The 69,358-nt window shown below is 43.9% G+C and overlaps 5 non-coding genes and 12 pseudogenes across 5 annotated transcripts; all 17 read right to left on the reverse strand.

The window, feature by feature from the left end:
• Nucleotides 1-40,287: 40,287 nt before the first annotated feature.
• LOC123400516 lies at nt 40,288-40,406 on the reverse strand (annotated as a pseudogene).
• A 122-nt stretch (nt 40,407-40,528) lies between these two features.
• On the reverse strand, nt 40,529-40,649 carry LOC123400450 (annotated as a pseudogene).
• A 307-nt stretch (nt 40,650-40,956) lies between these two features.
• On the reverse strand, nt 40,957-41,075 carry LOC123400333. Its single transcript, XR_006610617.1, has one exon. It is a non-coding gene; the product is annotated as a 5S ribosomal RNA (ribosomal RNA).
• Nucleotides 41,076-41,599: 524 nt separating this feature from the next.
• LOC123400438 lies at nt 41,600-41,718 on the reverse strand (annotated as a pseudogene).
• Nucleotides 41,719-41,992: 274 nt separating this feature from the next.
• Nucleotides 41,993-42,111, reverse strand: LOC123400379 (annotated as a pseudogene).
• Nucleotides 42,112-42,420: 309 nt separating this feature from the next.
• On the reverse strand, nt 42,421-42,539 carry LOC123400742. Its single transcript, XR_006610952.1, has one exon. It is a non-coding gene; the product is annotated as a 5S ribosomal RNA (ribosomal RNA).
• Nucleotides 42,540-42,994: 455 nt separating this feature from the next.
• On the reverse strand, nt 42,995-43,115 carry LOC123400469 (annotated as a pseudogene).
• A 307-nt stretch (nt 43,116-43,422) lies between these two features.
• LOC123400414 lies at nt 43,423-43,541 on the reverse strand (annotated as a pseudogene).
• Nucleotides 43,542-43,850: 309 nt separating this feature from the next.
• LOC123400527 lies at nt 43,851-43,969 on the reverse strand (annotated as a pseudogene).
• Nucleotides 43,970-44,278: 309 nt separating this feature from the next.
• Nucleotides 44,279-44,397, reverse strand: LOC123400283. The gene has a single exon (XR_006610570.1). It is a non-coding gene; the product is annotated as a 5S ribosomal RNA (ribosomal RNA).
• A 214-nt stretch (nt 44,398-44,611) lies between these two features.
• LOC123400544 lies at nt 44,612-44,730 on the reverse strand. The gene has a single exon (XR_006610778.1). It is a non-coding gene; the product is annotated as a 5S ribosomal RNA (ribosomal RNA).
• Nucleotides 44,731-45,039: 309 nt separating this feature from the next.
• Nucleotides 45,040-45,158, reverse strand: LOC123400492 (annotated as a pseudogene).
• Nucleotides 45,159-45,608: 450 nt separating this feature from the next.
• Nucleotides 45,609-45,729, reverse strand: LOC123400480 (annotated as a pseudogene).
• Nucleotides 45,730-46,037: 308 nt separating this feature from the next.
• On the reverse strand, nt 46,038-46,155 carry LOC123400356. The gene has a single exon (XR_006610640.1). It is a non-coding gene; the product is annotated as a 5S ribosomal RNA (ribosomal RNA).
• A 309-nt stretch (nt 46,156-46,464) lies between these two features.
• LOC123400425 lies at nt 46,465-46,583 on the reverse strand (annotated as a pseudogene).
• A 308-nt stretch (nt 46,584-46,891) lies between these two features.
• Nucleotides 46,892-47,010, reverse strand: LOC123400462 (annotated as a pseudogene).
• Nucleotides 47,011-47,319: 309 nt separating this feature from the next.
• Nucleotides 47,320-47,437, reverse strand: LOC123400504 (annotated as a pseudogene).
• Between the last annotated feature and the right edge of the window lie 21,921 nt (nt 47,438-69,358).

The following is a 69,358-nucleotide window of genomic DNA, read 5'->3' on the forward strand; positions in this document are numbered from 1 at the left end:
TGTCTTCCTTGTCCAACATGTACTTCTTAACATATAATATTTTAATGAGTGCTCACAATCATAAAATTTACTAGGATAATATATTTATATGTGAAGCTCTCTTTCTTATTATTTCCTTATAATTGGAACAATGACCAATAACTTTGTTTGTCAACTCTCAGCAAATTTCAATCAACATATCTTTTATATGTGAAGTTATCACTCCCCATAAGATCACTATGTATATACTCTTGCTTTCATTCTATATTTCCCCCTTTTTCAGGATCAGAGCAAGTAGGCAAATCTCTCAATTTAAAACTACTTTTTATTATATAACTCTCGGACTTGCTTACATAGGAGGAACATAAAGAAAAACTAAAAACTTAAATTTCACTAAAACTTTATTCTACTAGATCAAGGTATAAACAGAAGTATCAAAAGAAAAACGAAAACAAAGAAAAATAAAAGATGTGATGGTGATACGATACTGGGGCGCCTCCCCCAAGCTTGGCACAAGCCAAGGGGGGTGACCATACCCATGTATTTAGGTGTCTTCCTTTGGAGGTGGTGGTGTTGAGGTTGTTTTTAAAGTTGGAAGTTTGTTCTCCATCTTCCAAGGCATATGCTCGCCATAATAAAAGGATGAGCTAGTCTCTGGGATCCTCAAGCCTGCAACCAAGCTCAATTTCTTAAATATGTATTCGTATTCATAGTTTTGGTTTTGCAGGTCATAGATCAGGGCTTGGAGATGCTCGATTTTCTTGTAAATCTTGAAGACGTAACCCCAAAGGTCTTTAGTGTTTAGCTTATGGTTGTGGGTAAACTCAGTGATCATCAAGTGATTGACATTGAGTCCTCGTTCCACCATTCCTTGGCACTTGAAGACTTGTTGCTCCATTGCTTCGAGCCTTGCCTCCATGATTCCAGTCCTCTTAGGTCCCACAATAGACTACAACAAATGTGATAATCTGTGACGCACATTCTGTGACAATTGAGTGAAAAAACATCAGGTAATTATCTTAATTTCACAAACTGTGATGTTTTTTCATTGAATCGTCACGAAATGACCGTCACAAGTTATCACTTTTGTTGTAGTGACATCACAGATGTGCAACACCCCCTCATGCATCTCAATGGTTTGAGGGTGTTTCAACACCTCCACTAGGTAGGGGTTGATGACCTTCTCAAAAAACTTGTCCCTCGAAGCACTTGGAGAAGTCATGTTGATCTAAATCTATGGAAGAAACAGCTCGAAACGAAAATAGGAGAGATTGTCGTGGTACAAAGATCAAACCTTGGTGAGATTATATAATGAATTTTTACCGACCCGAAGGAATGTTCCACAAGAAAACAGAGTCCGGAGGGTACACGGGGTGGCCACAAGCCTGTAGGGAGCGACATGAGGGGTAGGTCGCGCCCCCTGGCTTGTCGCCTCCTCGTGCACTCTTCGGACTACTTTAAATTTTCCTAATTTTTAAATATTCCAAAAACGATAAAATTTTCCATTGGAGAAGTTTTGGAGTCGGTTAACTTACCATAACACATACCTATTCCTTTTCGGAGTCTGAAACATGCTGATAGGTCTCCCTAATGTACTCCTCCGGAGTTATGGTATTGATAGCGTTGGATTCAACATTTATGGGAGTACCTCAGATATAATGTTTGATTCTCTGCCCATTTACCACCTTCGGATTTGTACCTTTGGTATTGTTAATATTGATGGCACCGGAACAATATACTTCCTCGTTAATGTAAGGTCCTTCCCATTTAGAGAGAAGCTTGCCTGCAAAAAATCTTAAACGAGAGTTGTATAGCAAGACATGATCACCTACATTGAATTCACGCTTTTGTATCCTTCTATCATGCCATCTCTTAAATTTTTCTTTAAACAGCTTGGCATTCTCATAGGCTTGAGTTCTCCATTCATCAAGTGAGCTAATGTCAAATAACCTCTTCTCACCTGCATGTTTGAAATCATAGTTAAGTCTTTCATTGCCCAATAGGCTTTATGTTCTAGTCATAGAGGCAAGTGACATGGTTTACCATAAACCATTTTATAGGGACATACCCATAGGAATTTTGTAAGCAGTTCTATAGGACCACAATGCATCATCAAGTTTCTTAGACCAATTGTTTCTAGATTTATTAACACTGTTTTGCAGGATCAATTTGATTTCCCTATTGCTCAATTCTACTTGACCACTAGACTGAGGATGATAAGGAGATGCAATTCTATGATTAACATCATACTTGGGAAGCAATTTGCGGAAAGCACCATGAATAAAGTGTGAACCACAATCAGTCATTAAATATCTAGGGACTCCAAATCTAGGGAAAATAACTTCTTTCGTCATTTTAATAGATGTGTTATGATCAACACTACTGGTTGGAATAGCTTCTACCCACTTCGTAATATAATCAACAACAACTAAAATGTGAGTATGCCCGTTGAACTTTGGAAAAGGTCCCATAGAAACAAAACCCCAAACATCAAATGGTTCCATAACTAGAGATTAATTCATAGGCATTTCTTGACGTCTAGTAATATTACCAATTCTTTGACATTCATCACAAGATAAGACAAACTCACGAGCATTCTTGAAGAGAGTAGGCTAATAAAAACCAGATTGTAGTACCTTGTGTGCAGTTCTATCTCCGGCGTGGTGTCCTCCATAGGCCTCACAGTGGCACTTGTATAGGAACTATCCCTGTTCATGCTCAGGTACACAACATCTAATAATACCATCTACTCCCTCTTTATAATGGTGTGGATCGTCCCAAAAGTAATGTCTTAAGTCATAGGATATTTTTTTTGTTGATATGTGAAATTACGCAGTATAAATTTAGCAACAATGTAGTTAGCATAATCAGCATACCAAGGAGCATTGCATGAAGCATTTATGACAACTAATTGTTCATCAGGAAAGCTATCATCAATTGGTTGTGGGTCATCAAGAACATTTTCTAACGTAGACAAGTTATCTGCTATGGGGTTATCAGCACCCTTTCTATCAGTAATATGCAAATCAAATTCTTGTAGCAGAAGAACCCATCTAATAAGTCTAGGTTTGGCATCTTTGTTTTCCACAAGATATTTAATAGCAGCATGATAAGCGTGAATAGTTACTTTGGAATCAACAATATAATGTCTACACTTATCACTAGCAAACACAAGTGCTAAAAATTCCTTTTCAGTGGTAGCGTAATTTCTTTGAGCACTGCCTAGAGTTTTACTAGCATAATGGATAACATTTAATTTCTTATCAACTGTTTTCCCTAGAACAACATCAATAGCATAATCACTGGCATCACACATAATTTCAAAGGGTAGTTTCCTATCAGGTGGTTGGACAACAGGTGCAGTGATCAAGGCTCTCTTAAGAATTTCAAAAGCTTCTACACAATCATCATCAGAAAGAAATGGAACATCTTTTTGTAAAAGATTACTGATAGTCTTAGAGATTTTAGATAAGTCTTTAATAAACCTTCTATAAGAACTAGCATGACCAAGGAAATTTCATATACCTTTAATATCTGTTGGACATGGCATCTTTTCAATAGCATCAACTTTGGCTTTATCAACTTCAATACCTCTTTCGGAAATCTTGTGTCCCAAGACAATTCCTTCATTAACCATAAAGTGCCACTTCTACCAATTCAATACAAGGTTAGTTTCTTCACATCTCTGCAAAACTCGATCAAGGTTCCTCAAGCAATCATCAAAAGAAGTTCCGTAACCGGAAAAATCATCCATGAAGACCTCAACAATCTTTTCACAAAAGTCAGAGAATATAGCCATCATGCATCTTTGAAACGTAATAGGTGCATTGCATAAGCCAAAAGGTATACGTCCATAAGCTAAAGTACCAAAGGGGCAAGTAAAAGTGGTTTTCTCTTGATCATCCTTGGGTAGTCTTTCTAGAATTTGGTCAATAAAAGGTAAGGGGTAATGATCTTTCTTAGTAGCTTTGTTTACTTTCCTAAAATCAATTACCATTCTATACCCTGTGACAATTCTTCACTGGGTCAATTCATTTTTATCATTGGGAACAACAGTAATACCTCCCTTTTTAGGGACAAAATGAACGGGACTAACCCATCTACTATCAGCAATAGGATAAATTATACCTGCTTTCAGAAGCTTTAGTATTTCATTTCTTACCACCTCCTTCATTTTTGGGTTTAACCGTCGCTGGTGATCAACGACTGGTGTAGCATTAGGATCCATATTGATTTTGTGATGACAAAGAGTGTTACTAATTCCCTTAAGATCATCAAGAGTATATCCAATAGCAGCATAGTGCTTCCTCAAAGTTTTCAATAATCTCTTTTCTTCGTGCACTGAAAGGTTACCACTAATAATAACATGATATATCTCCTTTTTATCAAGATAAGCATACTTTGGAGTATCAGCTAATTGTTTAAGCTCAAACAAGGGATCACCCTTGGGTGGAGGAGGATCCCCAAATATTTCAACAGGCAAGTTGTGTTTCAAAATAAGCTGCTTATCAAAGAAAATCTTATCTATTTCATCCCTTTCATTCATATGCATATCATTTTCACGGTCTAGCAAATATTGTTCGAAATGATCAGTAGGAGGAACGACGATAGCAGCTAGACCAATAATTTCATCTTTACTAGGAAATTCTTTGTCATGGGGTTGTCTACGAAATTTAGAAAAACTGAACTCATGAGACATGCCCCCAAATCTCACAGTAACAGTTTCTTTCTCACAATCGATCCTAGCATTAACAGTATCCAAAAAGGGTCTACCAAATATAATGGGACAAAAATCATCTTGTGGGGAACCAAGAACAAGAAAATCGGTATGATACTTTATTTTCCCACAGAAGACTTCAACATCTCTAACAATCCTAATTCGTGCAGTACTGTCCCTATTAGCAAGTTTTATGGTAACATCAATTTCTTCTAATTCAGCTGGTGCAATATCATTCATAATTTCTTTTTATAAGGTAAGGACAATTGCACTCGCACTAGCGCCCATATCACATAAGCCATGATAACAATGATCTCCTATTTTAATAGAAACGAGGGGCAGGCCAATGAAAGGTCGGTGTTTCCCTTTAGTGTCAGGTTTAGCAATTCTAGCAGCTACATCACAAAAGTGAATAACATGCCAATCAATATTATCAACTAAGACATCTTTAACCATAGCAATACTAGGTTCAATTTTAATTTGTTTAGCTAGTATAGGTGTCTTAGCACAACTCTTATGAACCATAGTTGAAGCTTTAGCATGATCCTTTATTCTAAAGGAAAAGGTCGTTTCTCAATATAAGCAGTAGGAATAACAGGATTGACATCATAAATAATTGTTTCCTATTCAACTTTAATAGGTTCAACTAGTTTAACTTCAAGGGGAGGATGATATTTAAACCACTTCTCTTTGGGGCGATCAACATGGGTAGCAAAAGATTCACACAAAGAAGCTACTACCTCAGAGTCTATAAAGGATTTAACACAATCCAATTTAAGACTTATACCTGACTCATTAGCTTCGTCAAGTTCCCAATCTTTGGAGTTGCATTATTTCTTTCCAATAAGTCCCATTTGATTGCAATATATTTCTTCATAAAGGAACCAGCACAAGAAGTATCGAGCATGGATTGATCATTACGAGAGAGCCGATCATAGAAATTCCGAATAATAATTTATCTCGGGAGCTCATGATTTGGGCATGAATATAAAATTGACTTAAGCCTCCCCCAAGCTTGAGAGATTCTTTCTCCTTCACGAGGCCAAAAATTATAAATGTAATTTCGATCATGATGAACCAGATGCATACGATAAAACATCCGATGAAATTTCAATTTCAATCGGTTGGAGTTCCATGATCCAATATCATCCCATAGCCTATACCATGTCAATGCATTTTCCTTCAAAGATAAAGGAAGGACCTTCTTCTTGACTTCATCCTCAGGCAGACCTGCAAGATTAAATAATCCACAAACCTCATCTATATAGATCAGATGCAAATCAGGATGTAGTGTTCCATCTCCTGCATAAGGATTAGCTAGCAGTTTTTCTATCACACCTAAAGGAATTTCTTAGTAAATATTTGAAAGTGCGTTATATCGACTAGAGGGGGAGTGAATAGGAGATTTTTAGAATTTCATCACTGAGGAAATTCCCTTTGAGGAAATTTCTCACGTATGACTAACTTACAGAGGAAACAGTAAATGATCAGAAGTGCAAAGTTTCACAACATCAGTTTTTCAGAGTGAAGAATGTGAAAACAGATTGCACTGTGAGCAGGCACGCAGAATACACATGAGGATTAACTGACGTGAAGAATTTTGGGTTGAGGAAATTCAGAGAATGTCTTTAGCAAATTCTTCTAACAGTCGCAGTGAAAGTCATCAACACATAATACGAGGAAAGTAAGGAGTTGAGGAATTAGAACCCGTTTCTCAGTGAAGACAGTCGTTGATGACCCAGTTCCAACTGCTGTGATAGTCGTACATCTGGTTTGGAGAAGCTTGGTATTGAAACCAAAGGACACACAGTCCCGGGACACACAGTCCCTACCGTGTTCTCCTTGGGATAAGAACGCACAGTCCTCGCCCAACACTCGTGGTAAGTCTTGAGGGCAGACTTCCAAACCCTCACAAACTTGGTCACCCGGTGATCCGCAATTGACTGCTGGAAAGCTCTAGACCATGACGCCTAACCGTCTGGAGGATGCACAGTCCTCAAAGGTAAAAGGCTTCAGTCCCACACACAAACAACTTCTTCAGTGATGCTCAATCACTAGGTTTGGTTTGTGGTTTCGGTGTATGGTGTATTTCCTCACTGATGAATTACTCTCGAAGACTCTGAGGAATTGGGTTGCTCTTATGACAAGTGTCAGTTTCTAACGGAGCAGCCAACTAGCTAATGGTTGTGGGGTGGCTATTTATAGCCTGGGAGCATCCCGACATGATTTGACACTAATGCCCTTAAATAATATGACCGTTGGAGTGGATAAGACCAATGAAATGGCGTGGCTATCGAAACGGTCGGAACCCTCAACTGTGAGAGTCCTCATGTCACTCGTACTCCTCACTTGAGGCTTTTGGTAGGATTGGCTTGGGTTGAGCATCATGAGGAAATTCATTCCAAAGTGTAACTTAGACCCCCTTTAACAGTACAGTGTTCCTATTACTCAAATGCGAAGAAAATAAAATAGAAAGAGTAAATCTTCATGCTTCAATTTCTTCAAAGTGATTTTCTTCAGGACACACCGAATTCCTCAATTTGAGTATCTTCATGAGGAATATCAATTTCATCGCAGATTCCTCGCGATTCATTTCTTCACCTTCAGACCAATTTGTTCAACCGAAGATATATATTTTTATGGGTCGATATTCTTCAAATATCTCAAACTCCTCAATGACTTATAGATCCTGTGTACACTCATAAACACATTAGATACTTAACCTATGAGTCTTCAAACCACCAAAATCACTAAGGTGGTTGATGACAATTAGGTTAAGTCTTCAACAGGGATCAAAAATATGTAGTGTAAATACTCATTTTAGGAATTTGAAATCAAGATTCAGAGAGACTCCCCCTGAAGAAGTGCATATCTTGAGGATTTTTCTTTTTACAGCAAATGCACATTGATGATTTTTATCATGGGAGATCTCCCCGTGAGTCTTGTAAATCATGCATACATGTAACATATCATATGAAGAAAATGAAAATGCATGATGACAAATGGTATTTGACGAATTCCAGCATGCGTGCATTAAAACTTGAGGAATAAGCATGCGAAGAAAAACGTTCAAAAGCGTCAGAGTACCATGGGGCTTAAGTTACAACTCATTATATAAAAACTTCAGAAGAGCCAAGAGTTTGTAACTTAAATATAGTTCATAAGCCCCAAAAATATCCCGCTTGAAGACTAACTCTCAAGTTTCTCCCCCTTTGTCATCAAGTGACAAAAAGGGACAAACTGAGGACTAACGCTCGTGAAGACTTCACTTCTTGGCGGTTGAGGAAGAGCCGTGATGCTTCTTGGGAGTAGTCTTCTTCCTTGGACCGGTAGCAGTGTCGAGCTGTTCTTCATCAGTTTCAGCAGTGCGGAATGAAGAAAAAGAGCTATCTTGAAGGTCTGGAACTGGAATAGGCCTGAACTTCTTCTTGGGAGGCCACGACCATTCAAAGTCTCGCTCAAAGTCCATTTCTTCAAGCTCAGTCTGAGTCTTCAGATGTGCAAGCGTAGCCCAGGTGCGATCAAAAACCTCATGCATATGATGATGGTTGAGCTTCACAGAGTTATGTGTTTCAGTGAGGGTTTTCACAATGGCGCCAAACTGTCGTTTGACCCACTTGTGATTGCGATCCACCTTCTGGTGAAGACTGAGGAGGAATTCTCTTGTATTCATCACGCGAGGAGGAACGGGGCTTGCCGGACGAGTCTCAGTATCATCCCATGAAGAATAAGCTTCTAGCTCTTTGAACTGGCCATCAAGGGGCATACTGCCTTCTTCAATCACTGATTTGCCTTTTCCTTCAATGGTCTTGGAAGTCTTCTTGTTGACCCGGATAGGAGGCATATAACCAACATGGTTTTGGAAATCAACGTGGAAGTTGATGCCTGTCCTTGTCCTGATGAATCTCATGATCCATGGGGCATATATTCTGTGATCAAAAGGACACATAGCATTGTTGGCCAAAGTCCTCAAGAAGAAATCATGGATGTTGATAGGAATACCATGAATGATGTTGAAGAGGATATTCTTCATGAGGCCTACGACATCTTCATCATCATCATGGACTTTGATTGGCGCGAGCACACCGCAGAGGGTTCTATAAACAGATCTGGGCGTGTACTTGAGCTCGTGGACGAGGAAGGTTGTTCTTGGAGATTTTCCTTCAGCCAAAGGCTTCATGAGGACTTCCATCATCCCATTGGGCAGCTCACGCTCACCATAAAGCTTCAGAACCTCATCTGAGGGAATTGGTACAGGCAGTTCACGGAGGAGTTCAGTAGCAGGAGCCTTGTAGTGAGTGTTTTGTGTCATCCAATCAAACACCCAAGTGTTAATGTCTTCAGGGTTGCCGGATATGTGAAGAGTGGCATAGAACTGAAGAATTAGCTCGCTGTTCTAGTCAGAGATGTCGGAGCACATTGGTAGTAAACCAGCATCATGGAGTACACTGAGGACTGGCTCGAGGCATGGTATTGCTTCAAGTTCAATGTGAGGAATATGCCTGTGCTAGAATATATTGTTTCGTCAACATAGCATAGAGGCATAGTAATTCATCTGTGCCCTAGTCCAGAACTTCAGATGCCTCATTTGAGGCTTGTCATAGGGGTTCTCTCCAATGAAGTACATGCGTTCTTCAAAGAAATTTTCCTTTTGAAACTTTGGATGCTTGGAGAATGGCTGACGCTGAACTGGCTGAAGATTTTGCTGAGGAACGGGAGGGGAGACAACAACGGCAGTCTCTGGGTTGAGCACGACGAATGCATTGTCTTGGTCAGGTGCATTTTCCTCAGGGTGAGGAATTTCAGCAGCTGGTACTTCAGGCTGAGGAGATGGTGCTGGCTGGGCGTTAGGCTGAGGGGCTTGCTCTGGCTGTGCATCAGGCTGAGGAATAGTTTAATCTTGCTCAGTTGGAGGAGTTGGGTCAGCCTGTTCCTCATCTTGAGGATTTTGCTCAGAGCGTTGAATTTCATCAGCTTGAGGATTTTCAGTTTGTTCTTCCTCAGCTGGCTTGGTGGCAGATGCAGTTTCATCAGCTGGTGCAGCTGATCCTTGAGCAGTGTCTTTCTAAGGAATGACGGGCTGAGGACTGTCGTCAATACGAATTTCTTCGTCAGTGTGTTCCTCAGAGGCGGCATCCTTCATTTCCTCATCTGCCTTTTTCGCTTGATCATCAATTATGACCATTTCGTAAGACGGAGCAACATTTAAGGGCACAGGGTCCAGAGGAGCAGTTTCTTCAAGTGCTTTGAGACGCTTGGCCTCGGTTTCTTCTTCTGCTGAGTAGGCCTTTCTCTTTTTGGCTTCCTTCTCAGCAGCCCTGGTTTTCTTCACGTCTGATGCAAACGGAGTCATCCTCTTCACCTTTGAGGCTTTTGGTGAAGGGGTTCTCTCGACAGATTCTTCAGCTGGTATAGAAGAACCAGCTGGAACAGAGTCATCAGCAAGCTTTGATGAAGCAGCTGGGTCAGGGGCAGTCTCATCAGCTGCAGCAAATTCATCAGCTGGAGCTTCCATGATGATTTCTTGAATAGCCGGTACATCTGCACGGCTTTCTTGGTATACTTCCTCAGCTTGAGGAGTTTCTCATCATGAGGAGATTCGTCTGGTGGCTCCTCAATCAAGGGCTGAGAAGTTGGTGCTGGGGGTGCAGCCTTCTTATTGTACCCATCAACAGCTCTAGTGGCCAGCTTGATGAAAGTGCTCTTGAGACTCTTATGATCTGACAACTTGGAGTACTTGTCAGTCAATTTCTTCAGCTCTGCCTGTGCTGATACCAGTGCATCAGGAGTCAAGTTGAGGAGATTCTGCTTGAGGAATTTCTCCTTTTTAATCTTCGCAACTTTGGCCTGCTTGGCTTGCTGTTCTTTCCACTTGGCTTCATTGATGAAAGTGGCCACCATGTGGCTGCTGCCAGGGGGAAGTTTCAAATCATCAAGCGGAGTGTTTGGGTCCACATACTAGAAGTTGATGTAGTCAAGGAGGACCTTGGGGTCCATTGCCAGAGGAATGGCACTGCCTGATGCTTGAGCTACTCTTTCCTGCTTGTTTTTGATGATGGCTTGCAGTGTTTGATCATCATATTCATCACTGCCCTCTCATGCAGATGGGACGGTGATGATTTTTCTGGGGCTTGGCAGAGTTGCACGTTCAACAGACACCTGAGTCTTCACAGGAGGTGGTGAAGACTTTGTCTCCGAGTTGGTTGTAGCTGGGAGTGAGGAGCTGGAGCTGGCGGTCATAGGCTTCATGACTTGCTTCTATACTGGTTTCTCTTGAGGCTTTGGTGTTGGTGCTGAGGATTTTGGAGCTGAGGAGATTGGCACTGAGGGTTTTGGCGCTGATGGTTTTGGTGTTGAGGGTTTTGTAACTGATGCCTGAGCAGACTTCTCTTAAGGCTTTGGAGCCCTTGGCTTTGACGGCACAGACTGCATTTGAGGAATTTCTGAACCAGAGGTCTCAGCGGCAGAGGAAGTGGCAGCAGCTGAGGATTCATTGAATTTCCTCACTGTAGCTTCTGCCTGCTTCTTGAGCTTAGCCAGATGCTTTTCTTCTCATCTAGATAGTCATCAATGGTCTTGAGGCTTGAGGGATTTGGTACTTGATTATCCTCAAGTGGGGCCCGTCTGCCAGGGGGCTTCAGAGCGAATTTCTTCGCATACTTGGCAATCACAAACCTGTATTCCTTCCATTCCTTCGCCCATCGGCGTTCTATCTTCTGCAGCCGTATCTTTCTCTTGGCCATTGTCTCATTTTTATCAGGTGTGCAATAGTCCAAGTAAATATCCTCAGGGATATCCACAACTCTGCTTTGCTCTAGTTTCTTTCCCCCCTTCTGTTTTCTGTCATCCTCCATTTTCTTCAGCTGAGGATTTTGCTGATGAGATTGAACTCTTGAGGATTCTGATGAGACTTGCAGATTTTCTTCCAGAAACGCTGCAAATAAGTTAATGTGATGAGAACCGAGAGATTCATCAGCTGATATGTGTGTACCTATGAACAGAGAATAGTTGCGAGGAATTTGGAGAGGTCATATGCGTTCTCAGATTTGACGAAATGAAAAAGTTTGACAGTTGAGGAATTTAACAAGTGATTGAGGAATTTGCCTAAGCATACTGTTCTTGGGTTCTAGAGTTGTACAGATCCGAAAATTTGCACAATTGAGGAATCTCGTGGAAATCTTAGATGCTTAGTATAGTTCATCAATGATGTTGTGATAGGCATTGTTTGAGGAATTAAGTGCTTATCGATTCTTGAGGAAAACAGATTTCACATAGAAGATGTAAAATTTTAGATCTAACTTGCGGTAAAAATGGGATTTTATTTACCCTTGAGGGAGCACACGAAGAACACAAAGAAGTTGTGTAGAGAGGCTCTTCGGTCGCGTGTCCAATGCACCCTAACCCGGCGACAAAGGACGTCTACGGCGACGGCGGACGAAGATGGTCCAACTCCGGCGTTGTTCCGACGACGGAGAAGTCGAGGCAGTGAAGCTCTTCCTCACCGGCGACGAGACTACCAGCGATGGCGCTAGGGTGCGGTGGTGTTTGCTGTAGCAGGAGAGCGATGGAGCGAAGAAGAGTTTGCCTAGGGGGATAAGGACATATTTATAGCCAGACATTTACTGTTGGCGCGAAAATGTCGGACCAAACAGCCCCTGGCTCTACGTATTCGCAGGACACGTGTAGTTCACGAACAAGGCGGTGGAGATAGTGGAGATCGTGGTTATCTGATCGTGGGAAGTGGGGTTCAATAACTGTGCATTAAAGAAACAATTTTTGAAGATTTGAGGATTTTCGTTACAAAATCATCAGCTGACAAGAACGCAGTGAGGATTTGGAACAAAGTTTCAAGTAGAAGCATATGAAGAACTGAATAGACTGGATGAGTATAGCATAGAGGGAAAGTAGGGTCCGATCACATTCACTTAGCAGAAACATCAACTTGAAGAAATAGCTATAAGTGAATGCTGTAGAGGACTTGAAATCGCAGTCTATCTAGTCAAATGAAAGTCACAATGAAGAACAACTGTTTTGAAGAAAAACATATTTTGAGGAAATGGAACATTTGAAGAAAATCAACTTGAGGAATTTCACATTGGGCGGTGGCGTGACCCACCATATAAGAATGTTGATTACACACCCCGCGTACAATTGTCGTAGGGCCCTGAGAATTAATTTCTTCGTTAATTTTTTCACATTCAGAGTGACATTCTTCATCAGTTGAAGAAAATCGATTCATCATGTGTTGCACATCTAAGTCATCAATTTTTCGTAAGTGTTAGGATGTGTGCATGTTTTTACAAAACATTTGAAGATTCTAAGATATTTAACTCACACCTCAACTTGCAAAACCTTTTCTCATCCAAGGGCTTAGTGAAGATATCTACCAGTTGATCATCAGTCTTCACATGGTCGATGAGGATATTGCCCTTGAGGACATGGTCCCGAAGAAAATGATGACGAATCTGGATGTGCTTGGTCTTCGAGTGCTCTACTCGGTTGTATGTAATCTTGATAGCACTCTCATTGTCACAGTAGAGAGGCACATTCTTCATGTTGATGCCGTAGTCCTTGAGGGTTTGCTTCATCCATAGTAATTGAGCACAGCATGAACCGGCAGCAATGTATTCAGCTTCGGCAGTGGAGAGTGATACACAGTTCTGCTTCTTTGAGGACTAGCAAACTAGTGATCTTCCGAGGAAATGGCATGTGCCATAAGTTGATTTGCGATCCACACAGTCACCAGCATAGTCAGAATCAGATACCATACCAGATGAAGATTTGAGCCCTTGGGATAACAAAATCCTAGTGTTGGTGTGTGAGCTAAGTATCGAAGAATATGCTTCACAGCCTTATGGTGTGATTCCTTCGGTTTTGCTTGAAAATGTGCACACATACAAACACTAAGAATTATATCTGGCCTAGATGCACATAGATACAATAAAGAACCAATCATAGAACGATATACCTGCTGATCGAAATCTTTACCATTTTCATCAGTGCCAAGGTGGCCGTTGGTAGGCATTGGAGTCTTGGCACCTTTGCATTCATGCATGTCGAATTTCCTCAGAACATCCTTGAGGTATTTCTCCTGTGATATGAATATTCCATTGCTTTGTTGACGAATTTGAAGACCTAAGAAGAATTTCAGCTCCCCCATCATGGACATCTGATATTGTTCACTCATCATGTAGGCAAAATCATTACTTTATCGTTTGTCAGTACAGCCAAATATGATATCATCGACATATATTTGACACACAAATAGCTCATTATCATAGGATTTAGTGAAAAGAGTTGGATCGAGTGAACCAGGTTTGAAGCCTTTCTTCATGAGGAATTCCTTCAATGTATCATACCATGCCCGTGGGACTTGCTTGAGACCATAAAGAGCCTTTTTGAGTCTGAAGACTTTGTCTGGATTCTTTGGATTCTCAAAACCTAGGGGCTGAGCAACATATACTTCTTCCTCAAGCTTACCATTGAGGAATGCACTTTCCACATCCATTTGATATAAGATGATGTTATGATGATTAGCATAAGAAAGTAGTATTCGAATAGCTTCAAGTCTAGCAACAGGTGCAAAAGTTTCATCGAAATCTATTCCTTCAACCTGGGTGTAGCCTTGGTCTACAAGTCGTGCCTTGTTCCTCACCACTTGACCATCCTCATCTTGCTTGTTTCGGAAAATCCACTTGGTACCGATGATGTTGTGCTTGCGAGGATCTAGTCGTTTTACGAGCTCCCATACGTCATTCATCTTGAATTGAAGAAGTTCGTCTTGCATAGCTTGGATCCACTCCGGTTCCAGAAAATCCTCACGAACTTTTGAGGGTTTTGTGATGGATACAAAGGAAAAATGCCCACAAAAGTTAACTAAGTGTGAAGCTTTTGAGAGAGTGAGAGGACCTGGCGCGTTGATGTCATTGAGGATTTTGTCAAGTTCTACTTCGTTTGCAATCCTTGGATGAGCTGGTTGAGGAGTTCGTCTAGGCTGAGGAAGTGGTTCTGGTGCAATTTCCTCAGGAGCATCCTCTTGATTTTCATCAGTGATCGGGATCGTTTCTTCATCAATTTCCTCAGTGGGGACAATGTCTTCAGTAGGTTTGAGCTTTATTGCTTCCTCGGGAGACAGTTTATCTGGATCAGAAGGCAATTGCTCTCTTTGCGAGCCATTAGTTTCATCGAACCGCACATCTACAGTCTCAACAACTTTGTTGTGATAGTTGTTGAAGAGTCTGTAAGTGTGCGAGTCCTTTCCATAACCGAGCATAAAACCTTCATGTGCCTTAGGTGCAAACTTTGAGCTATGGTGAGGATCTCTAATCCAGCATTTTGCACCGAAGACTTTGAAATAACTTACATTTGGTTTCTTGTCAGTGAGAAGTTCATATGATGTTTTCTTGAGGAATTTGTGAAGATATCCCCTGTTGATGATATGGCATGCAGTGTTGATTGCTTCAGGCCAAAAGCGACGAGGAGTCTGATATTCTTCAAGCAAAGTTCTTGCCATTTCAACCAGAGTCATGTTCTTCCTTTCAACGACACCACTCTGCTGAGGAGTATAAGGAGGAGATAATTCGTGAGTAATACCAAGTTCATCAAGATAATCATCAAGACCAGTGTTTTTGAACTCGGTTCCATTATCACTCCTGATATGTTTGATCTTGATGCCAAAGTTCGTCGAGGCCCTTGAAGAAAATCGTTTGAAGATTTCCTGCACTTCAGTTTTATACACTATGATATGCACCCATGTATATCTGGAATAATCATCAACTATAAAGAAGCCATATAAAAATACTGCATTGGTTAGTGTCGCATAGTGAGTAGGTCCAAATAAATCCATATGAAGCAATTCGAATGGACGTGTAGTGGTCATGGTAGTCTTCGAGGGATGCTTGGATCTAGTCATTTTCCCAGATTCACAAGCACCGCACAGATGATCCTTGAGGAATTTGACTGAGTCGATGCCGATGACATGCTTCTTCTTCGCGAGCGTGTGCAAATTCCTCATGCCTGCATGACCTAGTCTTCGGTGCCACAACCATCCTTCTGAGGTTTTTGCTAGTAAGCAAGTGGCTGGTTGAGGACCTGTAGGGAAATCAACAATGTACAAATCCCCTCTTCTTACACCTTCGAAGACTTTGGATCTGTCAGATTCCATGATGACTACACATCTATATCTACCAAAGATAACAATCATATCAAGATCGCAAAGCATCGAGGCTGACATGAGGTTAAAACCAAGGGATTCAACGAGCATCACTTTGTCCATATGTCTATCCTTGGAAATAGCCACTTTGCGAAGTCCCAATACCTTGCTTTTACCTTTGTCAGCATATGTGATTTGCTTCAGAGGTGATGGAGTTACTGGCCTATTCATCAGTAAGCTTTTATCACCAGTCATGTGATCTGTGCAGCCACTATCAAGGACCCACTCAGTATTCTTGGGTTTGTCATCCTGCACATGAATTACTACTGCTTACCATCTCATATGCTTCAGATTTGAAGAATATGATATTAATTTCATCAGATCAGAATTTCATCATAACACAAATATAAGGACGTGTGAAATATTTCTATTTCATCAATCATTAGCTTGCGTCCTATCAAGCATTTCCTCAGGTCTCCAGCAAATTCTTCAGATGATGAATTTCATCTGGAGACCTGTCATGCAGAAGTGATTAGTTCGATTTCTTCACCACCCACATTTGAAGGGGTGGCAAAGGATTCATCATCCTGCGAGAACCATATGAGAAAGGTGGCATTGAGGCCAATGCGCTTCTCTTAACAGTAGGGGGGTTAAAGTACTCATATGAATATGCAGAGAACTGGTTTGAGGATTTATGAACATAATGATTTGAGGAGTAACGCTTATAATCATATTCCTTGTAGTTTCCATGCATATTAGATGCATTAGCACGGGTACGAGCATAGTTTTGACCAGTTGAGGAATTTGATCCTCTTGAACTTTGGTCCTCCTGAGGAATTTGATCTGGGGTTCAGATTCTTCAGTGGTGGTGTCATGAGGACATTCACTTGAAGATTTTCAAGACAACTTTTGGGAACCCAGATTTTCCTCAAGGGATGGCCATTCCTGCAGTTAGTTCCAACATATCGAGCAAATACTTCACCAGATTTATTTTTGAACAGTTTATAGTTGGAGTCAAATGCCTCATCTGAGGAATAGGATAATTCACATGAAAAGCCAGTTAGATTCGATGGATCAAAAGTTGGCCCAGTAGCAGCAACCCATGAGGTTTTGGCATACTGCTCAGGTTTCCAATAAGATCCATCGGCATTTAATTTCCTCTCAAAGGCAATTCCTTCTTTCCTCGGGTTCCTGTTCAAGATCTGCTTTTTGAGCACATCACAAAGGGTTTGATGTCCTTTGAGGATTTGTATATGCCTGTCACGTACAATTCCTTCAACCCTGCATTTTCATCAGTAACATTTGTGTTTTCCTCAAGTGAGGAAATAGACACAGAAGGTGCAGTTGCAGAATTTGTAGCAATAGTAGCATTTGATGATTCTAGTCAGGAATTAGCAGTTTCACATTCAATTCATTTAAGACATGGTGGAATGAATTCAACTTGACCAGCGCTGATCTGTTGACCTAGTAATGAATCATTTTCCATACGAAGATCATCATGAGACATCCTCAGCTTCTCAAGATCAAGCTTCCTTTGACGAAATTCATAGGAAAGCTTCTCATGATCAGTGAGGAGTGTATCATAACGATCCTGAAGATTATCAAATCTAGACTGAAGACTTTTCACATCTTCAGTGAGGATTTGGGTAAGATTCATTTCAACATTCAACAGATCATCACTTTTATCTAGCAGTTTCTGAAGCTTTTCCACGGCAGTTTGTTGTTTAGTGGCAATGATAGCAAGTTTACTGTAACTGGGTTTGTTATAATCATCAGGTTCACAGTCACTTGAATCAGAGGAGGAGGCATTATTTGGTAACTTTGAACCTTTTGCAATGAAGCAATAGGTTGGAGCGAAGTCATCAGCATAGTCATCAGTGTGGATGGTGCTATCATTTTCTTCAAGATTTAAGATTGACTAGCTGACGAAAGTTGTTGCCAGTGCAAGACTAGCCTGTCCGGATTCTGAGTCTTCATCAGAACCCTCTTCTTCATCACCTTCCTCTGATTCTGCCTCTGAGTCCATTTCCTTGCCAATAAGTGCCCGAGCCTTTCTGAAACTAGTCTTCTTGTGCGATGAGGGCTTTGAAGATGAGGATTTTGAAGATTTCTTCTTCTTCTTCGAGTCATCAGAACCGTCATCCTTGTAGTTCTTCTTCTTTGATTCCTTTCCCCAACGGGGACAATCAGCAATGTAATGACCTGATTTCTTGCACTTGTGGCAGGTTCGTTTCTTGTAGTCCTCAGATGAAGATTCTGATTTCCTCATATCTCTTCTTGAAGATTTACCGAATTGGCCACGTCGTGTAAATTTGTGGAATTTTCTCACGAGCATTGCAAGCTCCTGTCCAAATTCTTTAGGGTCACCAATGCTGTCATCTATGTCTTTTTCTTCAGATGAGGAAATTGCTCTAGCCTTAAGTGCACGTGGTCTGGAATAGCTTGGTCCATATAGATCTTTCTTTTCTTCTAGCTGGAATTCATGAGTATTTAGCCTTCGAGTATATCAGCTGGATCAAGCACCTTGTAGTCTGGTCTTTCTTGAATCATCAAAACTAAAGTATCAAATGAAGAATCCAAAGATCTCAGCAGTTTCTTCACAACTTCATGATCAGTGATGTCTCGAGCTCCCAGTGCTAGCAGTTCATTTGATATGTCAGTGAGGCGATCAAAAGTGTCTTGGTAGCTTTCATTGTCATGTCTCTTGAAGCGATTGAAGAGATTGCGAAGAATATCAACACGAGAGTCACGCTGGGTTGAAACTCCTTCATTTACCTTGCACAGTCTCTCCGAGATCAGTGTTGCAGAGCCCAAAGCACTTAGTCTTCCAAACTGGCCTGGGCTCAGATGGCCACAGATGATATTCTTCGCTTGAGAATCGAGTTGCTTGAATTTCTTCACATCAGCAGCAGAGACACCGGCAGAGATGATGGGGACGCCATGTTCCACAATATACCAGAAATCATTATCAATAGCTTGTAGATGCATTCGCATTTTGTTCTTCCAGAAGGGAAAGTTATTTCCTTCGAAGGTAAGACATGATGCAGTCACCTTAAACATGTCTGCAGTCGACATAACTAAAACTCCAGGTGGTTAAACGAAAATCACACAGAACAAGGGAGTACCTTGCTCTGATACCAATTGAAAGTGCGTTATATCGACTAGAGGGGGGGTGAATAGGAGATTTTTAGAATTTCATCACTGAGGAAATTCCTTTTGAGGAAATTCCTCACTGATGACTAACTTACAACGGAAACAGTAAAGGATCAGAAGTGCAAAGTTTCACAACAGCAGTTTTTCAGAATGAAGAATGTGAAAACAGATTGCACTGTGAGCAGGCACGTAGAATAGAGATGAGGTTTAACTGACGTGAAGAATTTCGGGTTGAGGAAATTCAGAGAAAGTCTTCAGCAAATTCTTCAAACAGTCGCAGTGAAAGTCATCAACACATAATACGAGGAAAGTAAGTAGTTGAGGAATTAGAACCCGTTTCTCAGTGAAGATAGTCGTTGATGACCCAGTTCCAACTGCTGTGAAAGTCGTACATCTGGTTTCGACCGGCTTGGTATTGAAACGAAAGGACACACAGTCCCGAGACACACAGTTCCTACCGTGTTCTCCTTGGGCTAAGAACACACAGTCCTCGCCCAACACTCGTGGTAAGTCTTCAGGGAAGACTTCCAAACCCTCACAAACTTGGTCACCCAGCGATCAACAATTGACTGCTGGAAAGCTCTAGACCATGACGCCTAACCGTCTGGAAGATGCATAGTCCTCAAAGGTAAAAGGCTTCAGTCCCACACAGGAACAACTTCTTAAGTGATGCTCAATCACTAGGTTGGTTTGTTGTTTCGGTGTATGGTGTATTTCCTCACTGATGAATTACTCTCGAAGACTCTGAGGAATTGGGTTGCTCTTATGACAAGTGTCAGTTTCTAACGAAGCAGCCAACCAGCTAATGGTTGTGGGGGTGGCTATTTATAGCCTGGGAGCATCCCGACATGATTTAACACTAATGCCCTCGAATAATATGACCGTTGGAGTGGATAAGACCAATGACTTGGCGTGGCTATCGAAATGGTCGGAACCCTCAACTATGAGAGTCCTCATGGCACTCGTATTCCTCACTTGAGGCTTTTGGTAGGATTGGCTTGGGTTGAGCATCATGAGGAAATTCATTCCAAAGTGTAACTTAGACCCCCTTTAACAGTACGGTGTTCCCATTACTCAAATGTGAAGAAAATAAAACAGAAAGAGTAAATCTTCATGCTTCAAATTCTTCAAAGTGATTTTCTTTAGGACTCACCGAATTCCTCAATTTCAGTATCTTCATGAGGAATATCAATTTCATCGCAGATTCCTCGCGATTCATTTCTTCAGCTTCAGACCAATTTCTGCAACCGAAGATATATATTTTTAGGGGTCGATATTGTTCAAATATCTCAAACTCCTCAATGACTTATAGATCATGTGTACACTCATAAACACATTAGATACTTAACCTATAAGTCTTCAAACCACAAAAATCACTAAGGGGCACTAGAAGCACTTACATAGATCAGATGCAAATCAGGATGTAGTGTTCCATCTCCTGCATAAGGATTAGCTAGCAGTTTTTCTATCATACCCGAAGGAATTTCTTAGTAAAGATTTTCAGTAGGTGCAGCAGGTTGAGGAGCATTTATTTGCACTTCTGGTTTAGGTGAAGATACCCCAAACAAGCTCGTCAAAGGATTAGTTTACATAGTGACAAGTGACAGTAAATTTCAGCACAATATATAATTTTTTCCTTCGCAAGTTCCACTTACCAAAGGCGCTTCACTCCTCGGCAGCAACACTAGAAAAGAGTCTAGATGACCCACGAGTGTAGGGGATCTATCATAGTCCTTTCTATATGCAAGAGTGTCGAACCCAACGAGGAGCAGAAGGAAATGACAAGTAGTTCTCGGTAAGGTATTCTCTGCAAGCACTGAAATTGTTGGTAACAGATAGTTTTGGGATAAGATAATTTGTAATGGGTAACAAGTAACCAGTGTAATAATGGTGCAGCAAGGTGGATCATTCCTTTTTATAGAAAAGGACAAGCCTGGACAAACTCTTATATAAAGCAAAGTCCTCCCGAGGACACATGGGAAATTCTCTCAAGCTTGTTTTCATCATGCTCATATGATACGCGTTCGTTACTTTGATAATTTGATATGTGGGTAGACCTGCGCTTGGGTGCTGCCCTTACTTGGACAAACCTCCCACTTCTGATTAACCTCTCTCGCAAGCATCCGCAACTACGAAAGAAGAATTAAGATAAATCTAACCATAGCATGAAACATATGGATACAAATTAGCCCCTTATGAAGCAACGCATAAACTAGGGTTTAATCTTCTATCACTCTAGCAACCCATAATCTACTTATTACTTCACAATTCCTTCCTCTAGGACCAAATAATGGTGGAGTGTCATGTAATCGACGTTCACATGACACCACTAAAGGAGAGACAACATACATCTCATCAAAATATCGAACGAATACCAAATTCACATGATTACTTATAACAAGACTTATCCCATATCCTCAGGAACAAACGTAACTACTCACAAAGCATATTCTTGTTCATAATCAGAGGAGTATTTATGATAATTAAGGATATGAACAAATAACATTCCACCAAGTAAACCAACTAGCATCAACTACAAGGAGTAATCAATACTACTAGCACCCTCGAGGTACCAATCCGAGGATTAAGACAAAGATCGACTACAAGAGTGAACTAGGGTTTGGAGCGGAGATGGTGCTGATGAAGATGTTGATGGATATTGACCCGCTCTCAATGAGAGGACCGTTGGTGATGACGATGGCTTTAATTTCCCCCTCCTGGAGGGAAGTTTCCTAGACTGAATAGCTCCGACGGAGCTCTAGGTTGGTTCTGCGCAAGTTCTGCCTCGAGACGGCGGCGCTTCATGCCAAAAGTTATGACATGATTTTTTCCAGGTCAAAAACCTTCATATAGCAGAAGATGGGAGCCGGAGGCCTACCAGGGGGCCCACAAGCTCACAGGGCGCGACTAGGGGGGTAGGTCATGCCCCCCAGGCTTGTGGCTGCCTGGTGGGTCCCCCGGGGTATCTCTTTCGCCCAATATTTTCTATATATTCCAAAATAATTCTCCGTAACTTTTCAGGACTTTTGGAGCTATGCAGAATAGATCTCTAAGATTTGCTCTTTTTTCGGTCCAGAATTCCAATTGCCGGCATTCTCCCTCTACATATAAACCTTGTAAAATAAGAGAGACAAGGCATAAGTATTGTACCTTGATGTTTACTAACATACAATATGTAATAAATATTAGTATTAAAGCATGATGCAAAATGGACGTATCACTGACACGCTGACTAAGCCTCTTCCACGAGCTAAACATGACCAGCACCAGAATTGTATGGGTGTTAAATTTGTTACATTGTAAATCACATAGAGATGTGATGCTAGATTATTGACTCTAGTGCAAGTGGGAGACTATTGGAAATATGCCCTAGAGGTAATAATAAAATAGTTATTATTATATTTCCTATATCAAGATAATCGTTTATTATCCATGCTATAACATTGTCCCTAGTAAGCCTCTAGTTGACTAGCTCATTGATCAAAGATGGTTAAGGTTTCCTAATAACGAGATCACATCATTAGGAGACTGATGTGATGGACAAGACCTAAATTATGAACGTAGCATATGATCGTGTCCATTTATTGCTACTGTTTTCTCCATGTCAATGTATCTGTTCCTATGACCACGAGATCGTGCAACTCCCGGACACCGTAGGAATACCTTGTGTGTATCAAACGTTGCAACGTAACTAGGTGGCTATAAAGGTGCTCTACAGGTATCTCCGAGGGTGTCTGTTGGGTTGGCATGGCTCAAAACTGGGATTTGTCACTCCGTATGACGGAGAGGTATCTCGGGGCCCACTCGGTAATACAACATCACAACAAGCCTTGCAAGCAATGTGATTAAAGAGTAAGAGACATGATCTTGTATTACATAACGAGTAAATAGACTTGTCGGTAATGAGATTGAAATAGGTATGGAGATACCAACGATCGAATCTCGGGCAAGTAACATACCGAAGGACAAAGGGAACAACATACGGGATTAACTGAATCCATGACATAGAGGTTCCACCGATAAGATCTTCGTAGAATATGTAGGATCCAATATGGTCATCAAAGTCCCGCTATTGGTCATTGGCCGTAGAGGTGTCTCGGTCATGTCGACATAATTCTCGAACCCGCAGGGTCTACGCAGTTAAGGTTCAGTGACGTTTTCGGTATAGTTGAATTATTGATGTTGGTAACAGAATGTTGTTTGGAGTCTCGGATGAGATCCCGGATATCATGAGTGTCTCCGGAATGGTCTGGAAATGAAGATTGATTTATAGGAATGTTGCATTTGGCTTCCGGAAACATATCGAGCATTACCGATAAAGTACCGGGAGTGACAAATGGGTTCCAGGGTTTTACCGGGAGGGGCCACCCTCCAGGGAGATGACCTAATAGGCCCATGGGTGGCGCACCAGCCATTTGTGGGCTGGTGAGGGCAGCCCAATAACCCTATTTCGGCTAAAGAAAAAAAAGGAAGGAGGTGGACAAGTTGGGAAGGAGTCCTCCACGAAACCGAATTGGAGGAGGACTCCTCCCTCTTGGCTCGGGGGAAGCTCCTCCTTGGAGTAGGAGGCAAGCCAACCCTCCCTCTTGTTCCTCCTATATATAGTGGAGATTTGAGAGGGTTTTGGCACCCGAAGCCATAGTGCAACACTCTCTCTCCAACACTTCGTGACATCTCGTAGCTAGTTCGGTACGGCACGGCGAAGCCCTGCCGGAGTAGCTCCACCACCATCACCGCCACGCCATCATGCTGCCGGAGAATTCAACTACCTCTTCGTCTATCTTGCTGGATCAAGAAGGCGGAGATCGTCATCTAGCTATACATGTGCTGAATGCGGAGGTGTCGTCCGTTTGATACTAGATCGGTACGGAGTTCGTGGGACGCTTGCGAAGATCGTCTGTGTTCCTAGATCGCGAAGACGTTCGACTACATCAACCGCGTTTATTAATGCTTCCCTCTTAGCGATCTACATGGGTATGTGGACCCGATATCCTCTCTCGAAGATGATCATCACCATGATAGCTTTTTCGTGTGCGTAGGAATTATTTTGTTTCCCATGCAACGTTCCCCAACAGATTGTTGAGATCCACTTTTTTCATTCCGTATCGCGGGTCTTCCTTTAGCCCGCCTCCTTTCAGATTGACCCATTTGCATTGAAACAAAGGGACCTTCAAATTGTTTCCATAGTAAAGTTCCCATATCTCCTCTATGTAACCATAATATGTGTCCTTTAGCCTATTGTTGGTGTTTGCTGCATCAAAGCGGACACTAATATTTTGGTTGGTGCTCTTTTTATCTTGGGCGATCGTGTAAAATGTATTCCCATTTATTTTGTACACTTTGAAAGTCAATATAATCAAAGATGGTGACTTGGCCGACAAGTACATGTCATCTCCAACTTCAGGGTCATGCATGAGACGTTTTTGCGACCAACCGCCGAATGACGCCATGTGTGTATGTTTGATCTAGGGATCGGAATGCTCCGGGTTCTTGGATCGTACAATATCATTGTTTTCCTCGATATGCGGAGCCACCAAGGTGGAATTTTGTAGAACTATGTAGTGTGCTTTCTCCCAAGAATGCTCGTCCCTACATATTACTTAATCCTTTCCTAGCGTACCTTTTCCACCCAGTATGCCATCATGTCGTGATTCAGGAAGACCAATCGGTTTAAGATCAGGCATAAAGTCAACACAAAACTCAATGACCTCCTCTATTTCTTGGCCCTTGGAGATGCTTCCTTCTCGCCTAGCATGGTTGTGAACATATTTTTTTAAGACTCCCATGAACGTCTTGAAGGGGAACGTATTGTGTAGAAATATAGGGCCGAGAATGGCAAACTCTTCGACTAGGTGTACTAGGACGTGCGTCATGATATTAAAGAAGGATGGTGGGAACACCAACTCGAAACTGACAATACCTTGCACCAAATCAATCTGTAACCTTTGTAGGATTTTTGGATCGATTACCTTCTGAGGGATTGCATTGAGGAATGCACATAGCTTCACAATGGTAGAAGTCCCCTCAACGCAACCGAAAGCAATTGCGTCATAATCACGTGGTAGTTATGAGACTTTAGGTTCTGGAATTGTTTCTCTGCCATATTTATTATTCCCATTATATTCGACAAGTAGCCCAACGGGACCTTCATACTAAGCAGGCATTCAAATAAGATTTCTTTCTCTTCTTTGGGAAGAACGCAGCTGGCAGAACCTTCATACAACTTTGGATGCATGCCGACTTTTTCGTGCATACTTTGATGGTCCTCCCGTGCCTCCGGTGTATCTTTTATCTTCCCATACATGCCCAAGAATCCTAGCAAGTTCAGACATTGATTATTTGTCACGTGCATCACGTCTATTGTAGAGCGGAGCTCTAGGACTTTCCAATAAGGTAGGTCCCAAAATATAGATTTCTTCTTCCACATGGGTGTGTGTCTGTCAGCGTCCTTCGGAATAGATTGTCCGCCAGGACCCTTTCCAACAATTACTTTTAAATCCTTGACCATGTGAAGTATATGATCACTAGTAAAGTGGTCATGATTTTTCCGGTGATTTGCCTCACCTTTGAAATGCTTGCCTTCTTTTCTTAAGAGATGCTTGATCGAAAGACATCGACGATGTCCTAGCTACACATTATTTTTACATTTATCCAAGTATATACTTTCGGTATCATCTAAACAGTGTGTGCATGCGTGGTATCCCTTGATTGTATGTCCTGGAAGGTTAATAAGAGCAGACCAATCATTGATGGTTACAAATAGCAATGCTCATAGGTCAAATTCCTGTTGTTTGTGCTCATCCCACACACGTACACCTTTGATATCCCACAACTGTAAAAGTTCTTCAACTAGTGGCCTTTGGTACACATCAATGTCGTTGTCGGGTTGCTTGGGGCCTTGGATGAGCACTGGCATCATAATAAACTTCCTCTTCATGCACAACCAAGGAAGAAGGTTATAGATACATAGAGTCACGGGCCAGTTGCTATGGTTGCTGCTCTGCTCACCAAAAGGATTAACACCATTTGCACTTAAACCAAACCAACAGTTCCTTCCGTCATCTGCTAAGTCTAGCCACACTCTCTTGATTTTCCTCCACCGCGACCCATCAGCAGGTATTCTCAACTTCACATTTATCTTACGCTAGTCTTTGTGCCATCGCATCAAGTTGGCATGCTCTTTGTTTTGGAACAAACGTTTCAACCGTGGTATTATAGGAGCATACCACATCACCTTGGCAGGAATCCTCTTCCTGGGGCGCTGGCCATCAACATCATCACTAGGGTCATCACGGACGATCTTATAGCTAGCACAACGCATTGCATATCGGGCATGCATTCAAATTCTCGTACTTCTCACCACGGTAGAGGATGCATTCATTAGGGCATGCATGTATCTTCTGCAACTATAATCCTAGAGGGCAGATAGCCATCTTTGCTTCGTACGTACTATCGGGCAATTCGTTGTCCTTTGGAAGCATCTTCTTTAACATTTTGAGCAACTTTTCCAAACCCTTCTCAGATACACCATTCTCTACATTCCACTGCAGCAATTCCAGTGTGATACCCAACTTCTTCGTGTCATCCTTGCAATTTGGCTACAATAATTTGTCGTGATAGTCTAACATGCGTTGCAACTTCAACTTCTCCTTCTCACTTGCACAGTTTCTCTTTGAATCAGCAATGGCCCGACCAAGATGATCAGAGGCCTCATCTGGTGCCTCTACTTTAGCTTCTTCCCCCATTGTAGTACCATCGTAGTGAGGGAACAAAGGATAGTACTCTTCTTCTTCATTCTCTTCCATTAGAACCTCTCTTTCTTCGTGCTTGGTCCAACAGTTATAGCCGGACATGAAACCAGAGGTAAACAAATGGAGGTGAATGACTCTTGACTTGAATGACAGGACGTGACTGACTAGAGTAAGTTTTATCATTCATACACACATCACATTGACAAGACATAAAACCAGCCTGCTAGTTTGCCTCAGCCGCACGCAGAAAACTCTGCAAGCCATCACTAAACTGGGGAGAGCGTCTATCATCGTACATCCATTGTCGGTTCATCTTCATTACACAAGATCAAAAAGACCAAATTAATACAAGCTCACACATAAAGTTCATACACACTTATTCTCATAACATAACATACAAGAGGTTCTAGCTAAAGCATTTAAAAGAAACAAGAAATGCGATCAAGATCGCAACTAAGGTAACAATTGATCCAACAACATAGTGATATCAAGCCTCTTTATTAAGAGCATACTCTCTAATTTTTCTAATCTTCAAGCCCATTGCCTCCATCTTGATCTTGTGATCATCGACGACATCGTCAACATACAACTCCGATTTCATCTTCTCTTTAATTTTTTCAATTTTTCTTTCAAATACTCATTTTATTTTTCAACTAAATTGAACTTCTCGACAAGAGGGTAGGTTGCAATTTCCGCTTCACATACCTCCTACATAAAAAATATATATGTCAACTTGATGGGCATAATTTTCATATAAACAAGAAATGCAACAAATATTTATAAAAGAGAATATACCACATCCGAATCATAAACCGGACGAGGGCCGACGGGGACGAATATCAAGACAATCGCACTATGTATAAAAAACAATCATACACGTAAGAAAACTATCAAAATCATACAAAAAAGATTTTTTTGGAATAAAATGGATACGAACAAGAGGATCACCAAGGTGGTGACGGTGACAAGTCGGTGCGAGTGATCGACGATGGCTAGGACGGGACGGGAAGTCACTAAGTAAACCACAACTACACATATGCAAACTAAGAAGTTAATTTGAGCTCAAATTGCATATAAATCAAATAAACTCCCGCATAATTACTCCCAAACTAAAACCCACAAATCACTATAATTATAGAGCATTGCACGAGCTATTCTAGCAATGAGAGATGAAAGGACAAAGTTTCTAACCTTTGTGAAGACTTGTATGGATGGGGTGCTTCGAATCTTGACAAATTTAGGAAGAAATTGAGGATGAACTCGAGCAAGGGAAGAGAAGAGAGGAGAGAAAGGAGAAAACAAAGAGCTTGGTCTCGGGCTGGACGAAGCACTATTTATAGTGATACTTTTAGTCCCGGTTGGTGATACAAACCGGGACTAAAGATCTATCTCTAGTACCGGATTGTATTATCAATCGGGACTAATATCCCTCGCATGGGCCCAGCCTAACGCAGCCCTGCCACCACCCCTTTAGTCCCAGTTTTTAACATAAACCGAGACTAGAGGTTCCTAGTATACTGGGACTAAAGCCTAGCCTCATGAATGGGGACTAATGGAAGCATTAGTCCCGGTTCAAAAACCAACCGGGACTAATGCGTCGAACCAAAGGCCTATTTTCTACTAGTGTATGTAACCCTAGGGGACCCCTAGTGTCTATATAAACCAGGGGGTTTGCATCCGCATAGACAGGTTGATTCGTCTAGGGTTTAGCTCATACGATCTCGAGGTAGATCAACTCTATGATCCTCATACTCGATCAATACAATCAAGCAGAATGTAGGGTTTTAGCTCCTCTAGAGGGCCGGAACCTGGGTAAAACACGGTCCCCTTTGTCTCGTGCAACCCATCGATCCAAAGTCCAAAGTTCGGGACCCCCTACCCGAGATCCACAGGTTTTGACACCAACATTGGTGCTTTCATTGAGAGTTCCGATGTGGGATCGCCGGAAGGAATGACGGCCCGCTTAATCGTAAGCGATCGAATCAACAACGGGGACATCTTCGTCCTCGGGCAAGTTCTTACGTTCGGCAGCTTCATGCTGTGAGTCGACCCGACCGACCGCCTTGGTCAGGTCGGATGTCTCGTCCCCGATCAAGAGATAGGGTTCAAGAACCTTGAGTTCTCCACCCACTCTCGGGGCCATCTTCTTCCTCGTAAGGTCACGGATTCCCCAGATGAGCTCCAAAATCCCAAAGTCTTGACTTCGGGTCTCATGTTCGGCCGTGACCTCCATTCCCTCTTCAGTGAGTTAGCTTCGGGCCCGAACTCAACCTCTACGCACGGACAACTACAAACGGCTATGGCCGAACTCACTTCCCTAGCGGAAGCTGCGAAGGTCATCTCCGAAAACAATCAAGAGATTGACCTGTACAGGCTCTCGATGTTAAACGAGGCGCTCATCCAGATCCAATCATTGCAAATTGCGGATGGACCAGACCCAAGCTATACTCAGACCGGTCCAAAGAGAGATTAGGAGGACTTTTATAGCCCACCCACCACTCACTTGGCAGCCATCGTCAATGACTTAACCGATGTGCTGGATTACGCCTCCGAGGGGGGTCGAAGACATGGATTATGCGACCAATGATTCCGCCCCTGGAAACACCGGTTATGGAAAACCACCTCCACCTATGATGTCTACATGGTGGACATGCCTAATGGTAATGGCGACCACACCCCCGTTCCACGAAACAGCGATAAGTCCATGGACATGCCATCAATGGGTTGAAAGAAGTGCAAACAATCCAATGCAAACAAAGGAAGGGGGACCATACAGGGCACTAAGGAGAATACGACCCAACAGGACACCGGCGACCTTGGAGCTCCCGAGCAATCACGGGAGGATCCGAAAAAACCCGAGGGCCAGTCGATCCTGACGACCCTGATGACTCAGACGATGACAACTACCTCCCTCCCGACGAAGTGGAGGACAGCTTGGATGTCGAGGACTTCACCGTTCTCGAAGACCCTGAGGGTCAGGAATGATTTAAGCATCAGCTTATAGCTACCACCCGCATCCTCCATGCGAAGCAACAACGGCTTCAAGCCTAAGAAGAAACCATCAACAATAGATGGACAAAAGTATTGGCAGTCGAAGAAGGATATGGCACCGAGTGGTCGGCTCAAAATAAAAGGTACCCACGCTGGCGCCTATTGCCCCAGTTCGATTACGAGGCCCCATAACTTGGGCCCCCTAGGCGCACACAGTACGACGAGGCCAATCGTCCACCTCGAGGGCGCGACAAAATGGCCGAAGAGGTCGAGTATAGACCTGTTGGGGATATTATCCGCCATATTACCCGCCCTAAGAGGACGGGTCAGGATCAAGGAGGCACAACGTTCATACTCAAGACGGGCCTTGACCTGTCTTGCAGAAACCGCAAGGTGATGCCAACGAGAGCGGGTTGCGGCCCAAGACACGATGATGGTGACTCATGGCCCATGAAGGAAAAGGGTCGCCAGGAGTTTCCTCGCTTTAGGAGCAAGGCGAGTTAGAAATATACTAGGTTACGAATTATAACTTGATCCAGAATTTTGTAAACCTAGGGCCTTTACCTGTATATAAAGGCGGGTCTCTAGGGCTGGTAGACTTAAGTTACAATCAATCGAGAGCTCGGTCACGCGAATACGCACCCTTGTAATCGATTTCGTCATCAATCGAGAGCTCGGTCTCTAGGGCTTTACCTCCATCGGAGGGGCCGAACCTGGGTAAACTCGTCTCTCGTTCTCAATCAACCCCTTTGAGTCGCCACATAGTTGCGATGGCTCCATCGCTAAGTCCTTTCACGAGGACATATGCCATGACAAAACCATGATAGTTGGCGCCCACTGCGGGGCCTCCGCACGATGGAGTTGAATTCTCAAAAGGATCCCTTCCAGGGTTCGGGAGCTATGCAGTTCGTCTAATGACCAAGAGCCGCCATGGAAAGTGCTAGATCAACAACTAGAACTGGGGTCCCGAGGCCGGTTCACTATAATCTCGCTACCGGGCCCCCTTTGCCAAGATTCACGTCTTCATTGCCAATATTGGTGCGCCCGTTGCTGAGCCGAACATCTACACCGATATTGTCGAGCCGGCTCGATTCGCCCAACCCGCCAAGCGTCAGGTCAACCTCTCGGAGGAGCCGGAGACTGATGGAGACACCCCTGTTAACTCTGACGGCAAGTCGTCCATGGGGGACACGGATTCAATCTGCCCTTTGTATGAGGGGATGCTTGGGGGCTTTCCTAAGGTGGCGACCTCTGAAGGCCTGCAAGAGCCGCCTCGCCAGGTCGCCATCTACATGGCAGGGGCAGCATTGGCTCAGAATCAGCCATATGCGGAAGTTGCCAATGGAACTAGCAGATCTGGAAAAATGTTGGCCCACGCCATGACGGATCTGATGGTCGTGATGTCAAAACTTGTGGTTGTCACCGTTACTGCTAATAATCAGGAGGAACTCAACAGGTTGAGTCGGCTCAGCCGTCACCACAGACTAATCAGTAGGTTGAGTCGGCTCAGCCGCCGCCGACTCAGCGGGGTCAGCCTCCACTGGTCCAGTCGTCGCCTCAGCATTTCCAAACGCCGCATGGCCACTTTTCAAACGTCGTAGACAACATGTTGGCTACAACCCGCAACTTGGAGTATTTCTCCATTCATGGAAATAGCTTAATCGAGGTGGAAGCAAGGAACGCCATCGAGATGCTAAATAGGGCAGTGGTTCAACACGCGCAATTTTCTTACAATCATGATCGGCTGCACTCTGCGGTTTCTAGCAGCGGTCGCCGACAACAACCTCAAGCCAACCCACTGGGCCGCCAATGTCAAATGCTCAAGCGCTTGTGAATGCGGCTCGAGCCGCCCACGAGGCACAAGAAGAGGCAGCGGCAGCGATGGCGGGTCAGGTGGTTCCGACTTATGTCCAGCCAGGGATTGAGAGTTAAGTGAAGTGCATGGATTGAGAGTTATGCACTTTCTATGGCTATGCTTGATGCTAGTGATGCACTATGTGCCAAGTATTTCACGATGATGCTGGAAGGACCGACTCACACGTGGTTGAAAAATTTACCACCCAACTCTATCAACACTTGGACAAAATTAAAGGAACGAGTCATTAAAAACTTCTAAGGAACTTGCAAACGCTCAATGAAGATCGTGGATCTGCAACACTGTGTTCAGCGCATGGATGAGTCGTCCGACCATTGAACATGGCGGTAATGACGAGTCGATGTATATACTTCCCGCCCCTCATTGGTTACCCCAAGTGGAAGGTGGAGATGTAGTCATCAACAGATTTCCCTTACACGGAGACTGTAATGTTTATCGAACCAGGAGGACTCCTAGGCTCAACAAATAGGTGTCTTCCACCCTAGCACTAGCAGAAGATCTGGACCTGCACACACAGCAAATAAATTTCCTCCCAATGAGTACAGAGAGGTTGTCAATCTCTCCGGCCTTTTAGTTTGCAAAGGATCAAAACACAATCGGGAAGGTAATAGTGATTGCAACGAAAAAGTAAAGGAAGCGGTAAACGATGGAGGTGTTAACAATGATGGTGATATGGACCAGAGTCACATGATTTTCACTAGTGATGTCTATCTCCCAAAAGACGATAAACAAGTATGCTAGGGTAAACAAATCACAGTTGGGCAATTGACAGAATTATGATCGCACCGTAATGCTAATTATGCTCCTTGATAGTTAGAGGTTCAGTAGTAATGGGCAATACACCAAGACAAGTAGACCGTTTATTCATCAGCATCTACTTACTAATCACCTGCCTTGAGATATCTATCCAGAACATATCTCAGGTATTAAGTTATGAGCCCCACCCAAAGTGTAAACTCAAAGCAACAGACAAGTGCATTAACGAACTATGCGTAAGGTAAACAAGCCTTGCAACTCTGGTCACAAGCACCGTTGTTTTGTCCCTAGTGGCAACAAGCACATATTCTAGTCTCATGTTTCTGTCACGAAAGCTAGACATCAAGGGGCTCGAACCCATAATCAAGCATAATGCTCCCTCTTGGAGTCACAATCTACTACTTGGCCAAAGCAATAAAAAGCAACGGAGAACTTGCATGAATCACTAAGGAACATAATACAAAAGGATAATCATATATATAACTCATAACAATCTAAACTTAATCTCATAATACATCGGATCCCAACAAACCGAGCATAGCAATAGCAAAAGAATTACATATATGCCTTGATCATGTAGGGCAGCTCACAAGGACTAACCATTGAAGCACAAGATTGGAGAGAAGACATCACATAGCTACTGGTCATGGACTCATGGTTTAAGCGGAATTACGCACGGCATGTTCGGGAAGCGTCCATGGTGGTGGAGAAGCTCCCGGAGGTCAATCTTCCCTCCGGCAGGGTGCCGGGAAGAGGTCTCCTGACGCTCCCGATCTCGGAAGCACTACGCCGGCGGAATGATGGAGAAATTCGCGATTCCAGATAGTCCGCGAGGGTTTCCTCTCGGGACTCTAAATATAGGCCAAAGGAGGGCGCCGGAGGAGGTGGGGACCACCCAGGTGACCTCTTGGCGTGGTCAGGCCGCCTGGAGGCCCCTATCCCCCCTCTGGCCCTCCTTCGTGATCCCGAAGCTTCTGTTTCACTGATTTTTATATATTTTTCTGGATTTTTTCGGGCTTTGGAATATTGGGTAAAAGCCCCTGCAAAATAGACATCAGCAGACAGAAACTGGCACTGGGTGGACTGAGTTAGTAGGTTGGTTCAAATATGTGTAAGATGATATAAAAGTGTAGCAAAACATATAACAATGTCACCCAAAAGATCATGGAACAAGCAGAAATTATATATACATTTGGGACGTATCAACATCCCCATGCTTAATTTCTGCTCGTCCTTGAGTAGCTAAATGATAACACAATAATTTATGTCGTGACATGCTAACACACATATAAGAACTTCAAAGCAAGTAAGATATGCAATTCAAGTCAAGACAATAACAAACAAGAGTATATATCTAGTATTGAATCTAGCAAAGTAAGAACATAATGGTGCGAGAGCTCTCGTTGTCCGTGACTCGAATGTCTCCAAATGGTGTTTGCGTGCAAGAAGTGGGGGATGGGTTGAGATCATAAAATATATTTTTGATTGAGAACTCAATCTACTAAACCTCACACTTAGTCTCCTTCGGAATCTTATTTTGACTCATCCCCATACCACTAGTCAGAATGATCCTATCCCTTTCGACTTTGAGCACTCATGCAATGGATGAGCGTAAGCAAGATATGTTGGCACTAAGGATGGAAAACAGAATAATGATGGGGAAGGAAGGCAAAAGGGTGTGAAAGGCTCACATCAATGAGGACAACCATAGGCGAGAGAAATCCAAATGATAGATATGATGTGAGGAGTTGGTATTGCCATGTAACGGATGCACATACGAGCTAAGGTATGATCTCCAATGGAACTAGTGGGGGTGCATCCAACTTGTTTGCACATGAAGACCTAGAGCTTATTTGAGGAGGCTCATCATTGGAATATGCAAACCAACTTCTATAGTGTAAGGATCCCCACATAGTTATGCATGAATGATAATCTCTATGTAGTACCAATATAGTAATGGAGTACGAGTGTGGATCTTTCAAAAGGAATAGTAGTGTTGCCCCCTTCTCTCTTTTTATTTCCTTTTTTATTTTTATTTTTTTTGTGGCCTCTTTGGCTATTTCTTTTATCTCTCATTTGTCCTCTTTGGGATCTTTTGTTTTGTCCACTTTAGAATATTTTCCTCGCTTTATGGGCAACACTCTATGTATTACATGAAGAAATACTCAACATAAAGACAAGTGAAAAACGATCATGGTTTATGCAAACGTATGCCTCTGCCAATGTAGCAGGATATGCAATGATACTAGCACGTCCTGTAGCAGTAATAAGGGCAAGGCCCAAGTATCATGTGGCTCTATGATCAAGCAAAAGCATGTATGACATGAAGATCAAGTCATGAGATGATGGATGTTGCATGGTAATGTATCTCGGAAAGGCTATTGTATGAGGTAGGTATGGTGGCTGTTTTGAGGAAAGATATAATTAGGCTTATGTATGACAGAGCGTATCATGTCATGGTTTTGGATGCACCGGCGGAGTTTGCACCAACTCTCAATGTGAGAAAGGGCAATGCACAGTACAGAAGAGGCTAGCAAAATGTGGATGGTGGAAGTGCCAACAATCGAATACTCACATTAGTCCGAAGAACTCATACGCTTATTATCGGTAACTCTCTATCTAGTTAGGAACTTTACAAAGAGACAAGTACCCCTAGGAGGAGTGTTTGGGGGTTTTATTATCCTTGTGCATCCTCGACTCATGGTAACGTGAGGGTACTCTATATATTCCAACCCCTCCAGAGGTTAGCGGTCAATTTAGTACATAGAGTTCTCAACTAATTTTTAGTTTTTGAAAAACACACGGATTTCCCTAAATACGACACCTATCACTAATAGGCTGAAGCTCTTGGAACCAATAGTCCAAACATTACTCAAATCAATACCTCAAAACTATTGCAAGTTACTACTATACTTAAATAGCAACCTCAATTACCTACTCATGCGAGACACACAATTCAGTGCAACGAGCCAACTCTCTAAACAAGATAAGCATGATAACTCAAGAGAGTTCCGAAATCAACCTAAATAATAGATCTTAAAAATATAAGAATGAAATCTAAGACCTAAGCACGACAGTAGCTATGAAAAGATAAAGAATACACAAAAAGAGGATAAGCATGAAAACCTATGTTGTGTTATAGAGTGGAATGGCATTTGTCTCTCTCCCAAACAAGGTAGGCTAGGTTCCGACTTGTTATGAATAGCAAGCAAAACTAAAACAAACTAAAAATCAAATAGCGGGACGCTCCAAGCATAGCACATATCATATGAAGTGATAAAAATATAGCATCGAGATGGACGACCTGATGATTGTTGATACCGAAGGGGATGCATGGCGGCATCCCCAAACTTAGACGCTTGAGTCTCCGTTGAATATTTCTTGGGGTTCATGGGGGCATCCCCAAGCTTGAGCACTTGACACTCCTTTATCTTCTTTCATCACCTCTCCCATCACATACTTGAAAACTCCCATCATACGAAACTCATCATAAGCTTATTAGAGTGGTTAGTATCCTTAATAAAATAATTCAATACCTGCTGGAAGTAAAGATTTTCATGAAAAGCTACTATTTCTCATGAATACCAAAAGATTTTTGCAAATAAAAAAGCAAGCTTAGGATTCGCAAAACAATGAAAGCACAAAACATGGAAGAATCTGTGAAAAACATAATAGGAGGTGAGCAGAGAAAATCTGTTTCTGGACTCATTCTAAAAAAGAAGGAACTTGGGAAAGAGAGGACCATCTCCGACTTGAGTACCCCACTCTCTTCCCGACGACTTCCAAATCTCGGGACAAGATTCTTATGAGTGGGGTGAGCTGCAAAATCCCTAGAATTCTTTGTTGTTTAGCAATATTGTACTCATGTTTTATTTTTTTTGCATTAAAAATGAAATAGGGAATTAAAGAAACCCTAGCACCTCACCTTAATTAAACCAATTCAACTAGTGTGTGATTCCAATGAACCCAAAATGGCCTTCATAAAATCCCAACCTTTTTGATAAATATTGGAATCAATATTACAGGGGTGGATATTATTTTTAAAACACTGTTGGCAGTTTAATTAATCCATAAAAGCCACTAATAAATACCCAAACACCTAATTATAATTATTTGATGAAGTTATAAAATGTTGAAACATTTTGTGGATCTTGGAAATATTCGAGATAAAACCCCACAAGTGTGTTCAATATATTAGGAATAGTTTGGAGCCAAAAAAATGAAATAACTGTTGGAATGTAAAACAGAATAAAAAAGGAAAGAAAGAACAAACCCTATCTAGCGCTCATCTGGCCCAGCCCACCAAGGGCAGGGTCGTCTTCTTCCTCTGCCTACTCGCAGAGGAGAGAACAAGCACGGCGGCCTCCTCCACATTCTGCTTCGCTGTGGCAGTCTCCGACGCCTCCAACCGCGACAGCGCGAAGGGCCTTCCCGTCCTTATACCCTCTCGGACTCATTCCCTTGCTTCTTCCTCTCTTCCCTGTTGTCTTCTCCCTGTCACCATGGGCGAGCTCGAGCTCGAGGTCACCGACGCCTTCCGGCCACCGCATCGGCTCCTCGAGCACTCCTTCGACTCCTCCGCCACGAGAAGATCCTCCACACCAACGGAATCGAGCCCCCGAGCCCTACAATGCCCTATCGCCGTCGTTCCCCATCTCCGGCCACCAAAGCTTCGCCGTCGATCCAGCCGACCCCAACCTCTTTCTCCATTTCCGTTGCCTCCAACAGCTCTGCGGTGAGCTGCGGCTTGTTTCCCCCCATTAAATTGAGCTCCTCGCGCCCCCTAGCTAGCTGGTCGTTAGGCCGAGCTCCAGCAGCCGCCACGGCTCGTCGCCGGCGCCCCTCTGGCCACCATAGCCCCTTTTAGCCGCTCTTGTTGGATAAGGCCGAGTCTGGGCTTCGTCCCAGTGCTCTCGACGCTCGAATCCGAGCCCTATGGCACGATTTGGAGCAATTCCAGCGAGGAACCGCCGCGTGTTTGGTCGCCGCCGGCGAGATTCCGGCAAGCAATGACGTGGCCGCTCTAATTAACCCCTAATCGGCCCTATTACTCACTGACAGTGGGCCGTAGAGGTGGGTCCAACCCACTTAGGGGCTGGTCAATGCAGGATTAGCCCGGGGGTCATTGACAAGTGGCCCCCACTGGTCAGTTTGACCAGACCCAGGTGCTTTTGACTTGATGACATCATCATGACGCAATAATGTATTTCTATGATTTAAAATAATTCCAGAAAATATCCTAAACTTCAAAAATTCATAGAAAATAATCTCTAACTCAGATTAAAATAATTTATATATGAAAAATGATCAGAAAAATCCAAAGAATCCAATGGTGGTACTTTCATGCATGAAAAACTAAGTTATGAAACAACATCAGCTCAAATCAATGAAAGGAATTTCATAAATGTCCTACTTTAATTAATATTTGAACTTTGAATTCAAATCAGCATCAAACCAAGGTTTTGATATCCACACTAGCTCATGCTACATTGCCTTGCATGCGATGATCATGGATCATATTGTTGCATTTGTATGATATTGATTGTTGCTATTATTTCGGTAGGCTCTGCCCCACCGGATACATTTGAATGTCCGACTGACGGTTTGTATCCTTCCGCTGAGCAACAAGGCAAGCACCATTTTTTATCATCCCGATAAAATACGAGGTTCCCGCTCCTCCTCTCACTTATTGCAATAGGACAAAATACTTCAAATGCTTTTACTTTGGTAGATGAACCCATTCCTTTGCATGACCTGTCATTGTCACAGTAAATAGCTAAACCTTGCAACCTAGCATACGTGGTGGTTGCTTGAGCAATGATGTTTCTTATCCTGCTATGCTTGCTATGCTTAGAGTTGTGTCAGGTCTGTTTCATCTGGGTGATGAACAGGAATAGAAGATGTGTTCCACTGACAAAGAATAAGTGTAGAACCTGATTTGGTAAAGGTACTGATGAAAGGCTATGTAGGAGTGCATGGTGGTTGTTTCATTGGAACCGTCCTTAGGAATCGAGTTACGTGTATGAAATCCAAGACTAGATACTACCACATGTTGGGATACTTAATTGACCCTCTCGGCTTATTAATCGCCTAGTACTCGGTCCAGGAGTTGCAAGTAGTTTCTTGTGTTTGTAGTCATGCTGGAGGTCATGCATAGTGCTAACCTTAAAGGTGGGCTATGATGCGGTAGGTAGTGGCACGGTGTACCAAGTGCCCCTGGATGGTGGGCTTGGGAGCCCTGCGCACATCGTTTGGGGCTGTAGAGAAAACTTCGGCCGGATTTCTGTGCGGGTTCACTCTCAAATAGGCGATAAACCTGGACTAGGTATTAGCGTAGTTAACGGTCGTGGACGACTCCCTCACTGGGCTTCTGCTTGAAGGTTGCCGAGGTGCGTAAAGTGCGCATGGCGATAAGTGGCGAGAGCGTGTGTGAAGAAGTACACCCATGCAGGCTTATGATCTATTCGTATAGCCGCGTCCGCGGATATGGACTACTTGGAGACATATGTTGTTCATTGATAACTTTAATGGATACTCATAAAAGTATCAAGATAAGTGTGAGTATCATGTATGGCATTCCCGTACGGAAGCGGGAAGGAATCCATGATTGTGTATTGTTGTGGTGGTACTGGACTCGTGTACGACTTATCAAAGTTGTTTTAAACTATTTAATGTTGTAGTATAGGCTAGCCAAGAATCAAAGTTGGCTTGCTGCATGAAACCCCACAACCCCCTTTATTGATACATGTGGATCAGTAGATAGATCTATTCTAAAGTCTTGATGAGTACCTTTGTACCCATCTTTGTTTAATAAATGTTGCAGAAGACATGCACGAGCCAACAGGTGGGTTCTATCTAGACGTTCATGATGACGAGTAGCTGGTGTCCCAGCTACGACCTCGCCCCTTTCAGAAGGGATCTATAGATAGTCAGGCTTTATGCCTTTTCCTTTCGTTTGTCTGTACTCAGACAGCTTTAATGCTTCTGCATGGCATGTATGACTTTGTTTGTATGACTTGAGTGTCGGGTCATGTGACCCCTACCTGTACGAACTTATTATGCAAGGCACTTTTGAGTCTTCTAAATAAATGTTGTGATGTTGTATGGTTATGTTGTGATGCCATTGTTGTATCTATGCATATCGAGTATGTCATGCGTACGTGTGATGTACTGTGATATGTATGGAGTTCGACACCTAGTCATATGCCCTTAGTAGCTCTCTATATGGAGAATTGCCCCTTTGTGCTTCCACCGAGCCTTGGTAGTTCTCTACTGCTCCGGAAACATTGGTTGACCGGCATGTATCCTTCTTAGTTGTTGTGTCTATCCCTACGGGGAAATGTCACACGATGTAATGGAGTCCTTGTAGCTTGATACGTCTCGTCTACACTCGCTGATGACCGACACCTGCTTTGCTGGGTTATTTATGCCTGTCTCTGTACAGTTGAGCCACTTCAGTTTATGACTAGTTATGTCGACCCGGGTTCTTTGACATTGGAATGCTAGCGGCACAATTGCATACGTCAGTCAAAAGGCGCAAATGGTCCCGGCTGAGGTAAGGTGGCAGCCATGGGGTTAACCGTGTGTGAGACCGCAAAGGGGTGTGATATGTTACAGGCTGGATTCCTATGGCTTAGGATCAGGGTCCCGACACCACGTTTGCCTCGACAGCGGAGACGAGTTGAACACAAGAATTTCACCCCTCCCTCTCCACCTCAACAACACGAGCACCACCATGACCTCTTTGGCTTTTCCGACCGCGCTGGACACCAAACAACGCCACCCCTTTGACGCGTGAACAATGAGCCGCAAGCTAAAACATATCACAAATGTCAAAAATAAGAAAACGGGTTTCATATAGATCACGCACCCGCGTCATCCTTGTCACGTGGCGCAAAAATATTTTATAAGGGGACTGCAACATGAGGATTTCTTAGGAGGTCACCCATTGTAGTACTACTCTCGCTCAAGAACGCTTAACTTCGAAGTTCTCATGGGATCTGGTGCTTTACTGCTCGTATGATCGCACCATACATGCTAATATCTATTGGTTCCTTATGCTTGCCCCTCCCATGTCCATTGCCACGTCTGCCTTGACAACAGAGACGAGTTTAACACAAGAATTTCACCCCTCCCTCTCTACCTCAACAGCACGAGCACCACACACGGAGACTTCCGAGGAGGTTACCCATCCTAGTACTACTCTCGCGCAAGCACGCTTTACTTCGGAGTTCTGATGGGATCCGGTGCTTTAGTGCTGGTATGATCGCATTCGACAAGCTACTATCTATTGGTTCCTTAGGCTTGCCCCTCCCATGTCCATTGCCTCGTTTGCCTCGACAACGGAGACGAGTTTAACACAAGAATTTCACCCCTCCCTAGCTACATCAACAACATGAGCACCACCACGACCTCTCTTGCTTTTCCAACCACACTTGACACCCAACGACGCCGCCCCTAGACGCGTGAACAATGAGACGCAAGCTAAAAAATATCACAAACGTAAAAAATAAGAAAACGGGTTTCATATAGATCACACGCCCACGTCATCCTTGTCATGTGGTGCAAAAAAATTAATAGGCGAATGCAACACGAGGACTTCCCAGGAGGTCATCCATACTAGTACTACTCTCGCCCAAGCACGCTTAACTTCCTAGTTCTGATGGGATCACATGCTTCAGTGCTGGTATGATCGCATCTGACATGCTACTATCTATTGGTTCCTTATGATGGCCCCTCTTATGTCCATTGCCATGTTTTCCTAGACAACGGAGACGAGTTTCACAAAAGAATTTCACCCCTCCCTCTCTACCTCAAAAACACTATCACCACCACGACCTCTGTCGCTTTCCGACCGTGCTTGACACCCAACAACGCCGCCCCTAGGCGCGTGAACAAGGAGCCACAAGCTAAAACATATCACCAACATCAAAAATAAGAAAAGGAGTTTCATATAGATCACGCACCCGCATCATGTTTCTCACGTGGCGCAAAGATGACAAAAGAATTTCACCCCTCCCTCTCTACCTCAACAACACTAGCACCACCATGACCTCTTTGGCTTTTCCGACCGCGCTTGACACCCAACAACGCCGCCCCTAGACGCGTGAACAATGAGCCGCAAGCAAAAATATATCACAAACGTCAAAAATAATAAAATGGGTTTCATATAGATCACGCACCCACATAATCTTTGTCACGTGGCGCAAAAATATTTTAAAAGGGGAATGCAACACGAGTACTTCCGAGGAGCTCACCCATCCTAGTACTACTATCGCCCAAGAACGCATAACTTTGGAGTTCTTATGGGATCCGGTGCTTTAAGTCTGGTATGATTGCATCCGACATGCTACTATCTATTGGTACCTTATGCTTGCCCCTCCCATCTCCATTGCCATGTTTGCCTCGACAAGGGAGATGAGTTTAACACATGAATTTCACCCCTCCATCTCTAGCTTTTTGACCGTGCTAGACACCCAACAACACCGCCGCTAGACGTGTGTATAATGAGCCGCGAGCTAAAACATATCACAAACCTAAAAAATAAGAAAACGGGTTTGATATAGATCACGCACCCGCGTCATCCTTGTCACGTGGCGCAAATTTTTTTTTAAAGGGGAATGGAACACGAGGACTTCCAAGGAGTTCACCCATCCTAGTACTACTCTCGCCGAAGCACGCTTAACTTCGGATCTCTGATGGGATCCGATGCTTTAGTGCTGGTATGTTCCCATCCGACATGCAACTATATATTGGTTCCTTATGCTTGCCCCTCCCATGTCCGTTGCCACGTTTGCCTCGACAACGGAGACGAGTTTAAGACAAGAATTTCACCCCTCCGTCTCTACCTCAACAACACGAGCACCACCACGATCTCTCTGGCTTTTCCGACTGCGCTTGACACCTAACAACACCGCCCCTTGACGCGTGAACAACGAGCCGCCAGCTAAAACATATCAAAAACATAAAAAATAAGAAACCGGGTTTCATATACATCACGCACCCGCGTCATCCTTGTCATGTGGCGCAAAAATATTTTAAGAGGGGATTGCAACACGACGACTTCCTAGGAGGTCACCCATCCTAGTACTACTGTCGCCCAAGCACGCTTAACTTCAGAGTTATGACGGGATCCGATGCTTTAGTGCTGGTATGATTGCATCCGGCATGCTACTATCTATAGTTTCCCTATGTTGGCCCCTCCCATGTCCATTGCCACCTTTGCCTTGACAACGGAGATGAGTTTAACACAAGAATTTCACCCCGCCCTCTCTACCTCAATAACAAGAGCACCACCACGACCTCTCTGGCTTTTCAGACCGCGCTTTACACCCAAGGACGCCACCCCTAGATGCGTGAACAATCAGCCGCAAGCTAAAACATATCACAAACGTCAAAAAATAAGAAAACGGGTTTCATATAGATCAAGCACCTGCGTCATCCTTGTCACGTAGGTCTGATGGGATCCGATGCCTTAGTGCTCGTATGATTGCATCCGACATGCTACTATCGATTAGTTCCTTATGCTTGCCCCTGCCATGTCCATTGCCACGTTTGCCTCGACAACCGAGACGAGTTTGACACAAAATTTTTACCCCTCCCTCTCTACCTCAACCGCACGAGCACCACACACGAAGACTTCCCAGGAGGTTACCCATCCTAGTACTAATCTCACCCAATCATGCTTAACTTCGAAGTTCTGATGGGATCCGGTGCTTTAGTGCTGGTATGATTGCATCCGATATGCTACAATCTATTGGTTCCTGATGCTTGCCCCTCCCATGTCAATTGCCACGTTTGCCTCGATAACCGAGACGAGTTTAACACAAGAATTTCACCCCTCCCTATCTTCCTCAACAACACGAGCACCACGACGACCTCTCTGGCTTTTCCGACTGCGCTTGACACCCAACAACGCCGCCCCTAGACGCGTGAACAATGAGACGCAAGCTAAAAATAGCACAAACGTCAAAAATTGGAAAACGGGTTTCATATAGATCACACACCCACCTCATCTTTGTCATGTAGAGAAAAACTATTTTAGTAGGGAATGCAACATGAGGACTTCCGAGCAGGTCACCCATACTAGTACTACTCTTGCCCAAGCACGCTCAACTTCCGAGTTCTGATGGGATCCGGTGCTTCAGTGCTGGTATGATCTCATCCGACATGCTACTATTTATTGGTTCCTTATGCTGGCCCCTCCCATATCCAGTGACACGTTTGCCTCAACAATGGACATGAGTTTAACACAAGAATTCCAACCTTCCCTCTCTACCTCAACAACACGAGCACCAACACGACCTCTCTGGCTGTTCCGCCCGTGCTTGACACCCAACAATGCCGCCCCTAGACGCGTGAACAATGAGCCGCGAGCTAAAACATATCACAAACATCAAAAATAAGAAAACAGGTTTCATATAGATCACCAACCCGCGTCATCCTTGTCACGTGGCACAAAAAATATTTAAAAGGGTAATGCAACACGAGGACATCCTAGGAGTTCACCCATCCTAGTACAACTCTCTCCCAAGCACGCTTAACTTCGGAGTTATGATGGGATGCGATGCTTTAGTGTTGGTATGTTTGCATCCGACATGCTACTATCTATTGGTTCCTTATGTTTGCCCCTCCCATGTCCGTTCCCACATTTGCCTCGACAACGGAAATGTGTTTAACACAAGAATTTCACCCCTCCCTCTCTACATGAACAACACGAGCACCAGCACGTCCTCTCTAGCTATTACGACCGCACTTAACACCCAACGACGCCGCCCCTAGACGCGTGAACAATGAGCCGCAAGGTAAAACATATCACAAACGTCAAAAGTAAGAAATCGGTTTTCATAGAGATCACATACCGGCGTAATTCTTGTCACATGGCACAAAAATATTTTAAAAGGGGAATGCAACACGAGGACTTCCCAAGAGGTCACCCATCATAGTACTACTCTCACCCAGGCATGCTTAACTTCGGATTTCCCATGGGATCTGATTCTTTAATGCTGGTATGATCGCATCCCACATGCTACTATCTATTGGTTCCTTATGCTTGCCCCTCCCATGTCCATTGCCATGTTTTCCTCGACAACGTAGACGAGTTTAACACAAGAATTTCACCCCTCCCTCTGTACCTCAACAAGACGAGAACCACCACGACCTCTAAGAAAACAGGTTTCATATAGATCACGCACCCGCGTCATCCTTGCCACGTAGCGCAAAAATATTTTAAAAGGGGAATGCAACACGAGGACTTCCGAGGAGGTCACCCATCCTAGTACTACTCTCGCCCAAGCACGCTTAACTTCGGAGTTTTGATGAGATCCGGTGCTTTAGTGCTCGTTTGATCGCATCCGACATGCTACTATCTATTGGTTCCTTATGCTTGCCCCTCCCATGTCCATTGCCACATTTGCCTCGACAACGGACACGAGTTTAACACAAGAATTTATCCCCTCCCTATCTACCTCAACAACACGAGCACCACCACGACCTCTTTGGCATTTCCGACCGCACTTGACACCCAACGACGCCGCCCCTAGACGTGTAAACAATGAGACGCAAGCTAAAAAATAGCACAAACGTCAAAAATAAGTTAACGGGTTTCATATAGATCACGCACCCGCGTCATCCTTGTCATGTGGCGCACAAATATTTTAATAGGGAAATGTAACATGAGGACTTCCGAGGAAGTCACCCATACTAGTACTACTCTCGCCCAAGCACGCTTCACTTATGAGTTCTCATGGGATCCGGTGCTTCAGTGTTGGTATCATCGCATCCGACATGCTAGAATCTATTGGTTCCTTATGCTGGCCCCTCTCATGTCCGTTGCCACATTTCCCTCGACAACGGAGACAAGTTTAACACAAGAATTTCACCCGTCCCTCTCTACCTCAACAACACGAGCACCACCACGACCTCTCTGGCTTTTCCGACCATGCTTAACAGCCAACGACGCCGCCCCTAGACGCTTGCACAATGAGCCGGAAGATAAAACATATCACAACCGTCAAAAATAAGAAAACGGGTTTCATATAGATCAAGCAAGAATGCTTAACTTCGGAGTTCTGATAGGATCCGGTGCTTTAGTGCTCGTATGATCGCATCCGACATGCTAGTATCTATTCGTTCCTTATGCTTGCTCCTCCCATGTCCATTGCCTCGTTTGCCTCGACAACGGAGACGAGTTTAACACAAGAATTTCACCCCTCCCTCTCTACCTCAACAACCTGAGCACCACACACGAAGACTTCCCATGATGTTACCCATCCTAGTACTACTCTCACCCAAGCACGGTTAACTTCGAAGTTCTGATGGGATCCGGTGCTTGAGTGCTGGTATGATCGCATCCGACAGGCTACTATCTATTGGTTCCTTATGCTTGCCCCTCCCATGTCCATTGCCACGTTTGTCTTGACAACGGAGACCAGTTTAACACAAGAATTTCACCCCTCCCTCTCTATCTCAACAGCATAGGCACCACCACGACCTCTCTCGCTCTTCCGACCGCGCTTCACACCCAACGACGCCGCCCCTAGACGCGTGAACAATGACCGCAAGCCAAAAAATATCACAAACATTAAAAATAAGAAAACAGGTTTCATATAGATCACGAACCTGCGTCATCCTTGTCATGTGGCGCAGAAATATTTTAAAAGGGGAATGCAACACGAGGACTTCCGAGGAGGTCGCCCATCCTAGTACTACTCTCACCCAAGCACCTTAACTTCCGAGTTTTGATGGGATCCGGTGCTTCACTGCTGGTATGATCGCATCCGAAATACTACTGTATATTGGTTACTTGTGCTTGCCCCTCCAATGTCCATTGTCACATTTGCCTCGACAACGGAGACGAGTTTAACACAAGAATTTCACCCCTCCCTTTCTACCTGAACAACACAAGAACCACCACGACCTTTTTGGCTTTTCCTACCGCGCTTGTCACCCAACAGCGCCACCCCTAGACGCGTGAAAAATGAGCCGCAAGCTAAAACATATCACAAACGTCTAAAATAAGAAAACGAGTTTCATATATATCACGCACCCGCGTCATCCTTGTCACATGGCGTAAAAACATTTTAAAAGGGGAATGCAACACGAGGAATTCCCAGGAGTTCACCCATCCTAGTACTACTCTAGCCCAAGCATGCTTAACTCCGGAGTTCTGATGGGATCCGGTGCTTTAGTGGTGGCATGTTGGCATCCTACATGCTACTATCTATTGGTTCCTTATGTTTGACACTCCCATGTCCGTTGCCACGTTTTCCTCGACAACAGAGACGAGTTTAACACAAGAATTTCACCCCTCCCTCTCTACCTCAATAACACGAGCAACACCACGACCTCTCTGGCTATACTGACCGCGCTTAACACCCAGCGACGCCGCCCCTCGACGCGTGAACAATGAGCCGCAAGCTAAATCATATCACAAACGTCAAAAATAAGAAAACGGTTTCATATAGATCACGCACCCACGTCATTCTTCTCACGTGGCACAAAAATATTTTAAAAGGGGAATGCAACACGAGGAATTCCCAAGAGGTCACCCATCCTAGTACTACTGCCGCCCAAGCACGCTTAACTTCGGAATTCTGATGGGATGTGATGCTTTAATGCTGGTATTATCGCCTCTGACATGCTACTATCTATTGGCTCCTTGTGCTTGCCCCTCCCATGTTCATTGCCACGTTTGCGTCGACAACGGAGACGAGTTTAACACAAGAATTTCACCCCTCCCTCTCTACCTCAACAACACGAGCACCACCACGACCTCTCTGGATTTTCGGACCGTGCTTGACACCCAACGACGCCACCCCTAGACATGTGAACAATGAACCGCAAGCTAAAACATATCACAAACGTCAAAAATAAGAAAACGGGTTTCATATAGATCACACACCCGAGTCATCCTTCTCATGTGGCGCAAAAATATTTTTAAAAGGGAATACAACATGAGGACTTCCCAGGAAGTCACCATCCTAGTACTACCCTTGCCCAAGCATGCTTAACTTTAGTGTTCTTATGGGATCCGGTGCTATAGTGCTGGTATGATCACACCCAACATGCTACTATCTATTGTTTCCTTACGCTTGCCCCTCCCATGTCCATTGCCATGTTTGACTCGACAACACAGACGAGTTTAACACAAGAATTTCACCCTTCCCTCTCTACCTGAACAACACGAGCACCACCAGGACCTCTCTGGCTTTTCCGACCGCGTTTGACACCCAACGACGCCGCCCCTAGACGCGTGAACAATGAGCCGCAAGCTAAAACATATCACAAACGTCAAAAATAAGAAAATGGTTTCATATAGATCACGGACCAGGGTCATCCTTGTCACGTGGCGCAAAAATATTTTAAAAGGGTAGTAGGTCACTTTCGTGGGAATAGAACTGACAGTAGAGGAGTAGGGTACAAATGGAGATGGCAGAGTCCTAGCTACGACAAGCTTGTACGCAAGATGTATTGTGTAATACAGTGGGTGTGAACCCTTGTGATAGAGGGGAGGGGTGGCTTATATAGAGTGTGCCACCCCTGATCAAGGCCTCAACATCTAAGGGCTCGATCAATATGAGTTAAAGATATATGTTAGTGATTACGTATGTAAGTAATAAATGCTAGTAAAGACCAATGGATCAACGTATGTCCGTTGGCCCTCGTGGGTGTCTTCTGGTCTTCAATGTCGACTGGAATCCTTCCGAGTGGATACAGGTCGTCCAGTTGATGGGAATATAGTCTGAGTGTTTTCGTACCGAGTGACTTTTTAGGTGCCATCTTCATCCAGTTGGAATCTTTTGTCTCACCCTTGGCCTAATAATGAGGTACCCTTGGGTAGGACATTGAGGTCAGGCCTGTGAACCTACCCTAGGTACATATCCCCATCATTAGCCGAAGAATGGATCGGGGTTCGAGCAACGAAGGCGTTGATGCGAGTTCTTTTCGAGTCGTTCTGATCTTGGTCATTTTCTTGGGATTCATAAAACTTCGGGTCGACTGAAATCTTTGTCATTCGCCTTGATCGATTCCGTTGCCTAAGTGTGCCCGAGTGATTTCAGATGCTTGGACTCATTGCGAGTGACTGATAGGATCTTTTGATATGACTGATCACTATGGTAGGTCTGGATCTCACGGGATTCGAAAATTTGGTTTCCGCACTCCTCGTGAGGATGACGCAACTTTCAAGGCAAGTGGAGGAACGACGCCTCGATTATCACACCATCATCATCGCCACACGTCACGTCTCCTCTGGTATCGGTATTGGCCGAGATGTGGAGGGCCCACCAGTCGGTGACCCAGTTGGTGGCTTATATAAATGCGGGTGGGGCCAAGGTTACAGTTGGGCCTTGATCTTTTCTTGCTTCTCCTCCACCTCTGCCCCACCAGTTTTGCACAGTCTTTCCTTCACCACCGCAACCATGCAGAAGAGCAAAACCTCCAAGATCGAGCGCGCTAAGAATGGCGGTAAGGGGAGAAAGCCAGGTCGGACCGCACTGCCGCCAGGGTGGATACAAGGGGATTTTCTCCCGTCTAACTGACGAAGAAGGACGTCCCGGATCTCGTTGAGAACGGGATGGTGGTGGAGAACTCTTGGAGACTGCCAGAGGGAGAGCTTGAGCCAGCACCTCGCGAGGGGTAGCGGGTCCTTCTCCTCACACATGTTGAACGAGGTTTTTCTCTGCCTCCACACCCTTTCTTCCGGGGCTTCCTCTTTTGATTCAGGATTCAATTTCACCACCTTCCACCAAATACTGTCGCGTACCTTTCCGCATTTATCACTCTGTGCGAGTGTTTCTTGGGCTGGCCTCCTCACTTGGGGTTGTTCAAGAACATATTCACTGCTCGGTCCCAAACAGTGAAAAAAGTGAATCCTAGGGACACTCTGACCAACGTTAGCTAGTTGTGTAGTGGTTTAGGGATCCAGAAAAGGAATGGGAGCACTTATCCTCCAATGACCGTTCCTGAATCGGTTCGGGACTGGCAGTCGACATGGTTCTACTGCAATGATATCGCATCTCCGAACATGTTGACTGGCCTCCCTCCTTTCACCTTAGATCATCCGACTACCCCTAGAATACTGATATATTCGAGGATCAGAAGGTAGAAGTGGATATGTTGGCAGGTGAGGTGATCATCTTGGTCAGAAATGGGCTGACTGGTATGGACCTGTTGGAGACATTCCTTAGTCGGCCCATCCAACCCCTTCAGTCGAGGGACCATGCCATGTGGCATTACCCTGTTTCTGAAGATTCCACTCAGTCACACCCCGAGGAAGTTGATCAAGAAACAGTAAGCCAGTGGATCAAAAGCATAACTGGTCCTTGTGACAACCCCGTGGGATCCAAACGAGTCACGCCATATTCTGCTGAGAATAATCCACGAAAAATGGTATGTTATATCTTTTCCGATTGTGTTCATGTCTTCGTCGAGTGACTGCATACTTGTCCGATTAACTTTGTTGTCTTTGTCCTTTGCAGGAATGGACGAACTTCCACTCTCTTGTGCCCAATGGGGAGCAGTTTGATCTCGGGGTGGAAAGTGAAGGTTGCGGTGCCGAGAGTGAATATGCGGATGATAGCGAAGAAAGCAAAGATGCTTCAGACGACAATAAAGAAGAAGAACAGCCTCCTCCGCACCGTGAACCGCGATCTCAAAAACACCACGACCCATTGGCTGCTCCAAACAAAACAGTTGCGTCCAGCAGTAGAAACGTGAAGCGGGACCGAGCCGCTGCAACTGACTCTGCGGAGAAGGCTGCGAAACAACCAAAGCCTGATGCGCCCAAGCTTCGGAAGGACTTGCCACGAATAAGAATTGCCGTGCCAGCCGCCTCAGCGTGGGTGTTTTTCTTTTTTGTTTCTCCATCATAACTTTTCAAGTTTCTGGTAACCGAGTGCAATTGGCTTGTTAGTGCTGCTATTTCGGTGTCGACTAGTGTCGGGACTGGAGAGGACCCAATGGACTTGGACATCGTGGATAAGCCTACTCCTCGACCAGGTATGATAAGCATTAGTTTTTTACTTTGTTTTATGGATTGGATCTGTGGACTAACTTAATCATCACTGCTGCAGCTTCGGACGTCATTTTCTTAGATGGAGAACAAGAGCCGCAGCATACACCTGCAGAAAATACTCCTGTCGGGCCGGTGACGTCTACACTAGAAATGCCTATGACGCCTACGTCGACTGTACCTCCGGTCGGTTCGGGTGCTATGGCAGCAACCCCTCCGACTGGATCGACTATTGTGACGATTGTGTTCAGTGCGCCTCCGGTAACCCAAGTTGCCACTTCTATGATGCCAACCTCCTCATCGCTTGCATTTTCCCTGCACCGCGTCGCAAAGGAGCAGACTGGAGCCGCCAAAGAGGCTATGATCCAAGCTGAGGTGATGATGCAGCAGACTAAGGAGGTGTTCGAGACCAGTAATTTGGCGTATGACGCCAGCTCGGGGCTCTAGGCGAACATCCGAGTAAGTTCCACTATAAGTTAATTTTTGATTGAATCTTGTCAATCTTGCTTTACACCCATTGGGGGTTTGCCGTGTAGTTGTTTGTCTTTATTCTAGTGGGGGCACGCTTAGTGAACCCACTGGGTGTAGTCCCCGAGACTGCTATTGAACGCTTGCATCAGCAGGAGTCCTAACTGGAGAGTTATGCTCTATTTTTAACTCGACCAGGCCGGACCTGGTAGAGTGTTTTTGTATCCTGTAGGGGCACTCTTAGTGCACCCACTGGGTGTAGTCCCCGAGACCGTTGTCGAGTGCTTTCCTCGGCAGGGGTCTAATTGGGAATCAGTGAATGTTTTACTCGGGCAAGACGGGTGTGACCGAGTAGTTTTGTATCCATTGGGGTCATGCTAAGTGCACCCACTGGGTGTAGTCCCTCAGACTAGTGTCAATCGTTTACGAAGGGCAGTAGTCTTAAGAACTTGGGTGGGTGCGGCGGCATGCTAATTGCTCGAATGAATTGTATTTCTCCACTCGGAAGTAGAAAAATAATTTTGTTGACTGGAATTTATTTTTCAATTCAGAAGTAGAAAAAAGTTGAAGCACCGACTGAAACAATATTGTTCATGTGTTTTCAAAAGGCATGCTAGATTGGATCGCAATATACACAGATGGAATATGATAATAACCAACTGCAACTCAAGTATGATGCTATGAAAAAGCTTCTTGAAGACAAGGATGTAGCCCTTGCAAAGCTTAAGGAGAAATCCGAAGCTGATGAGCAGAAGCTTGCGGACTTTACCAGGTTGGTGGCAGAAAATGAGAAAATGAAGAAAGAAAGAGATGTGTGGGCAAAGAAGCTAGATTTCCTGGCAAAGATGCTTGCGGCCCCCATTGGTACGTTCCCTTTGCCGAGTGTATTTTTACAATTTTCGCCGAATGAAATGTGACTGATGCTTCGTTTTCCTTCTTCCACATAATTTTATCGAGACTTGGAGAAAGAGACCTTCGAGGTGGAGCCATACCTGGACCACATTAAAATACCTGTTCCTGATGACTTGGCCATAGATATGTATCGTCTCAACTGTCGCCTCGTGAATGTTCAAGGATATCTCACTCAACTGCGAGTTGATGTGGGGTGGATTGACAAGGAACTGTGACCTAAGGATACGTTCCTTATTGATCTGGAAGTTGTGATGGACCGCTTGGGTCGGGTTCCTGACAGGGTCCAAGCATGGAAGAATTCCACTGCACGGTGCGGAGCTGATGTTACCCTCTCATTCGTCAGGGTCCATTGCAAGGAGGCGAGAGAAGATAAGCTGAAAACACTCCAAGTGGTGAACACCAAGAAGATCCACTTCGAGTATTTTATGGAGACCATCATCAGCGTTGTGACTCGCATTGTTGATGGAATTGATGTCGATACTTTTGTCAAGCCAGCAAGACCCGGAGGTCCTTGAGAAGGAAACTACTGTTATTCCCAAAAAACTTTAAATTTGCCTTGGTATGCCGAGTGGTTGATGTACCGTTAAACTTCGTTCGGGTGTTGAACCCGAGTACTTTATAGCTGCACAGATGACTTTGATCTGTGTTGAGCTCTTTTAAATTTATCTGCTTATGAGATTTGCTAGATTTTCTTGGTTTCCTTAGAGTGAATAGATTGATATTCATTCAGAAAAAGTTTTTGACTTAGGTGATTTGCTGGCAACTAAGTTTTCGAGTGTGAAGTCTTCTTTCCACTCGGAATATATCTTTACTTAGGCGAACCGTGTTCACAGCTAAGCCCCCGAGTGTGAGAATTTTTCTTCACTCGAAGTACGTACTTAGGAGAATACTTGTTCGCACCTAAGCATCCGAGTGAGTAGTTTTTATTCACTCGGAAAAGTTTTCTAACTTAGGCGAATTGTGTTCGCAACTAAGCCCCCGAGTGTGAGGATCATGCTTCATTCGGAGTACGTTTTGTACTTAGGCGAATCATGTTCGCGGTAAAGAATCTGAATGAATAGTGTTTATTCACTCGGAAGGGTTTGTTAACTTAGGTGAATAATGTTTGCAGCTAAGCCCCCGAGTGTGAGGATCGCTCTTCACTCGGAGTACGTTTTGTACTTAGGCAAAGACTGGTTCGCATCTTAGATCTGAGTGAATAGTTTTATTTCACTCAAAAGGGTTTTGTAACTTAGGCGGATCAAGTTTGCAACTAAGCCCCCGAGAGTGAGGATCACTCTTCACTCGGAGTATGTTTTGTACTTAGGCGAAGACTGGTTCGCAGCTAAGCATTCGAGTGAAAAGTTTTTAGTCACTCGGAAGGGTTTTGTAATTTAGGTGAATCATGTTCGCAGCTAAGCCCCCGAGTGAGAGGATCGCTCTTCACTCGGAGAACATTTTGTACTTAGGCAAAGACTGGATCACAGCTAAGCATCCGAGTGAATAGTTTTTATTCACTCGGAAAGGTTTTGTAACTTAGGCGAATCATGTTCGTAGCTAAGCCCCCGAGTGTGACGATCGCTCTTCACTTGGAGTATGTTTTGTACTTAGGCGAAGACTGGTTTGTATCTAAGCATCCGAGTGAATAGATTTTATTCACTCAGATCTGCATTCCATGCGCGCGGCTCGTCAATCCTCTTCTGGAGATTGTAGAGTCAATAGGCTCCATTGTTCAACACCTTGGTGATGAGGATAGGCCCTTCCCAAGCAGGAGCTAGCTTATGAGGTCGTTGCTGATCCACTCTGAGTACCAGATCGCCTTCATGAAGCGTCCGACTCCTTACATGGCTTGAGTGAAAACGTTGTAGGTCCTGTTGATAAACTGTAGGTCGAATCCATGTCATCTCGTGTTCTTCCTCCAAAAGATCCACTCCATATTGACGTGCTTTCTCGGCTCCAACTTCTGAATAGAGATCCACTCGGGGTGAACTATGAAGCAAGTCACTCGGCAGAACGGCTTCATCTTCATAGACCAGGAAGAAAGGGGTTCACCCAGTCTACCGGTTCGTTGTTGTCCTCAGACCCTAGAGAACAGAAGGTAGTTCAGTCACCCAAGCGCCTGCAACATACTCAAGGTCTCACATGAGTCGAGGCTTTAATCGTTGGAGGATAAGGCCATTCGCCCACTCAGCTTGGCCGTTGGTTTGAGGATGGGAAACAGATGCATAATCCACTTGGGTCCCTTGGTTAGTACAAAAGCGTATGAATTCATCTGAGTCCAAGTTTTACCCATTGTCCGTGATGATGTTGCGCGGGACTCCATATCGGAATGTGATTTCCGTCACAAACTTGATGGTTGTGTGGGAATCTAGCTTCATAATTGGTTTAGCTTCGATCTATTTGGTGAACTTGTCCACTGCAACAAGCAAGTGTGTGAACCCACTCTGACCTATCTTGGAAGGCCAGACCATATCTAAGGCCCAGACAACGAACGGCCAAATGAGAGGGATAGTCATGACAACAGATGCAGGTTTGTGGGACAAGTTGCAGTAGAAGTGACAGCCTTCACAACGGTCGACGAGATCTTTGGTCATTTTATTCACGCGTGGCCAGGAGAATCCAGATCGGTATAATTATGCAACAATGGTCCGAGAGGACACATGATGGCCAGAGGTCCCAGAGTGGATTTCTTCCAGAATCAGTTGGCCCTCCTCAGGGGAGATGCATAGTTCAGCTACGCCGGTCACGCTCTCTCTGTAGAGCTGATCACCCATCACTTTGAAGGCCTTTGACCTACGGACAATCTTTCAGGCTTCATCTTCATTCTCTCGCAGCTCTCGCCTTAAGCTGTATGCAATATATGGTATTGTCTAGTCGGGGGTAATTACCAAAATCTCCATGATCAGATCGACGATTGCAGGAACATCAACTTCAGTCGGATCTGAAGCACTTGTTGGTTGTGGGGTCTTTTTAGTGAAAGGATCTTCTTGGATAGACGGAGTGCGCAAGTGTCACAAACACAGATTGCTAGGTATAGGCTTCCGAGTAGATCCGATCTTAGACAATTCTTCAAGTGTCTGGTTCTTCAGTCGGGGTACATGATGGAGTTCTAAACCTTCAAACTTCTTCTCCAGCTTCCTCACTGCATTGCAGTATCCTGTCATGGTGGGGTGATGACCCACAAGTATAAGAGATCAATCGTAGTCCTTTTGATAAGTAAGAGTGTCGAACCCAACGAGGAGCAGAAGGATCTGATAAGTGGTTTTCAGCAAGGTAAAATCTGCACGCACTGAAATTGTCGGTAACAAGTGATTGTGTGGTGAGATGATTCATAGCAAGCAACAAGTAACAAAAGTAGCAATGGTGCAGCAAAGTGGCCTAATCCCTTTTGTAGCAAGGCACAAGCCTGGACAAAGTCTTATAGGAGGAAAAACGATCCCGAGGACACATGGGAATTTCTGTCAAGCTAGTTTTCATCATGTTCGCGTTTGTTACTTTGATAGTTTGATATGTGGGTGGACCGGCGCTTGGGTACTGCCCTTACTTGGATCAGCATCGCACTTATGATTAACACCTCTCGCAAGCAACCACAACTACAAAAGAAGAATTAAGACAAAGTCTAACCATAGCATTAAACTAGTGGATCCAAATCAGCCCCTTACGAAGCAACACATAAACTAGGGTTTAAGCTTCTGTAACTCTAGCAACCCATCATCTACTTACTACTTCCCAATTCCTTCCTCTAGGCCCAAATAATGGTGAAGTGTTATGTATTCGAGATTCACATAACACCACTAGAGCAAAAACAACATACAGCACATCAAAATATCGAACGAATACCAAGTTCACATGACTACTATTAGCATGACTTATCCCATGTCCTCAGGAACAAAAGTAACTACTCACAAAGCATAATCATATTCATGACCAGAGAAGTAATGAGTAGCTTCAAGGATCTGAACATAACCTCTTGCACCAAGTAATCCAACTAGCATCAACTAGAAAGAGTAATTAACACTACTAGCAACCTTACAAGTACCAATCGGAGTCGCGAGACGGGGTTTGGTTACAAGTGACGTAGTAGGGTTTAGAGATGAGATGGTGCTGATGAAGATGTTGATGGTGACGAGTCCCCTCCTATGAGAGGAGTGTTGGTGTTGACGATGGCGACGATTTCCCCCTCCTGGAGGGAAGTTTCCCCGGCAGGGTCGTCCTGCCGGAGCTCTAGATTGGTTCTACTCATGTTCCGCCTCGTGGCGGCGGCGAATCCACTAAAAAGCTCCTCCTTGATTTTTTTCAAGATGAAACCCTTCATATAGCAGAAGAGGGGGGCCAGTGGGCCAGCAGGCTGCACACAAGCCCCCTGGGCGCGGCTAGGGGGTGGCCGCACCAAGCAGGCTTGTGGCCACCTGCTGGCGCCCCTCTGGCGCTTCTTCGGCCCAGTATTTTTTATAAATCCGGAAAAAAATCCTTGTTGATTTTTACGGCGTTTGGACTTGCGAAGAATAGGTATCTCAATTTTGCTCCTTTTTCAGGCCAGAATTCCAGCTGCCGGCATTCTCCCTCTTCATGTAGAACTTGCAAAATAAGAGAGAAATGGCATAAGTATTGTACCGTGAAGTGAAATAACAGCCCAAGAAGAAATAAATATCAACATGAAAAAATGATGCAAAATGGACGTATCAACTCCCCCAAGCTTAGACCTCGCTTGTCCTCAAGCGAAGGCCTAGCTCAATAAATATATCCACATGTTTAGGGAGAGAGGTGTCGACAAAACAAGATACGAACATCCATGCATCATCATCGTGATCAGAACAGCCATACCAACATATAATCTCTCGTGCTAAAGTGATAATTCCTTCACAAAGTAAAGCATGGATCAAGAACCTTACCGAGAAGTAACAACCGATAGCCTTTAGTCATTGAAGCAATTGCAATTTATCCCAACATCAGAAAGAGTCAAATAAGAGCTTGTAAAGCAAATCCACATACTCAATCATTCTTTCGTTCTCTACAATTGCTACAACTCACGTGGTACTCATGAGATCAAAGTTTCAGGTGGACACAGAGAAACATAGGGGCTTACAGTTTTGCATCCCAACTGCTTACCTCAAGGGTAATGTGAAAAATAATAATTCATGAATACTTACTTCCAAGTTGACATACGAATATAGATCTTTCCCAAGCATATGACGTTAGCCAAGATAAAGGCGAAATAAGGAATTGGTGAAGATCACCATGACTATTTCAATGGCAAAAAGTAATGGTACAAGATAGGCCCTTCATAGAGGGAAGAAGAGGTTGTCATGCGCTTTTGAGGTTTACATGCGTGTCCTCTTAGTGCGGAGGAACGTCACTTTATATTGCCTCCTGTGATAAAGAAATTTATTATGCAGTCTGTAGCTTTTATGTCTTCCTCATCACAGGTTCGTACAAAGCTTATTTTCCACGCACTAATAGATCATACATATTAGAGAGCAATTTTTATTGCTTGCACCGATGAAAACTTACTTGAGGGATCTTATTCAATCCATACGTAGGTATGGTGGACTCACATGGCAAAACTGGGTTTATGGTTTATGGATGCACAAGTAGTATCTCTACTTAGTGCGGGAGGTTTGGCTAATGTGAGGTGGAAGCAATCTTCACATGCTAAGGGATCTCTAATCATATAACATTGTTCGGAGCCAAGCAAACACAATTCATTATGTTGTCTTCCTTGTCCAACATCTACTTCTAGGCATGCAATACTTTAGTGAGTGTTCACAATCATAGATGGTGTTAGAGATGATATATTTATATGTGAACCTCTCCTTCTTTATCACTTCCTATTAATTGCAACCATGACCAAGGTCTATGTTTGCCTACCCTCAACAAGTTTGAATCCTCATCCTTTTTATATGTGAAGCCATCACTTCACATAAGATCATTACATGATCTTTCATGCTTTTGTTCTTTTCTCACTCTTTTGATCATGGCAAGAGGCAAAGCCCTTCAACTAAGACACTATTTATTATATGGTTCACGAGCTCGAATACATCGGGGGTGAGACAAAGCAAAACTCAAGACTAAAACACTAAGACTTTTAATCTACAAGAGAAAGAGAAAACTAAAAAGGAAAACTAAAACAAAGGTAAAGGCAAAAGATGTGATGGTGATACGATATCGGGGCAACTCCCCCAAGCTTGGCACAAGCCAAGGGGATTGCCCATACCCATGTTTAGTTGTCTTCCTTTGGTGGTGATGGTGGAGGAGTTGTTGCAACCTTTGACTCCAAGAGGGCCATTAATCTTTCATTTATACCTTGGAGATGTGCGATATGTTTTTCCAGCAAAACAACTTCACGAGTGAGAGAAGTATTGCGAGCACGAGTTGTTTCACAAAACCTCAAGAGTTCAATCAAGGATGGAGACAGTAGGTGGAGCTAGGGTTGGAGGAAATCCACTTCCTCAACTTCTTCCCTGTTGAGCACAGATTGCACTTCCTCCCACGCCTGATTCCTCTCTTTGGTTTGTTTAGGTAGCCTTTCCTTAGCCTCCATGACCTCCATCCTTCAGATCAGCACTTACTTCTCCATAAACTTGAGGGAGATGGTTCTCCCGCACAGATTCCTGAGACGACATCTTGCTCCAAATCCGCGGTGGAAAACAGGCTCGAAACGAAAAACAGAAGAAATCTGCGTGATGGAGGGGTCAGACCAAACTGAAGAATATATAATGATTTTTCCAGACCAGAAGGAGTACTCGGCATGAAGACGGAGTCCGGGAGGCGCATGAAGTTGCCACAAGCCCTCCCGGCGCAGCCAGGGGTGGGACCGCGCCGGGCAGGCTTGTCGCCTCCTCGCGCACTTTCCGGACTACTTCCAATTTTTTTATTTTTTCAAATATTCCAAAACGGAAAAAAGTTCCTACTGGAAAAGTTTTGGACTCTGTTTTCTTACCAAATCACATACCTCTTCATTTTCGGAGTCTGAAACAGGCTGATAAATATCCCTTAGGTATTCTTCCGGAGTTATGGTATTGATAATATTTCTTTCAACATTTATGGGAGTACCGGAGATATAACGCTTGATTCTCTGCCCATTTACAACTCATGGACAATTACCTTCCGTGTTGTTGATCTTGATAGCACCGGAACAATATACTTCCTCAACAACATAGGGACCTCCCCATTTAGAGAGAAGCTTGCCTGCAAAGAATCTTAAACGAGAGTTATATAGCAAGACATAATCACCTACATTGAACTCACACTTTTGTATCCTCTTATCATGCCACCTCTTAACCTTTTCTTTGAACAAGTTGGCTTTCTCGTATGCCTGAGTTCTCCATTCATCAAGCGAGCTAATATCAAATAACCTCTTCTCACGGGCAAGTTTGAAATCAAAGTTGAGCTCTTTGACTTCCCAATAAGTTTTATGCTCTAGCTCAAGAGGTAAATAACATGCTTTACCGTACACCATTTTGTACGGAGACATGCCCATGGGATTCTTATAGGCAGTTCTATAAGCCCACAGTGCATCATCGAGCTTCTTAGACCAATTCTTTCTAGACCTGTTGACAGTCTTTTGCAGAATTAGTTTAATCTCTCTATTGCTTAGCTCTACTTGACCACTAGACTGAGGGTGGTAGGGAGAAGCAATTCTATGTTTGACATCGTACTTAGCTAGCATTTTACGGAAAGCACCATGAATGAAATGTGAACCACCGTTGGTCCTTAGATATCTAGGGACTCCAAATCTAGGGAAACTAACTTCTTTAAGCATCCTGATAGAAGTGTTGTGATCAGCACTACTAGTGGGGATAGCTTCTACCCACTTAGTGACGTAATCAACAGCAACTAGGATATGAGTATACCCATTGGATTTGGGAAAAGGTCCCATAATCTCAATGCCCCAAACATCAAACGGTTCAATGACAAGTGAATAGTTCATAGGCATTTCCTGACGTTTGCTAATATTACCTATTGTTTGACATGTGTCACAAGACAAGACAAACTTACGGGCATCCTTGAAGAGAGTGGGCCAATAGAAACCTGATTGCAATACCTTGTGTGCAGTTCGATCTCCCGCATGGTTTCCTCCGTAGGCCTATGAGTGACACGTCTGTAGGATCTGTCCCTGTTCATGTTCAGGTACACAACGTCTAATAACACCATCTACTCCCTTATACAGGTGAGGATCATCCCAAAAGTAGTGTCTAAAGTCAAAGAAGAATTTCTTGGTTTGCTGGTACGTGAAACTAGGTGGTATGTATTTGGCAACGATATAGTTTGAATAATCAGCATACCACGGGGCACTACATGAAGCATTGATGACATTCAATTTCTCATTGGAAAGCTATCATCAATAGGTTGTGGGTCATGAAGAACGTTCTCCAACCTAGACAAGTTATCTGCTACTGGGTTATCAGCACCATTCCTGTCAACAACGTGTAAATCTAATTCTTGTAGCTAGAGAACCCATCTGATAAGTCTAGGTTTAGCGTCCTTCTTCTCCATGAGGTACTTAATGGCAGCATGATCAGAGTGAATAGTGACTTTGGAATCAACTATGTAAGACCTAAACTTTTCACATGCAAACACGAGTGCTAAAAATTCCTTCTCCGTAGTAGCATAGTTTCTCTGGGCACTGTCTAGAGTTTTACTAGCGTAGTGAATAACATTCAACTTCTTATCGACTCTTTTCCCTAGAACAACACCAACAGCATAATCACTAGCACCACACATGATTTCAAAAGGTAAGTTCCAATTAGGTGGTTGAACAATAGGTGAAGTTATCAAATCCCTCTTAAGTATTTTGAAGGCTTCCTCACAATCATCGTCAAAACAAAAGGAATATCCTTCTGCAAGAGATTGGTAAGAGGCCTAGAAATCTTAGAGAAGTCTTCAATGAACCTTCTATAGAAACCAGCATTACCAAGGAAACTTCTGATACCTTTGATATCTGTGGGGTATGTCATTTTCTCAATTGCATCAACCTTAGCTTTATCAACTTCAATACCTCTTTCCGAAATTTTATGTCCTAAGATGATGCCTTCATTAACCATAAAGTGGCACTTCTCCGAATTCAAGACAATATTGGTGTCTTTACATCTCTGTAAGACTCGATCAAGGTTCCTGAGGCAATCATCAAAAGAAGACCCGTAAGCGGAAAAGTCATCCATGAAAACCTCGACAATCTTTTCACAAAAGTCAGAGAATATAACTATCATACATCTTTGAAAGGTGGCAGGTGCATTACATAAGCCAAAAGGCATACATCTATAAGCAGAGGTACCTAAAGGGCAGGTGAACTCGTTTTCTCCTGATCAGATTGTGCAACTGGTATTTGGGAGAAACCAGAATAACCGTCTAGAAAGCAAAAGTGTGTGTGTTTAGACAACCTTTCTAGCATTTGGTCGATACAAGGCAAAGGGTAATGGTCTTTCCTAGTGGCTTTATGCAATTTCCTAAAATCGATGACCATCCTATAGCCAGTAATAATCCTCTGTGGGAACAATTCATCCTTATCTTTAGGGACACCGGTAATGCCTCCCTTCTTAGGGACGCAATGCACCAGACTCACCCAATCGCTATGAGCAACATGATAGATAATACCCGCTTCCAAGAGCTTTAGTATTTCTTTTCTTACTACTTCTTTCATCTTAGGATTCAATCTCCTTTGATGATCATCAACTGGTTTGAAATCAGGATCGGTTTTAATCTTGTGCTGGCATAGAGGAGGACTAATGCCCTTAAGATCATCAAGAGTATATCCAATAGCAGCACGATGCTTCCTCAGAGTTTTTAGCAACTTATTTTCTTCATGCTCTGATAGGCTAGCACTAATTATGATAGGATATATCTCTTTTTCATCAAGATAAGCCTACTTAATAGTATCTTGCAACTGTTGAAGCTCGAACACAGGATCACCCTTTGGTGGGGGTGGATCCCCAAGTAGTTCAACAGAAAAGTTATTCTTAAGGATAGGATATTGTTCTAAGACAACTCTATCTATCTCATCCCTTTCACCCATATGCATATCATTTTCATGCTCAAGCAAGTATTGCTCTAAGGGATCAGTAGGAGGCACGGCAATAGAAGCTAGGGCATAAGTTTCATCCTTACTGGGCAACTCTTTTTCATGAGGTTGTCTACCAAACTTGGAGAAATTGAACTCATGTGACACACCTTCAAAACCAAAAGTGACAATTTTCTTCTCACAGTCAATATGAGCATTGACAGTATTGAAAAAAGGTCTGCCAAATATAATGGGACAAAAGCTATCTTGAGCGGTAGCAAGAACGAGGAAATCAGCAGGATACTTCATTTTACCACACAAGACTTCAACATCCCTAACAATTCCCACAGGACAGATAGTATCTCTATTGGCAAGCTGAATAGTGACATCAATAGGTTCTATCTCAATAGGTGCAATCTCGTCTTTGATTTCATCATATAAGGATTGAGGTATTGCACTAACACTAGCACCCACGTCACATAAACCATGATAGGAATGATCTCCTATCTTAACAGAAACAACAGGCGTGCCAACAACAGGCCTATGTTTGTCTCTAGCGTGAGGTTTAGCAATTCTAGCAGCATCTTCAAAGAAGTGAATATTATGTCCCTCAACATCGTCGAACAGAAGATCTTTTATAATAGCAATGCTAGGTTCAACTCTAATTTGCTCAAGGGGTTTAGGTGTTCTAATATAGCCTCTACGTATCACAGTTTAAGCTTTATAATGATCCTTTATCCTAACAGGGATAGGTGGTTTCTCAATGTAAGCATTGGGAACTACAGGATCATTATAGGCAATGACTTTATCTTCAACTGGAGTGGGTTTAACTACATTGACTTCTAAAGTAGGATGATATTTAAACCACTTCTCTTTGGGGAGATCAATATGAGCACCAATGGATTCACAGAATGAAGCTACTATCTCAGAGTCAAGTCCATACTTAGCGCTAAAGTAACAAAAAGTATTTGTCTCAACAAAGGATATAACGCCATCAATTGTGAAATTCATACCTGACTCCTTACCTTCTTCAAGCTCCCAATATTCAGAGGTGTGTTTAATTCTCTCCAATAAATTCCATTTGAAGTCAATATCTCTCTTCATAAAAGAACCGGTACAAGAAGTGTCAAGCATGGTGCGATCATCATGAGAAAGCCGAGCATAGAAGTTCTGAATGATAATTTCTTTCGAGAGCTCATGATTGGGGCGTGAATATAGCATTGATTTAAGCCTCCCCCAAGCTTGAGCGATGCTTTCTCTGTCAAGAGGCAAAAAGTTATAAATATAATTCTGATCACGATGTGCTAAATGCATAGGATAAAACTTTTGATGAAATTCCAATTTCAACCGATTGTAGTCCCATGATCCAGTATCATCACATAGCCTATACCATGTCAGCGCATTATCCTTCAAAGATAAAGGAAATACCTTCTTCTTGACCTTATCCTCGGGCATACCTGCAAGCTTAAATAAACCACAAACTTCATCTACATAGATTAGATGCAAGTCTGGATGTGATGTTCCATCTCCTGTAAAAGGATTAGCCAGCAGTTTCTCAAGCATACCCAAAGGAAATTGAAAACAAATATTTTCAGTAGGTGCAGCAGGTTGAGGAGCAACTCTTTGTGCTTCCCTTCGAGTTAAAGATACTCCGAACAAGCCCCTCAAAGGATTAGTATCCATTGTGACAAGTGACATGAAATTTCACCAAGTTCCACTTACCAAAGGCGCTTCACTCCCCGGCAACGGCACCAGAAAAGAGTCTTGATGACCCACATGTATAGGGGATCAATCGTAGTCCTTTCGATAAGTAAGAGTGTCGAACCCAACGAGGAGCAGAAGGATCTGACAAGTGGTTTTCAGCAAGGTAAAATCTGCAGGCACTGAAATTGTCGGTAACAAGTGATTGTGTGGTGAGATGATTCACAACAAGCACCAAGGAACAAAAGTAGCAATGGTGCAGCAAAGTGGACCAATCCCTTTTGTAGAAAGGGATAATCCTGGACAAAGTCTTATAGGAGGAAAAACGCTCCGAAGGACACATGGGAATTTCTGTCAAGCTAGTTTTCATCATGTTCATATGATTCGCGTTCGTTACTTTGATAGTTTGATATGTGAGTGGACCGGTGCTTGGGTACTGCCCTTACTTGGACAAGCATCCCACTTATGATTAACCCCTCTCGCAAGCATCCGCAACTACGAAAGAAGAATTAAGACAAAGTCTAACCATAGCATTAAACTAGTGGATCCAAATCAGCCCCTTACGAAGCAACACATAAACTAGGGTTTAAGCTACTGTCACTCTAGCAACCCATCATCTACTTACTACTTCCCAATGCCTTCCTCTAGGCCCAAATAATGGTGAAGTGTTATGTAGTCGACGTTTACATAACACCACTAGAGGAAAAACAACATACAACACATCAAAATATCGAACGCATACCAAGTTCACATGACTACTATTAGCATGACTTATCCCATGTCCTCAGGAACAAAAGTAACTACTCACAAAGCGTAATCATATTCATGACCAGAGAGGTAATGAGTAGCATCAAGGATCTGAACATAAACTCTTCCACCAAGTAATCCAACTAGCATCAGCAACAAAGAAAAATTAACACTACTAGCAACCTTACAAGTACCAATCGGAGTCGCGAGACGGAGATTGGTTACAACTGATGTACTAGGGTTTGGAGATGAGATGGTGCTGATGAAGATGTTGATGGTGTCGAGTCCCCTCTTATGAGAGGAGTGCTGGTGATGATGATGGCGACGATTTCCCCCTCCGGGAGGGAAGTTTCCCCGGTAGGATCGTCCTGCCGAAGCTCTAGATTGGTTCTGCTCAAGTTCCGCCTCGTGGCGGCGGCGAATCCACGAAAAATCTCCTCCTTGATTTTTTTTCTGGACGAAACCCTTCATATAGAAGAACAGGGGGGCCAGTGGGCCAGCAGGCTGCCCACAATCCCCCTGGGCACGGCCAGGGAGGGTGGCCGCGCCAAGCAGGATTGTGGCCACCTGCTGGCGCCGCTCTGGCGCTTCTTCGGCCCAGTATTTTTTATAAATCCGGAAAAAAAATCCTCGTTGATTTTTACGACGTTTGGAGTTGCGAAGAATAGGTATCTCAACTTTGCTCCTTTTTTAGGCCAGAATTCGAGCTGTCGGCATTCTCCCTCTTCATGTAGACCTTGCAAAATAAGAGAGAAAAGGCATAAGTATTGTACCGTGAAGTGAAATAAAAGCCCAAGAAGCGATAAATATCAACATGAAAACATGATGCAAAATGGACGTATCACGGGGTTCCTGACTTCCCACTCCTTCATCACCTGGTTGACCAGCAAATCTGAGTCGCTATAAACCATCAGGCGTCGGACACCGAGTGAAATGGCCATACACAATCCATAAAGGAGAGCTTCAGACTCAACTTCATTGTTGGAGGAGTCAAAGTGAATCTGAAGGACATAGTTAAGCTTCTCGCCTTCTGGAGACACCAGTACCACACCAGCACCGGACCCGTTTAGCATTTTGGATCCATCGAAGAACATAGTCCAATGCACCGAGTGAATCTGGCCTGGATGTTGCTGTTCCACCCACTCGGACATAAAATCAACAAGGGCCTCAGACTTGATGGCTTTCTTTGCTTCAAGCTTGATGTCCAAATATAACAACTCCATGGACCATTTATCCACTCAACCCGTTGCATCCCGATTGTGAAGGATTTCTGATAGTGGGGCATCACCGACGACTGATATAGAGTGATCTTGAAAGTAATCCACTTTCTTTGTTGTCAAATATATTCCATAAAGAAGGTTCTGGTAATGAGGATACCTTTGCTTCGAAGGAGTCAACACTTCTGAAATATAGTAGACTGGACAATGAACCTTGTAGGCTTTAACTTCTTCTTCTCTCTCGACAGTCAGGACTGTACTGACGACTTGATTGTTGTCTGTGATGTATAGGACAGTGGTTGTTTGTTGTGCGGAGCAGCAAGCACCAGATGGGTGGAAAACAGAGCTTTGAGCTCCACAAACACTGCTTCTGGATCATCATTCCACTCGAACACATCTGACTTCTTCATGAGTCGGTATAAAGGTAGTGCCTTCTCACTGAGACGAGAGATAAACCGACTTAATCCTGCCAGATAACCTGTAAGTTTTTGTATGTCATGCACTCGCACAGGGCTCTGCATTTGGACGATGGCGCCGACCTTCTTGGGGTTAACGTCGATCCCTCGTTCGGAAACGAGAAAACTGAGTAACTTGCCGCTAGGAACGCCAAAAGTGCACGTAGCTAGATTTATCTTGATGTCGTACTTCCTCAAATTAGCAAATGTATCTGCTAGGTCAGTTAGCAGGTTGGAACCTTTTCGTGACTTGACCACAACATCATCCATATACGCTTAAACATTCCGACTGATATGGTCGAGCAAACACATCTAGATCACGCGCATGAAGGTTGCACTGGCATTCTTCAGACCGAAAGGCATGGTGATGTAATAAAAACACCCGAAACGGGTGATGAAGGTTGTTTTTATTTCATCCGGACTAACAGACGGATCTGATGGTAACCAGAGTAAGCATCCAAAAAAGACAAACTCTCGCATCCCGCAGTTGCATCGACAATCTGATCAATGCGGGGGAGCGGGAAGTGGTCTTTCAGATAGACCTTATTAATATTCTTGAAGTCGATACACATGCGAAGGGATTTGTCCTTCTTGGGAACCATGACAACATTCGAGAGCCACTGAGAGTGGTAAACCTCGTTAATGAATTTGGCCTCCAAGAGTCGTGCCACCTCCTCGTCGATTGCTTTCCTCTTCACTGATGCAGATCGTCGCAGGCGCTCCCTGACTGGCTTTGCCTTTGGATCCACTCGCAAATGGTTCTCAGCCAGCTGCCTGGGTACACCCGGCATGTCAGCAGGTTTCCATGCAAAGATTTCCCAGTTCTCATGGAGGAACTAGGTGAGCTCGGCTTCCTATTTGCTGTCGAGTGTCGTGGATATGTTGGTCGGAGCAGCATTGGGATCCGTCGGGTGGACGTTCACTGGCTTGACCTCGCCCGCCGACTGAAAATCAGACTGAGAAGCAGGCTTCTTGGAACCCATTAGCTCGGGTCGGTCGGTAGTCTTTCGGTACTCTTCCAACTCTACTACAGCCATCTGCCGATCTGCAATCTTTGACCCTTGTTGCAAACACTCTTCAGCTCTCTGCCGATTGCCTGAAACAGCGATGACCCCTTTAGGTCGTGGCATCTTCATCTTCAGGTACATGTAACATGGTCGGGCCATGAAACGTGCATAGGCAGGACGACCCAGAATAGCATGACAGGCACTCTGGAAGTCCACCACCTCAAATGCCAGCTTCTCTTTGCAAAACATTCTGTCAGAGCCGAAAACAACATCTAGCCCGATATTGCCGAGTGACTTGGCCTTCTTCATGAAAGGACACGATGCTCTCGCTGAGGTGGGACATCAGAATGCCCATCTTCTTGAGAGTTTCTGCATATAGGATATTCAGTCCACTCCCTGCATCCATCAAGACTTTGCGAAGCCGAACACCCTCGACAACTGGGTCAACCACCAAAGCCTGGCGACCTGGAGTCGGAACAATAGCTGGATGGTCCGACTGATCAAATGTGATGGGGGTCTGTGACCACTTCAAGCATGTTGGGGTGGAAGGTACTGCCATGTTGACGTCCCTATTGATGAATTTCAGTAGCATTTTGCTCTCTACGTTAGCAAAAACCATCAGAGTTGCATTCACTTTAGGGAAGTCTGTTGGAAAACGTAGCATGGGAGACAAAAAATTTCCTATGCACACAAAGACCTATCATGGTGATGATCATCTACGAGAGAGAGATTGGATCTACATACCCTTGTAGATTGCTAAGAGGGAAGCATCAAGAAACGCGGTTGATGTAGTGGAACGCCTTCGCGATCCAAATCGCTGTCGTCCCACGATCCGTCCCCATCTATTACCGAATGGACGACACCTCTGCGTTCAGCACACGTACAACTCGATGACGATCTATGCCTTCTTGATCCAGCAAGAGAGACGAGGAAGTAGATGAGTTCTCCGGCAGCATGACGGCGCGCCCATCGTGGTGGTGATCTATTCCTGCAGGGCTTTGCCTAAGCACCGCAGAAATCCGATCTAGAGGAAGTACTACGAACTAGAGGAGAGGGTTGCACATGGCTGAAATTGTGTCTCAAAAACCCTAAAACCTCTAATATATATAGGAAGAAGGATTGTCTAGTCTTGAGCATGAAGGAGAGCCTCCTTGGCTCGGCCGAACTAGGATTGGAGTAGTACTCCTCCAGTCCTACTTGGAGTAGGACTCCTCCCCAAGTTGTCCACCTCTTTTGGTTTTATCCACTTTCACCTCATGGGCTTTATTTGGTCGACTAGACAGCCCACTAAGAGACATTGTGGTACCATCAAGTCCACATGGCCCTCTTTGGGAGTGATGGGCCCACATGGTGGGTCCCCGGTACCCATTCGTCACTCCCGATACACTGCCGACAATGCCCGAAATCCTTCCAGAATCCAAATACCAACTTCCTATATATCAATCTTCATTTCCGGACCATTCCGGAAACCCTCGTGACGTTCAGGATCTCATCCGGGACTCCGAACAAAACTTCGGTCACCAGCACCTATAACTCAACTATACTGAAACGTCACCGAACCTTAAGTGTGCAGACCGTGCGGGTTCGAGAACTATACAGACATGACATGAGACACTCTCATGTCAATATCAAATAGCGGGACCTGGATGTCTATATTGGATCCAAAATATTCTACGAAGATCTTATCGGTTGAACCTCTATGCCAAGGATTCATATAATCCCGTATACCATTCCCTTTGTCGCTCGGTATGTTACTTGCCCGAGATTTGATCGTCGGTATCTCTATACCTATTTCAATCTCGTTACCGGCAAGTCTCTTTACTCGTTCCATAATACAAGATCTCGTTCCTAACTCTTTAGTCACATTGGTTTCAAGGCTTATATGTTATGTTGTATTATCGAGAGGGCCCTGAGATACCTCTCCGTCACACGGAGTGAAAAATCCCAGTATTGATCCATGCTAACTCAACGGACACCTTCGGAGATGCCTGTAGAGTACCTTTATAGTCACCCAGTAACGTTGCGACATTTGATACACACAAGGTATTCCTCCGGTGTTAGTGAGTTACATGATCTCATGGTCATAGGAATGAATACTTGACATGCAGAAAACAATAGCAACAAAATGACACCATCATATGCTACGTTCATAGTTTGGGTCTTGTCCATCACATCATTCTCCTAATGATGTGATCCCGTCATCAAGTGACAAGACTTGTCTGTGTCTAGGAAACCTTAACCATCCTTGATCAACAGGCTAGTCAACTAGAGACTCGCTAGGGACACAGTTTTGTCTATATATCCACACATGCATTTATGATTCTATTCAATACAGTTATAGCATGGATAATAAACGATTATCTTGAAACAGGAAATATAATACTAAATATTTTATTATTGCCTCTAGGGCATATTTCGAATAGTCTCCCACGTGCACTAGAGTCAATAATCTAGTCTCACATCTTCATGTGATTTACTAATGAATCT

The sequence above is a fragment of the Hordeum vulgare genome, chromosome 5H (assembly GCF_904849725.1).
Source record: "Hordeum vulgare subsp. vulgare chromosome 5H, MorexV3_pseudomolecules_assembly, whole genome shotgun sequence".
Lineage (NCBI taxonomy): Eukaryota > Viridiplantae > Streptophyta > Magnoliopsida > Poales > Poaceae > Hordeum > Hordeum vulgare.